This window comes from Vicia villosa, linkage group LG6, assembly GCF_029867415.1.
Source record: "Vicia villosa cultivar HV-30 ecotype Madison, WI linkage group LG6, Vvil1.0, whole genome shotgun sequence".
Taxonomy (NCBI): domain Eukaryota; kingdom Viridiplantae; phylum Streptophyta; class Magnoliopsida; order Fabales; family Fabaceae; genus Vicia; species Vicia villosa.
This window is the reverse complement of record NC_081185.1, coordinates 148429060-148501148: the sequence shown is the minus strand read 5'-3', so window position 1 is coordinate 148501148 and position 72089 is coordinate 148429060. Positions and strand designations below refer to the sequence as shown.

The 72089-nt window shown below is 31.9% G+C and overlaps 3 protein-coding genes and 1 long non-coding RNA gene across 7 annotated transcripts; 1 reads left to right on the top strand and 3 right to left on the bottom strand.

The window, feature by feature from the left end:
* Nucleotides 1-33950: 33950 nt before the first annotated feature.
* LOC131614962 (uncharacterized) lies at nt 33951-35160 on the bottom strand. The gene is made up of 4 exons (XM_058886492.1): nt 35128-35160; nt 34411-34542; nt 34238-34304; nt 33951-34142 (listed from the first exon to the last, which is right to left on the bottom strand). The coding sequence occupies exons 1-4, from the start codon at nt 35158-35160 to the stop codon at nt 34027-34029; spliced, it is 348 nt and encodes a 115-aa protein (XP_058742475.1). The 3' UTR covers nt 33951-34026.
* Nucleotides 35161-37605: 2445 nt separating this feature from the next.
* On the top strand, nt 37606-38842 carry LOC131612708 (uncharacterized). The gene is made up of 5 exons (XR_009287460.1): nt 37606-37665; nt 38185-38255; nt 38352-38382; nt 38489-38555; nt 38651-38842. It is a non-coding gene; the product is annotated as an uncharacterized LOC131612708 (long non-coding RNA).
* Nucleotides 38843-52765: 13923 nt separating this feature from the next.
* LOC131612707 (vacuolar protein sorting-associated protein 51 homolog) lies at nt 52766-61588 on the bottom strand. The gene is made up of 20 exons (XM_058884469.1): nt 61367-61588; nt 61158-61297; nt 60857-60911; nt 60504-60611; nt 60160-60258; nt 59961-60038; nt 59804-59881; nt 59611-59715; nt 59426-59526; nt 59281-59348; nt 59017-59090; nt 58836-58902; nt 58645-58754; nt 58295-58564; nt 58079-58192; nt 57845-57916; nt 57706-57756; nt 57178-57417; nt 56910-57086; nt 52766-52861 (listed from the first exon to the last, which is right to left on the bottom strand). Exons 1-20 carry the CDS (start codon nt 61538-61540, stop codon nt 52766-52768), a joined length of 2277 nt encoding a protein of 758 aa, XP_058740452.1. The 5' UTR covers nt 61541-61588.
* Nucleotides 61589-62940: 1352 nt separating this feature from the next.
* On the bottom strand, nt 62941-65419 carry LOC131612706 (cysteine-rich receptor-like protein kinase 11). 4 transcript variants are annotated; one of them, XR_009287458.1, is made up of 5 exons: nt 65259-65419; nt 64096-64777; nt 63873-63993; nt 63564-63774; nt 62941-63374 (listed from the first exon to the last, which is right to left on the bottom strand). XR_009287458.1 is itself a non-coding variant. In XM_058884468.1 (2 exons), exons 1-2 carry the CDS (start codon nt 63802-63804, stop codon nt 63163-63165), a joined length of 453 nt encoding a protein of 150 aa, XP_058740451.1. In that variant the 5' UTR covers nt 63805-63864; the 3' UTR covers nt 62941-63162. The 4 variants fall into 4 exon arrangements, 1 of the variants encoding a protein (XP_058740451.1); XR_009287457.1 differs by having other exon boundaries at nt 63873-64777; XR_009287459.1 differs by lacking the exon at nt 64096-64777.
* Nucleotides 65420-72089: the final 6670 nt, after the last annotated feature.

The window sequence follows — 72089 nt, the reverse complement described above, 5'->3', positions numbered from 1 at the left end:
ATGGTCATCACTTACAAAGATTGGCATGAAATGCTCCCATATGCTCTTCATGGTTACCGTACATCAGTACGTACTTCGACTGGAGCAACTCCTTTCTCCCTTGTATATGGCATGGAGGCAGTCCTACCTATAGAGGTTGAGATTCCATCAATGAGAGTTTTGATGGAGGCAAAATTAACAGAAGCCGAGTGGTGTCAAAGCAGATTCGATGAATTGAACTTAATCGAAGAAAAGCGCATGACAGCTTTATGCCACGGACAGCTATATCAACAAAGAATGAAGAAAGCTTTCGACAAAAAGGTTCGACCTCGCACAATCAAAGAAGGCGACCTTGTACTCAAAAAGATTCAATCTTTTCTCACAGATTCGAGAGGGAAATGGACTCCCAATTATGACGGCCCCTACGTGGTCAAGAGAGCTTTCTCAGGAGGAGCCTTAATACTCACGACTATGGATGGAGAAGAATTCACCCGTCCTGTGAACGTCGACGCAGTCAAGAAATACTTCGCCTAAATAATTAAAAGAACAGCTCGCTAAGTTGAAAACTCGCAAAGAGCGACTTAGGCAAAAAAGAGCGTCTCGGTGAATCGAAAACCCGAAAGGGCGATTCAGGCAAAAATTAGAGACATAAAAAATAATAATCAATCCCGGTAAACTTAAAACCCGAAAGGGGTAGTTTACGCAAAAGTTAGGGATGTATGGCAAGTAACTGTGTTCAGGACAAACTTGATCATTCAAAATCCATAGCGGAGTGTTCATCAGCAGTAGGTCATCTTCTACGAAGCACGAATACAGCGCAACTTGGAGTGGAAGGGAAAGATAACGGTCGTCACGTTTCATCGTAGCCCTTTTCCCGAAAATTACCAATTTCCAACTTTGTAAATACTCCATGGAATCAAGCATTTGGCTGATTACCATTCCATATATAATAATTTGAGCCTTGTGCTTTTCCTTTGCAATCTAGTCTTATTCAGTTTCTTGAAATGCATTTTAAGTTTAAACAGTCATTCTCTTGAAACAAATGTTTTCATAAAATAAAAATGAATTTACTTGCAAAAATAAAGGTGAAATTTCTTTCTAAGGTTTACAAACAATAGGAAGAATGCAAACAGTTGCTCCGAGAACGGTTGAGACTCCGGGAACCAATATTTCCCCGTAAGGTCGCTTTGCGAACATCTCCCTATGACGAGTCTTTACTTCAATTCATATTATTTACTTCGAACAGCGGACAACCGATAATCGGATATTCCCAAGAGAGTTCGAACTACAAGAAAAGGACATCTTCTGATCAACAAGAATTCAAGTCGTATCTTAGGATTTTACATCCGCGACAATTCTATTCACATTCACTTTACATTTTATAATTGTCATAATATTCATGCATACATTACAACTGCATAGTCAAATTAGGCTTTTAATCGTGAGAATGCCCGAGTCATGAGGGCATGAACTCAAGTTTCCCCTGCAAGTCCTGGAGAAACTTTTTCCTGCAAGACAACGATCCATGTAGAGAGATTTCCCCAAGCAAGTCAACAGATGGTAGTCTCCCTCAAAGAGATAGTTTGTTCACTTTTGGAATTCCTCAGCCGAGAATCTCCTGCAGAGCGACATTCGACAGTCTTCTTCAGACAAGATAGTCTGCTTCACATTTTAGAATTCTCTAGAGGTTTGGTATTTCCCCCAGCAGGGTCAAGAAGTGCCACTTCTTGTCAAAGGAAATTCAGAATCTCCCAGCAGATTGACAAATGATTCCCCAGCGGAGTCAGTGAATGGTAGTCTTCATCCAGAGGATAATTCATAATCCCCGGCGGAGTCAGTGAATGGGTCGACAAATGGCAGTCTCTCCCAGTAGAAGACAGTTTGTTTCCCCAGCAGTCAGCAAATGGCAGTCTCTTTCAGTAGAAGACAGTTTGCTCACTTTCTTTCATGACAGAGTCAACAAATGGCAGTCTCTCCCAGTAGAAGACAGTTTGTTTCCCCAGCAGTCAGCAAATGGCAGTCTCTTTCAGCAGAAGACAGTTTGCTCACTTTCTTTCATGACAGAGTCAACAAATGGCAGTCTCTCCCAGTAGAGGACAGTTTGTTCCCCTAGCGATTGGCAAATGGCAGTCTTTTCCCAAGAAAAGACAGTTTGTCTGTTAAATACTCAAGAGATCGACAAATGGCAGTTTCTTCAAACAGTTTGTCTGTTTCTGGGATGTTTAACTCCCCACAGAGTCGATGAATGGCAGTTTTCCTCTTAGGGAAACAGTTCGTTGATTCCCCAGGCATCAGTTGACGAATGGCAGTTTTCATCCCGAAAACAGTTCGTCCGCCTTCAAACGAAGTCATTAGCCCCTCAAAAGATCATGAGGCCATATGACATTCTTTCAAAGACGTCAAGTCAAAAGGGAAGATGGTGAAGTTTCTTTACTACCGTCAAATGGCGTCTCATCTCCAAGTGCTGATGAGAAGTTTGATGAGGAAACAAACCTTTGAAGTTTCTTTACTACCGTCAAATGGCGTCTCATCTCCAAGTGCTGATGAGAAGTTTGATGAGGAAACAAACCTTTGAAGTTTCTTTACTACCGTCAAATGGCATCTCATCTCCAAGTGCTGATGAGAAGTTTGATGAGGAAACAAACTTTTGGAAATTTTCTCTTTATCTGAGATATTGTCCAAACGCAACCGAGACCAGTTTCGAGATATGGACATCCGAAACGAGGAAAGGTTGTTTACCTTTTTCTAAGTATCAGCACTTAGTTAAAGAAGATGGATTGCGCATCCTACATTGCCATCCATTCACCAGAATCCACATCAAGTATTTCTGCAGGAGTTAGTCTCCTCATTCCCCGCCAAGTGCGACAACAGGATCAAATCATGCAAAGATTTTATCAATTACAACATCTCAGGAGCGCCCAAAATTCGGGCATTCTTTGATATTTAAGTCTCTTTTACGCAGGAGAGATCGAGATCTCAATCTCTCTCCCTCCAGATAAAAGAAACTTAAATAGGGGCATCTGTCATACCCTAATTTTTGACCCCCCTGAGATGACATATCTTCAGGATTTTTCATCAGGTCAAGACAAGTACCCAGAGCAGTCATTTCTCCATCTGGTACCTAATCGAGGATGCTCGAAGACAAGAAAGCTCAGGCAAAGGATCAATCAATACAAAGACTAGTCTTTAATACAATCATGGGGCTCAAAAACTTCACTTTTCTCATTTATGATTGATTAGACATCCAGTCATATGAGTACAGGTTTACTCAGGTCACCAGACTAGGGTTTTGAGCCTATCAGGGACTAAAATCAGGGATCACTTTTGGGAAACCCTAAAAAGCCCCAGGGAACCATTCAAAAACATCAATCATCTTCAAATAACTCATATGACAAGATCTACTAGACATCACACTTCAATTCAAAGTCTACAGTCATTATTTTCACATGGTCGACAAATTAGGGTTTTGACCTAATTCACCAAGATAGTTGACTTTTAATCAGGGCATGAATCCAAAACTCAAGACATGATTCAAGAATCTCTACTACCTCAATATAATCCATTTACATCATTCATTTGAGGAAAAGATCTTGTTTCTACACAAAAGCCCAAAAATTCACTTTGTCAGAAAAAAGTCAACTGTGAAGGATCATCATTGACTTTTAAGGTTTTTGGTCAAAAAATGACTTTCAAAGATTAATATCATCAATATATGGATGTCAAAGTCATTTGGCCAAAGAAATTCAAAGAAATTCATCAAGGAGCAAAAAGTCGGGAATTAGGGTTTTTGAGGGCATGGTGAGATCTCAAAATTTCACCTACACAACTCAAAAAACTTCCAACATGAAAGTTGTAGATCTTGCCAAATAAAACAACATCTTACAAGGGAACTTTTTTCAAAAGATCAACCATTTATGAAGTTTTGGAAATTTTGAAGTTTAGGTCATAAACACTTAGAAATTTTTCTAAGTGTTTTAACCTAGTTTTCATCCAACTTTAGGCTCATTTTTCACAAATTTCCCAAAGGATTCTGAAGAAACTCCAAACTAATGATTTGAAGTAGATGTTTAGGGCTTTCCAAATTGTGTTCAACCTTCTTCAAATTCAATTTGAGCTAGGAGTTATGCTTGTTCAAAGTTGGCCTCATGAAGTAAAATTATAGGTCATGTACAATTTGGAACTTTGCAATTTTGTGCATTTTGCTTCACTAGGTGATGCTACACGACCTCTAATGCATCTGAAACCATACCATACATCAATTTTCATCATTGCATAAGGATTAGAGAAGATTCCAAAAAACAAAGGCATGTGATTATGTAATGATTGCATTTTTGAATTTATGGCAAATTGATGATTCATCAAAGGAATCTTCTCCCAACCAATTGGAGCTCATTTCTGCAGCCATTTGGTCCCCTAAGATCAAGCAAAACCGATGGCTAGGGAGTGGTATCAAAGAGCTCATCATTGCACTTGGAATATTCTTTGAATTCCTTCATGGCTAAGAAAGCAAATCAACTTCACTAAGGAAGCTCACTCCTCTGCAGCTATACCAATCCATTTGCCTATAAATACAGATGCATTCCTCATTCAAAAACACACCAAAGCAACCATATTCCTTGCTTTCTCTTTCTCTCCTCTTGTTCATTGTTTTTCAAAGTTCTTTGGCAAGAAGAATCGATTTCTTCAAACCAAAGCTTATCTTTGGGAAGTGAGCATTCTAACATCTCAAGGGAGGTCATTTGAGGTGATCCAAGCACCTGGATCACTTCTGTAGGTGGAGGAACACCATTGTTGCTCTCACTTTGGAGCATCTGCAGTTGGAGGTCCATGGAGTGATTCAGAAGGTTTCAAGGCAAGCCAATCATCCAGACACACTCCTCAGGTCATAGTGAAGCTAACCAGATGGCTGCAGCTCATCTGTAACTCAGGATTCAACAACCTCCATGTCCACTTGAAGCTCAAATCGAGGGAGGTCCATAGAACAATTCAGAAGGATTCAGGCTACAATAAGCATCCAGTTAGCATCATTGAGTCTCAGGGAAGCTATTGAGATCATTCATTCAAGCCCAGGTGCTCTCAATCATCCTCACGACCTCCATTTTCAGAGGTAAGTTTCTGAACTTCACCTCTCTAATTTAAGTACTCTTTATGAAATAGCTCGATTCTATCTTGTTCAGCATCATCAGAGGATTGAAAACCCTCTATCATCATCCATTTATCTTTCAGTATAGTCATTTAATTTGATTTTGAAATTTTAGGGTTCTTCACGATTTCTGGTAAATTAGTTAGATGTAGTTAATATTAGTTCATGTTAGTTACATATTTAGGATCGTGAGTGAAATTAGAGCAAGTTTCGTGTTTACATCATGGCAAATGATTGAGAAATGAGTGAGTTCAGAAATTCAAATTCATGGAGCTTGAGGTTGAAGACGAAGATGGTGGTGGCGCGCAAAATTCAAATCTCAGGGCAGAGTTTATTTTATTTTGAGTGGTATGCGTTTTATTAATGACTAAACAACTTGCCCTAGTGGCCACACATGCGCCCTTAGTATCATCATGCCACAAGTCTGGGGTTCGAATCCCCCTCGCCCCAGACTTTTTGATTCTTTTATTTTTTAAGGATTTACAACTTTGTTTTGAAACATGACCAAATGGAGGCAAGTCACTAACACTGAGCGCGCGTTGGCTCAGTGGTGTTGTTTTGGATTGGTGACCTCAAGGGCGTGGGTTCAAACCCTCCAAGGGCCAAAACTTATTTTTTTTAACACTAATTTCTTTCATTTCTCTTCACAACTTCACATATTTATTTAACCTATCAAAATAAATCATTTTCACTTCATTTTTCACACACTTTTTATTTAACATATCTATTTTGTGAATAATCAAAAAAATCATAAAAATATTATTTATTTCATGTATTTTTATTAGGTTTAAAATAGTATGTTTTAGGTGTTTTCTTAAATACTTGAATACATATTTTCTACTTTGTTTTAAACTAAATCACTTGGTAAATAATTTTATGATGAAACCCTATTTGTTTAGGTCTTAATTAAGTAAAAATCTTTATTTTTACTTTAATTAAGCTGACTTTTGTCAATTTTCAAAGTTGTTATCAGTCTCCGATTAAAAACGGATAATTAAGGTTTTCAAACAACAAAACCTTGTATCATTCAAAATCATTTTCAAATTGCTCTCATAACCAGTACTGTAAAGTACTGGGCCTCTAATAGAGTGTAAGTCCCAAAAACCTTCTCTTCTTAGCTTGTTTTCAAAACTGTATTTTCAAAATCTTCTTTCTGTTTTCAAAACATTCTTCTGGTATTTGAAGGGCATTATTCCCGGTGAAACTCTTCAGATACCTATGTGACCTTTGTCCATCTTCACTTCTTCTGTTTTCAAAAACCATTAACTGTTTATCATAAATATTCAACTGTCATCAACAAAACAACAAAAATTACTGATGAGGCTTTGTACATACTTCTTCAATGGCCTCCACTCCATCCAGGTTAGGCTTTACAAGCTTTCAATTTACAGTCTTTATTTAAATTACTGTCAAATATAAATTGTGCATATATTAGTTTAGAACTACGTTTGAGTATAAACCTTAGGACAGTTAAACTATATATATATTATAGGAATATGGCCTAGGATTGAGAATGTCTTCCCGGTGAAGGCTCTTTCCTAACTAGAGATCTGTAGTTCAAACCCCCAAGATGAATTATTCCCGGTGAAACATCTTGGCAAAAACCTTAGAATCCAAAAATAATAGGACACATCCACCCAAAGAGGAATTATTCCCGGTGAAACCTCTTACCCATTTGCTTAGAGCCAAAATAAGTTCAAAACTACATAGCTTTCTCTTGTGCTATAACAAGGACCCTCGATTAGCCTCCTCTTGGGCTTTGTACAAGGACCCACAGGCTTCTTAAAAGCATTTCCAGCTTCCTCTTGAGCTTGTATACAAGGACCCATCAGGTTTCTTATAAACATAGGAACAGGTCTTTAGCCACCTTTTAGCCTACCCTGGTGAGTTTCTTCCAATTTAAACCAGACTTTAAAACAAGCTAAGTTTGTCTCAATTTTGCATTGAGTACATTTTTGGAATGAGAGACATGGACAGTCTCTGTCACCCTTATCTTCATCAATCCTCATTAGTAGAGTCTAGGATCTATGTTTTGGTCATCCTCAGCATTGAGTCAGCCTTCATCTTGGGCTTTAAACAAGAAGTCTCCACTAGATAATCTTTCTGCCAATCCTTTCTTCCTTTAATAATTAATGGAGTGCTACCCAAATCATTCATTTCAACAAAACCCCTGGAAAGGGTTAGCCTCCAACATCTGTCTAAATAAAATCCCTGGAAAGGGTTAGCTTCCACACATTCCTTCATTTCAACAAAACCCCTGGAAAGGGTTAGCCTCCAAAGTCAATTAATAAAAATGTCATTTCTCTTAGGAGATAATTTCCCCAAAAGAGTCAAAATCCCTGGAAAGGGTCAGCCTCCAAAAAAAACATGATAAAGTCAGTCTTTTAACAGACAAATTCACCAGCTGAGTCAAAATCCCTGGAAAGGGTTAGCTTCCAAAGAAAAAACAGTCTTTCAATAAATAAAACCTCCTCAGTAGAGTCAAAACCAACAAAAACAGTTAGCCTCAACCTTGGGCTTCGTACAAGGCACCCAAACAATAAAACTCCCCTGTCAAGAGTCAGCCTCAACCTTGGGCATTGTACAAGGCAGATAATAGAGTCTCCCCAGTGAGTTCTTCATCACTCAGTAGCCACAACCTTGGGCTTTGTACAAGGCAGATAAACCATATCTTTCATGTGTCAAAGATTCCTAACACTTAGGATCTTTCCCCATATAGTCATCCATACTTAATTCATTTAAGAGTCCGCCGCAACCTTGGGCTTTGTACAAGGCAAAAAAATAATGTTTTCCTAGCTAGAGTCAGCCACAACCTTGGGCTTTGTACAAGGCACATAAAATAGAGTCATTCATTCAATTATCCTCCACAGTTAGCCACAACCTTGGGCTTTGTACAAGGCACATAAATAGAGTCTCCCTAAATAGAGTCAGCCTCAATTCTGGGCTTTGTACAGAACACAAAAATACCGTATAATTAACCCCCAGTGGAGCCATCTCCCAGAGTCAATAATAATAATTAATCAATCAAAAAGCCTCAAGCTTGGGCCTCATACAAGCCAGCTAAAGTCAAATCTTTTATACAGTAGATAGACATAGCTTATCTCTATAGAGAGATATTTTTACTACTCTACCACATTCAAACAAACAAACATTACATTTCAATTTCAATTTCAATCAAAGTCTCCCATTTAGGACTCTGAAAGACATGCTCTGGCACATCCCCAGACTTGTACACTTTCCCTAATTTGGACGAGCAACTTTCTTTCATTTAAGAGGCATCTGACTGGCATACTTGCACACACAAGTAAGGTCCCCCTCTTGAATGAAATGAATCCAGTTATTCTGTCACTCCTTTAAATGTTTGTGGTAGAATAGTACAAATACCTCTCTGTAGAGATGATTTCATGTCTCTTTACCGTAAACAGAGATTTAATTCCAAGCTTCAACCTTGAGCTTCAAGCAAGGCACAAAAAAAACAATTATTTTCCCTAGTTAGTTCCCCGAACTACATTAAGCTCTGACTTCCACTAGGGATATGTAGGCATGAGGTTCACAAGGAATCTCAGCGAGCTAATAAAATACCAAAAATAGTCAGTTTGTCTGTCTGTCTGTCTTTTAAAATCAATTCAATTCTCTCTCCTAATACAAAGGAGAAACTTTCCTAGTAATTAGCAGTAAACACAAACACAATGACACAGAGAAGGTTCCTGTAGAGTACTACAGATATGTAGGGTGTTTAAACACTTCCCTATGTATAACCGACCCCCCGGACTCCAGAATTTCTAGTCTAGGTGTAAATCCCCACACTTAGCAAACTCCTAGGGTTTAGTTGAGATCTTTTTTCCCCTTTCCTACTCGTAGGACAAATAAGAAAGTTCGTGTGATATCGTAGGAAGAACTGAAATAAAATTCATCCCGCCACGGGCGCATTCTCCTTCCAAATTTCGCGTGAAGGGTCTAGCGTGCCGTCCTCCCAAGTGAAACGGGGAGGTAAAAGAAAACGACACCACACCTAATGATTGAATATTATATAAAAAAGAGTATGAAAACTTGTATCAATGTTCGAAATGTGGTGTGTCTCGTTACAAGCTGAAGGCCAACAATGGTGATGACAATGACTATGACAATGTTAGTAGGAAGCATCATCCTGCTAAAGCGTTATGGTACTTGCCAATAATTTCAAGATTTAAGATACTTTTTGATGGTTCGAAGGATGCAAAGAATCTTAGATGACATGCACATGAAAGGACTCGTGATGGAAACATTCGCCATGTAGCTGATTCGTTGCAATGGAAGAAAATTGATTCGTTGTTTCCAGATTTTGGAGTTAAGCCAAGAAACCTTAGGCTTGGGCTTGCCATTGATGGAATGAACTCCTTTGGTAATCTGAGTACTAATCATTCTTCGTGGCCTGTTCTTCTCACTATTTACAACCTATCTTCTGGTTGTGCATGAAGCGCAAGTATATATTGTTAAGTATGATGATTTCTGGACCACGAAAACCTGGTAACGACATAGATGTTTATCTAAGTCCATTAATTGATGATTTAAGACTCTTGTGGGATGAAGGCGTTGAGGTTGATGATGCATATTCTAGGGGAAAATTTAAAATGCATGCAATGTTATTTTGCACAATCAACGACTTTCCTACTTACGGTAACTTGGCTGGAAATAGTGTCAAAGAACATAAAGTGTGTCCTATTTGTGAAGATAATACTTGTTATCACCAACTTGAGTTTGAAAAAAAGACTGTTTACCTTGGGCATAGAAAATTTCTAAAACTCGATCATCTTTATCTTAGATTGCGGAAGGCTTTTAATGGAGAGCAAGAGTTTGATGAGGCTTCTGAACCTTTAACTGGGGATGAAGTTTATCACCGGCAGGAACACATTAATGTTGTCTTCGAGAAGAGAGAAAAACAAAAAGGACAATTGCGAAAAATCACTACGATGAAAAACCCAGTTAACAACGGTTGATTTAATTAATTAATGAATTAATTAATCTTCACTCTTTATTAATATATCTATAGCTTCAATTTAAGATTAAACTGTTAAAAATTTAATCTCTTCTTCCACCTGTCTCAACACTCTACTCAACTCTTCTCCTCTCTCTCTCCTTTCTCAATGGATGCGTATCTTCTGTTTCCAAAAACGAATTTCAATGGTAATGCTAGTAAAGAAAACTTTGGCAGCTCGATTAACAACAACGCTGGCACATTGAAGGCGAAATATTTTACTTTTGTTGTATCCAATAATGTTTGTGATATCCCGTTGAGCCAACTGCCCACTCCTTGTCTTAAAGGGGATAGGCTTGCAATCACGATACCGGAAGAAAAATATGCTCTTAGAGTTGAAGCCTGCAAGCATCATTTACACGGGCGTGTGTTTGGTCCAAGGGCTCTCAGCCGTTCACTGTGGTGAATCTTAGAAGCAAGCTCATAGAGATTTGGCCTTCGATCGGAAAATGGGGAGTGAAATCTCTAGGGAAATGTTTCTTTGAATTTGAGTTTTCATCACTGGAAGACGTACATAGGGTCATATCTGTTAATGTTTGGTCACTTCCAAATGGTATCTTAAAGCTATTTCCATGGACGAAAGATTTTGTACCTGCAACTCTAAAGCAAACCTCTGCGCATGTGAGGATTAGAATTCATGGCCTCTCTCAGGAATACTGGAGGCCCAGAATACTCTTTTCTATTGCTAGCAGTATCGGCACCCCGATCTGAATTGATTCGGCATCCAATAAATCTGCGCTTGAAAGATCGTTTGGTCATTTTGTTCGCATATTGAGGGATCTTGACCTTACAAAAGAGCTAAACTATAAAATACTTGTCGAACGAGTAGGGTTTGCATTCTTCATTGACATTGAATGTGAAAAAATTCCCAGAATTTTGCAGTTACTGCACAGTTCTATTGGTCACTCTATCACGAATTGCAAAAGAAAAGAAATTGTTAGAGGAAAGGGAACTGAAACTTTGCAGAAGCAGGACAAACAAGAGTTTATTCCTAGAGGTAGAAAGTTTGTAGTTGGAGAAACATCTAAAGCTAATGTTGAACCTCATCCAATAGAAGGGGATGGTGCGGGTAGAGTTGGGCAAACTCATGCCAACTTGGAGGAGACAACTGAGTAAACACAAAATATCACCAAAGAAGTGGTGAATGAGGATAATATCCTTGTCCCAATTCTGCAACCTCACACTGTGAATGTTGAGGATTCCAATTTTGTCCCAGTTCCCCAGCCTCATAATTTGGAAAACTCCCTAGAGGTGGATGGTTCATATGAAAGTGAGTTTGTTGATGCAACTCAATTGGTTGATTTTTGTCCCTGAAACTCAACTTGAGGAAAGGCACAAGGAATAGGTTACAGATTTTTTGAAGGAAACCTGGGACAACATAGTTGATCAAGAAGACACGGGGGTGGATCTGTTACAACAGAAGCATTTCCAACTTGTTGCTAGCAAGAGAAGAAGGAACAAAAGGACTACTACAACAAAGAATACCAGACTGATGTCTGGTCACAAAAACCTGTCTCTATGAAATGCCTTTATTGGAACATCAGGAGGATTGCAAATAGCTCTTCTAGACTGGCCCTTAGAAATCTGATTAAAAACACCTCTCCTGACTTTGTTTTTATTGCTGAACCGTGGATAGATTATGCTAATTTTCCTAAAACTTGGTGGCTCAGGTTTGACCTTAAACCCTAACATTCATTTTATTGATGATCAAAACGTGTCTTTCTCTGTTAAAGTTAAGGATATTGTATTTGGTTTTTCTGCTATCTATGCTTCCACATGCTATACTTTTAAAAGAAACTTGTGGAACACTCTTAACATGCTAATAGCTAATAACAAGATTCCTTGGTCTTTTATTGGAGACTTTAATTCAATCATTAGTGTTGAGGAATACAGAGGTATGCATACTCCTGCCAGCATTCCTATGAAAGAATTCTTTCATTGGTCGGATTCTAACCATCGCATACATTTTCCTACAGTGGGAAATTTCTTCACTTGGGGTAATGTGAGAAAAGGCAGGCACCTCACAGAAAAAATACTTGATAGGGTCATATGCAACTTAGACATGGTTGATACTTGTAGCACTGTTATGTGTCACACTCTTTCTAGAATTAAGTATGACCATTACCCTCTGTTATTCTCTTGTGATTTTGATAAGTTCAGTTTCAAGTCACAGTTTAAATTCCTCAAGATGTGGACTTTAAATGAGGATTGTGACAAAGTCATCAAGGAAGTTTGGAAAGCTAAGGTGTATGGCTGTCCTATGTTCATATTAGACTAAAAACTTAGAATCCTGAAAAACAAGTTAAAAGAGTGGATAGGAACTCTTTTGGGGATTTTAAAACCAAAGTCTTAGAATCTAAGAAAGTCCTTAAGGATATCTAGCATAGTATTAGTGTGTTTGGCTATTCTGACAATCTCCGGGTGGAGGAGGTTAAGGCTCAACATGAGCTTGAGAAAGCTCTCATCATTGAGGAGGAATTTTGGAAAGAAAAAGCTAATATTAAGTGGCATACTGATGGGGACAGAAACAATAGATTTTTTCACACTTATGAAAGGATTAAAATAAAGAAGAATATGATCACTTCTTTAAACATTAATGATGTGGTGACAACTGATCATAATATCATCGAAAATCATCTTGTTCGTCATTTCACCAAGCTGCTTAACCAGGATGTTTTGACTCAGGACACAAGCCTCATTCAAAGAGTCATTCCTAAATTAGTTAATGACAACACTAATGCTTTGTTGACTTTAATTCCTAGTGCTTAGGAAATTCACAATGTTGTCATGAATTTAAAATCAGATTCTGCTCCTGGCCCTGATGGCTTTGAAGCTGTCTTCTTTCATAAGTATTGGAACATCATTAAAGCGGAAGTTATCAATGCTGTCACACAATTCTTCTTGCAGGATTGGCTGCTCCCTAACTATAACTCTAACACCATTATCCTTATCCCTAAGAGTCATGAGCCTAATTATTTGAATCATTATAGGCCTATAGCACTTGCTAACTTCAAATTTAAAATAGTTTCTAAAATCTTGGCTGACAGACAGGCTTCTTTCCTCCCTTCTATGATTTCCATGGAAAAAAAGGCTTTATCATGGGAAGAAACATAAGAGATAGCATCTTCCTGACTTCTAAGGCTATCAACCTTCTTAACAATAGATGTTTCAGTGGTAATATGGCTTTAAAAATTGATATTTTTAAAGCCTTTGACACTCTTAGTTGGGATTTTCTTCTCAAAACTCTTAATAGCTTTGGTTTTTGTAGTAAATTCTGTAACTGGATCCATATCATTCTTCATTCTTCTAATCTCTCCATTGGGTTTAATGGTAAGAATGACGGCTTCTTCAAATGCACTAATGGAGTGAGACAAGGAGATCCCTTATGTAACAACCCGATTTTATTAGATATTTTATTTATTAGCTTATTTGTGTGTTTTATTAATTATTTGTTTATTTAATTATTATGTGGTATTACTAATTAATTGAAATATCTAATTATATGCATATTTGTGTTTTATGATATAATTAGGATATTAGTAGTATACTATGTACTGGGCCTAATTAATAATTGGATGGATGGGTAATAACATAACTAAGCCCATTAAGAGAAAGATAGTAAGAAGAGGAAAACTAGGGTTTTAGAGATAACACAATTTGGGGGAAAGGAAAAGAAAGAAGAGAATAGAGGAGAAAGAACATAGAAGATAAGAAGAAGGAAATTGTAGATTTCTTGAAGAGGGTGGATTTAAGAGTTAGAGGTAAGGGTTTGAATACAAGTTCTTATAGACTATATGATTGGGTAATGTGTGTTGTTGTGATTATCTCTTCATCTTTGCAATTTCATGGAAACATAGAAAAGTTAGGGTTTATGAACAAATGCATGAATTTATGATTTGAAATGTGTTTTAATTGATGTTTGATGATGTTATGATGTTAGAAGATCCATAAATGTGTGCTATAATTGTGGTTATAACATGTATGCTATTGTTGTTGGTGAGGGTTGATGTTTTCAGCTTGATTTGGTTGAGTTTAGGGGATTTGGGATGAAATTCGCATGCTGTTTTCTGAGATTTGGGATTTTCTGAAATCTCCAGTTCGCGCCGCGAACTATTGTTCGAGCCGCGAACTGCTTGGAAGAAACTTAGGGATTATTTGATTCACTCAGTTCGCGCCGCGAACTTTGTTCTAGCCGCGAACCCTGTTTTACAGAACTTTTTCCAAACTTTGAAAGGCCATAACTTTTGATCTGTAACTCCGTTTTATGCGTCGTTCGAAGCGTTGGGAAGCTAATGAGATTGTCTATATGATAGGATAGAATGGATTGACACTTTTTTATAAATTATGATGATAACTGAGAATAAAATTTACCTATATGTGTATGTTATGGATGAGTTGTGCATGATCAATGTTCATGGATGTATTATGTGATATGATAACCGCGATTTATGTGATTGATTTCTAAATGCTAGTTGATGTGGAATAGTTTAAATTGGATGTTAATATATGGATAACATGTGATTACTTATGTGTGTATTATGAAATAAGACTTGTGGTTAATATTCATATATGTGTTAAGTGATGTGATATCCATGATATGTTATAATGAATATAAATATACATTTATATGTACTATTTGAATGTGTCTTGTTGATAATGATCATTTAAAGGTGTATGTATTGAGATGTGGATTGTATACTTGTAAATGCTTTTATGTGCGTTACGTTTTGGTATGTAATGAATAACAACTATTGGTAAGATGTGTGGTAATATATGCATGATGATTGTGATTGGATATATGATGGTTGTTATGCCTTGTTGTAATTGTTAATTGTGTTGTGAATGTTGTGTACAATTGGCAGATAATTCATAGAGTTGGATTATTGTGGTATGCGGTAGGTTAAGATTGATGAGATAATCTTAATTGCATAAATTGTTGGTAATTGTACATACATTCATAGCATGGTCGGCTTTATGGTGGAAGCGGTGAAACTTGGGTTCACATAGTAAGAGACGTTGATCCTTGAATGGAAACAGGCGTAGCAGACGTGATCCTTAATTGGAAATAGGCGTGTTGGCTTTGATCTTGTCCGGATCGGGAGCGTGGCTTGGATTCTAAACATTGAATCGGAAAGCGGTGAAACATTGGATTCACATTGGATACCACATGCATAGAGTCACATGTCTTGCATTGAGTCACATTGGTGTTATGTGATGTTTGAATGTATGCAATTATGTGATTGTTATATGTGTATAAGATGTGATAAGTGAATTTGGTGACTCATTTTATATGAATTGTTGTTGTGTTATGAATGTGATATATGTGTGATTTGGAGCACATGTGATACATATGTGAACTTATATGTATTAATGATATATGTATATATATATATGTGAATATGTGAATCATGTTTGATCACTTAGAATTGAATGAGCTATGTTGTATGACATGAACATGTGAATCTTGATTAATTGCATATGATGCATGTTTAGTGATGAATTCTTGAAATGTATTCTTATTGTATTTTACATTTCCCATTATTATGTTTTCTATAAGAAGTTGAATTCTCACCCTTCTGTTTGAATGTTATCCTTTGTTGGTAACGTGCAGGTTTCATGGATAGTGATGCTTCGAAGGAGGATTAGCGTCGAGATTTAGATCTCTAGTAGGGTATCGTGACTAAGTAGTCACTTGTGCTCTGGTCATATGTAACACATGGGAGTTGGGTTTTATGTTTTTATGACTCGATGTTATGAGATATTTGTTTACTCATATTGTATTCGTATTTGAATATGTTATTCTGGTTAATGTGTGGCCTTGAGCCAAGATGTTGAGACATGGTGGATGATGTATGGGAATCATCCTATTTTGCCATTTATTTGATGAGATGATTATTCCGCTGTGGTTTGCATGTTGTTTTAAATTTCCGTGTTATTTGGAAATGACCATTGCATGTTTAAAGATAAAATATTTGTTCTATTTTGAAATATGTGTAACGCCCTCGTGAGATGCATGCTTTCTTCTCTGATTTATGCAAATATATGCCTTATTTGTTTAGTATAGAAATGGGGGTGTTACATAGTGGTATCAGAGCACGGTCGGTCAGTTGGCCAGGTCATTTATGTTTTCCTATCCTTTTGTATTGGATTTGTGTATCTGACACAATCGATACTGTTTGTTTGTTGGTCGTTGGATGTCTTAGGATAATGGCTGCAGGAAGGAATATTAGCATTAATGTTGAGATGGTGATGAGATGGACTGGTGCGATTGGACAAGTGCCGCAAGAGAATTCCGGTTATGGAGGGAAGGATGAGTTCTGTGCTTTTGGAGACTTCCTAAGGTGCAATCCGCCGACTTTTGAAGGAAAGTATGGACCGGACAAAGCACATGCATGGATGAGAGAAATGGAAAATATTTTTCAAATCATGATTTGTACGGATGTACAGAAGGTGCAGTTGGGTACTCACATGCTGACGAAATGAGCTGACGATTGGTGGAGTAATACTGTGCAGAGATTTGAAAGAGAAGGTATTGAAGTCACTTGGACTCTTTTTCGTGATGCATTTTTGGAAAACTATTTTCCAGAAGATGTGCGTGGGACGAAAGAAGTGGAGTTTCTAAAGTTGAAACGAGGAGGAGGACAATCCAGTGGGAGACCTTATGATGTCAAGAGGGAACAAGCTGGTTTTGGCAAGAAGCTAAGTGGGGGAGGGACTCCTACTCCACTTAAGTGTTTCAGATATGGTGTTGAAGGTCATCGTGCTGCTGAGTGTAAGAAAGAGGTTGCTACTTGTTTCAAGTGTGGCAGGCCAGACCACATAGCTGCTAATTGTGGAGAGCAAGGTCACATTAATACCAAGTGTGACAAACCGAAGAAGGAACAAGTGAGTGGGAGAGTACTTGCGTTGTCTGGTGCTAAGACCACTACTAAGGATAAGCTAATCCGAGGTACGTGCTTTATTATTGATGGTGGTGCAATGTATTCATTTATTTCTTTGGATTGTGCTAAGAGGTTGAATCTTGTGTTATCTGATATGCGTGGAAGTATGGTTACTGATACGCTTGCTATGAGTTTTGTTTCAACTTCTTATGTGTGTTTGAATTGTCTGTTGAGTATCTTTGGTACAGATTTTGGGAATTGATTTTATTTAGTTCATTTTGTTAGAGCAAGTTGATGAGAATTTTGGTATAAATTGTTTGGAGTTGAAGAAGGTAATTGTAATCTTAAGAGGATTTTGGATCTTGGTGTGTTAAGTAATTTCGAGTGTGAGTTCTGAAGGAACACTATTATGGTTTAGTAACGATGGTTTATTTTTCATTATGATTTTCGAGTGTCTATTGACAAATTGAGGACTTGATCACCCTTAATCTATTGTTGATAGAAAACGAGATCGTATTGGACGAGATAAACTTCTCTTGCTAATTTGGTATTTTGTAAAGTGACTAAGGAGAGGTTGAAGAGTCGAATTGAGGAGTTGTTGAGAAGAGGTTCATTTGTCTAAGTGTATGGTTATAGATTTACACTTATTTTATCAAGTAACAAGAAGGAATGTCCTAATGAGGTAATGTTTTAAGGATGTTTTGATCCTAAGAGTGAAGATGATCATGCTGAGCATTTGAGAATTGTGTTGTCGGTGTTGAAAGAGAAGAGGTTGTTTGCTAAGCTTTCGAAGTGTGAATTTTGGTTAAAGGAAGTGAGTTTTCTTGGCCATGTGATCTCTAGTGGAGGTATTTCTGTTGACCCGTCGAAGATTGAAGCTATATCTCAATGGGAAGCTCCTAAGTCTGTTTCTGAGATTAGAAGTTTTCTTGGTTTGGCTGGTTATTATAGGAAGTTCATTGAGGGATTTTCTAAGTTATCTTTGCCGTTGACGTTGTTGACTAGGAAAGGACAAGCTTTTATATGGACTTCGCAATGTGAATCGAATTTTCAAGAGCTTAAGAGAAGGTTGACTTCTGCTCCTATTTTGATTTTGAAGGATCCGTTGGAACCGTTTGTGGTGTATTATGATGCTTCATTGTTGGGTTTGGGAGGCGTTTTGATGCAAAAAGGGCAAGTGGTAGCTTATGCTTCAAGGCAACTTAAAGTTCATGAGAGGAATTATCCGACACATGATTTAGAGTTGGCCGCCATTGTGTTTGTTTTGAAACTTTGGAGGCATTATTTGTTTGGATCAAGATTTGATGTGTATAGTGATAACAAGAGTTTGAGGTATTTGTTTGATCAAAGAGAGTTGAATATGAGGCAAACGAAAATGGTTGGAATTCTTGAGAGATTATGATTCTAGTTTGAACTACCATCATGGAAAAGTGAATATTGTAGCCGATGCATTGAATAGGAAACCATTGCATATTTCTATGTGGAGGATCCAAGAGTTGAAAATCATTGGAACAATCTAGAGAGTTGAGTTTGGTTGTGAAGCGACGTCTTCTTGCGTTAAGCTTAGTATGTTGAAGCCTGCTTCTGGTGTTCTTAACAAGATTAGAGAGAGTCAGAAATTGGATTGCAATTGGTTAACGAGATGACATTGATTAATCAAGGTAAAGGTAATCACTTTCGGATTGACGAGATTAGAGTCATGAAAGGTCGTGATCGAGTTTGCATTTCTGATACTTCGAAGTTGGATAAGAGAATTTTGAAATGAAGGACATCGTAATGGTTTGAGCATACATCATAATGCTACTAAAATGTAACAAGATTTGAGGAAACTGTTTAGTGGTAAAGTATGAAGAAAGATATAACGGAATTTGTTTATTCATGTTTGACTTGTCAAAAGTCAAAGATTGAGCATCAAAAACCGTTTAGTTGGTACAACAGTTATCTATTCCCGAGTGGAAGTGGGATCGTATTTCTACGGATTTTGTTTCAGGTTGGCCGAGAACGTCGAGTAATTGTGAAGCGATTTGGATTATTATGGATAGACGGACAAATGTGTTCATTTTATTCCGATAAGGATGGATTATTGGATGGAAAGACTTGCTAAGTTGTACATCGAGAGAATTGTGTGTCTGCATGGTATTCCGTCAAGTATTGTTTTGGATAAAACTCCGAGGTTTTTCTTTTGGATTTTTAAGAGGTTTGCGGAGTGATTTGAGATTAGAAGAGAAGATACTTGAAGGTTGAATGAAGGATTTGTACTTGGGGCTAGTTGCTTGAAGAGAATTTTCGAGGACGAAAATATTTTAAGTGGGGGAGAGTTGTAACAACCCGATTTTATTAGATATTTTATTTATTAGCTTATTTGTGTGTTTTATTAATTATTTGTTTATTTAATTATTATGTGGTATTACTAATTAATTGAAATATCTAATTATATGCATATTTGTGTTTTATGATATAATTAGGATATTAGTAGTATACTATGTACTGGGCCTAATTAATAATTGGATGGATGGGTAATAACATAACTAAGCCCATTAAGAGAAAGATAGTAAGAAGAGGAAAACTAGGGTTTTAGAGATAACACAATTTGGGGGAAAGGAAGAGAAAGAAGAGAATAGAGGAGAAAGAACATAGAAGAGAAGAAGAAGGAAATTGTAGATTTCTTGAAGAGGGTGAATTTAAGAGTTAGAGGTAAGGGTTTGAATACAAGTTCTTATAGACTATATGATTGGGTAATGTGTGTTGTTGTGATTATCTCTTCATCTTTGCAATTTCATGGAAACATAGAAAAGTTAGGGTTTATGAACAAATGCATGAATTTATGATTTGAAATGTGTTTTAATTGATGTTTGATGATGTTATGATGTTAGAAGATCCATAAATGTGTGCTATAATTGTGGTTATAACATGTATGCTATTGTTGTTGGTGAGGGTTGATGTTTTCAGCTTGATTTGGTTGAGTTTAGGGGATTTGGGATGAAATTCGCATGCTGTTTTCTGAGATTTGGGATTTTCTGAAATTGTCAGTTCGCGCCGCGAACTGCTTGGCAGAAACTTAGGGATTATTTGATTCACTCAGTTCGCGCCGCGAACCCTGTTTTACAGAACTTTTTCCAAACTTTGAAAGGCCATAACTTTTGATCCGTAACTCCGTTTTATGCGCCGTTCGAAGCGTTGGGAAGCTAATGATATTGTCTCTAGTAGGGTGTCGTGACTAAGTAGTCACTTGTGCTCTGGTCATATGTAACATATGGGAGTTGGGTTTTATGTTTTTATGACTCGATGTTGTGAGATATTTGTTTACTCATATTGTATTCGTATTTGAATATGTTATTCTGGTTAATGTGTGGCCTTGAGCCAAGATGTTGAGACATGGTGGATGATGTATGGGAATCATCCTATTTTGCCATTTATTTGATGAGATGATTATTCCGCTGTGGTTTGTATGTTGTTTTAAATTCCCGTGTTTTTTGGAAATGACCATTGCATGTTTAAAGATAAAATATTTGTTCTATTTTGAAATATGTGTAACGCCCTCGTGAGATGCATGCTTTCTTCTCTGATTTATGCAAATATATGCCTTATTTGTTTAGTATAGAAATGGGGGTGTTACACCTCATCTCCTCTTCTTTTTTGCCTGGCTGAAGAGGTCTTAAGCAGAGGGATCTCCCATCTTGTGGAGACTAATCAAATTAATATTATTAAAGCATCTGGGAGCACTTTTACGCCCTCACATACTCTTTTTGCTGATGATATCTTGATTTTCTGCCGTGGTGATCAAAAGTCTATAAAGGCCATTGCCAATTTTCTTAATGAATATGCTATATCCTCTGGCCAGAATTGTAACAAAAGCTAAGTCACTTATATATGCAGGTGGCATGTCTTTAGAGAGATTCAAGTTTTTGGCACATTTGATTGGTTTTACTATGGCTAGCCATCCCTTTATTTACCCAGCGGCTCCAATTTTTGTTGGTAGACCTAAGCCTAACTACTTTCTTTTTGTTGCAGATAAAATAAAGCTAAGGCTTGCTAGCTGGAAAGCCAACCTTCTTTCTTTGGCTGGTAGATTGCAGTTGATAAAATCTGTTGTTCAGAGCATGATGATTCACTGTATTTTAGTTTATAGCTGGCATGGAGTGCTCATAAAGCAGATCAATTCTTGGATGAAGAATTTTTTGTGGAGTGGGAACATGGAGCAAAAGAAGGTGGTGACAGTGTCTTGGAAAAACTGCTGCAAGTGTTTGAAGGAGGGGGGCCTTGGGCTCAGGTTTTTAGCTTCTTTCAATTCAGCAACAAATATGCATCTTTGTTGGGGTTTTGCAAAAAGGTCAGAGTTGTTGGTCTAAGCTCTTAGCCTCAAGAGTGATAAGAAAGAATAGAATTATTTCATACCATATTAAGTCTTCCATTTGGACTGGCATAAAAGAGAGCTTTAAAATAGTTTTTGAAAATTTCAAATGGATTATAGGGAATGGTTCTAAGGTGATTTTTTGGATTGATCATTAGTTAGAAGAACCTTTAGTTAACATGTTCAAAATTCCTGAAGTGTTTTATAAAACTCTTAATGTGTTGGTTAAAGATTGGATAGAAGATGGGAGTTGGGCTATTCCTGCAAATGTTCAGTTGGCCTATCCCAACCTTATGGCTCTTGTCTCTGCTATTTCTCTGCCCGAGGTGGATTTGGAGGATCATCTTATTTTGTTGAATTCGATGAATGGTGACTTGAGCTTTAAGCAAGCTTACTGCAACATTCAAAAGCTGACTCCTTCGAGCAAATGGAACTCTTTTTCTGTTTTGTGGGACAAAAATATCCCTCCCTTTCATACTATGCTGGTTTGGCGCATTTTTCATAATCGTATGCCGTCGGATGAAAACTTAGATTCTAGAGGTTTCCTTGGTCCCTCGATGTGTTCCTTGTGTTGTGATAATATTGAAACAACCCATAATCTTTTGTTTGAATGCAAGTTTGTGAAAATCATTTGGAATTGGATTCTGAGTAAACTTCAGGTCAGTGGTAGTATTGGCAGCTTGGAGGATTGTCTGGCTTTGCTAAATTCCAAGTGGTCTCCGCAGGCTATTGTGGTAGCCAAGTCTTGCGTGACTAATGTGTTTTACCAAGTTTGGAAAGCTAGAAACAGTAAAAGGTTTGATTCTAAAGGCCTGCAATGGAAGTCTTGCATCACTGCCATTTTGTCCAGAGCTAGGTTGGTGGGTGATAACACGTCGTGTTGTTCGAATAACTCAATTACTAGCTTCTCAATTTTAAAAGGATTCAACATAGGTTTACATCCGCGTGTGTCGTTGGCAATTAGAGAGGTCATATGGAATCCTCCTCCTAAGGGATGGATTAAAGTTAACGTGGATGGACTTGCTAGAGGATCTCCTTCGATTATTGCATGTGGGGGAATTTTTAGAGACGATAAGGCTACTCACCTGGGAAGTTTTTGTGACTTCATGGGGGAAGGCAACTCAGTCATGGCAGAATTTCTAGATGCTATAGTGGCCATCGAGAAAGCTAATTGTATGGGGTGGAGAAAGCTTTGGCTGGAAACAGATTGTATCTTGGTGGTTAATGCTTTTTCTGACTCTAGCCTGGTTCCGTGGAATATCATATCTCGTTGGCTTTGTTCCTTGACTCTTACTCGTAATATTGAGTTCATGATCTCTCACGCCTATAGGAAAGCCAATTTTTGTGCTGATATTTTGGCGAATTTGGGTTTATCCACTCGTTGTTTTTCTTAGTTTAATTTTGTTCATTCTACTTTAGTTAAAGAGTACTTTTTAGACAAGGAGGGTACCCCTAGGCTTTTTTGATTTGGTGTCTTGGCTTGGTCTCCCCCTTGTGTTTCTTGTTCTCCTCTTATTTTTTATTTAATGGAATTTTCAGTTTTAAACAAAAAAAAGTTAAGAATAACTTGAAGTCTTAAAATAAGTTAATATTTAAAAATTAAAAATAAATTTGTAATTAAAATATCAAAATATGAAAATGCAAAATGAAATTTCAATAATAAAAACTCATATTAAGAAAAAATACAATATATTTTACCTTTGTTCTATCTTCTTCTTTTTTAAATAAAAAATTTACAAGATCATTTTTTTTTAATATATTCGATTACCAAAAGCATTAGAAATCAACTTTAAAAAGATACTTTATTAGCAAATATAATTTTTCTGTTTCTTTTTTATTTATGGAATTTTTGATATTATATTACTGAATTGTCGGTACCAAATAATTTTTATTATAATAATGGTAGATTTATTCAAAGTATTACAAAGTATACTAGCAAATATGTATTATATATTATCACTCTAAAATAATATGGAAAAAAAGGATATGCACTGACAGTGTAAAATAGTTTTACACTGTCAACCAATGACGATCATGAATCAGGACAAGTCAGACTGAAAATTTAAAAAAACTTATATGACATGACAGAACGTTATATTCTAATTGGATGACAGTGTAAAACTTTTTTACACTGTCAGTGCATAACCATTAAACTCAAATAATATTGGTGGTATTATGTAAAATACTTAATTAACATTATAAAATATTACAAAATTTTTACCATCAATTTTATATATATGTGTATATATATATATATATATATATATATATATATATATATATATATATATATATATATATATATATATATATATATATATATATATATATATATATATATATATTTACTCCAAGAGTAAGTTATTATAACTTACTCCAAATCTAAACCATTGATTCTTCTGAATCTAATTGTTAAAAATAATAAGTAATAGTTTTCTCTTTCCACATTTAATTACTTATTATTTTTAACCACTAGATTGAAAAGAATCAATGGTCTAGATTTGAAGTAAGTTATAATAACTTACTGCTGGAGTAAATATAACACTCCTCATATATATATATATATATATATATATATATATATATATATATATATATATATATATATATATATATATATATATATATATATATATATATATATATATATATATATATATATATATATATATATTCTCTGAAATATTTTGAAAATAAATCTATAATTATCTTAATAAAGATTATTTGGTATTTGGTAATATAATATCAAAAGAGTCCATATTGTTGATTATAACTATATTTGATAATAAATATTTTTTTAAGTTGATTTCTAATACTTTTTGGTAATATAATATATTAAGAAAAATAATCTTAATTTAAAAATTAAAAAAATATAGTAACATTGGTAAAATATATTGTATTTACTTTAAATATGAGTTTATATTGTTGAGTTTTCTTTTTCCATTTTGATATTTTAATTACAAATTTATTTTTACCTTTTAAATACTACCTTATTTTTCAAGTTATGATAAGAAGAATCACTGTTCGATTTCCTGCAACTGCGATCGAGAGGGGGCTGGAACCACTTGATGTCAAAATTGACACCCGAACTGGACTAAATCGATGATGATAAAAAAAAACGTTCTCATGAAAATTTGATATAATAATTTATTCTCTTTAACTTTTAAAATTAATTATAAATTTAAATTTTATGTTCACCTATTTTTTCCATATTAATACGTGCATTTAAATAATCTTTTATTGATATTTTGAAAAGGTAAACTCTTCGTTACACATAAGCTTGAATACAAATACTTTACTCAAATCATTTTTAATTTTTTTAAAATTAGTCTAATATTAAAATTGATCTTGAATTGAATAAAAACTTTTTTGGACTATCTTACCTACCCATTTAGATTTAATGTAATGTTTTAAAAATCAAAGCAAATTAATAAGAGTATTGAGTTACCAATTTATTTGTCGAACTGGACGAACCACATGATTAATTTAGAAAAAAATAATACAAAAAATCAAAATTTCAAGAATTTTTTTTTTTATAATGCCTATGAATAATTTTAATAATAGAATATACTATACGATTTTATCTTTTAATGTTTTTTATATTAGAATATATTATAAGATTCAGTGATTATGTGTATAATTTTTTTAAAATGAAGATATATTGATAAAAAGAAACTGTTATAAAATGGATAGGGGAAGTCAAGCCAAAACCCTATCAATACGACACAAACCTAAAGAACGGTATACCGAATCTGTTCTTTACAAAATCCGCCCTTAAGAAGGAAGGGATGAAAGAAAATAGAGTATAATATATTGACTATGTAAAAAAGTTATTAACTAGAATTGATAGTTATAATCATCTGTTATCTTTTCTCACAATAGCAAAACGTTCTCATCAAAAATTGATATAATAATTTATTTTCTTTAATTTTTAAAATTAATTACAAAATTGAATTTTATGTTCACCTATTTTTCCATATTAACACGTGCATTTAATTAATTTTTTTAATTGATATTTTCAAAAAGTAAACTATTTGTTACTCATAAAGTGAATACAAATACTTTTAGTCAAAATCATTTTTATTTTTTTTTAAAATTAGTCTAATATTAAAATTGGTCTTGAATTAAATAACTTTTTTTGGACTAACTTACCTACCCATTTAAATTCAATGTAATATTTTAAATGTCAAAGCAGACTAGTAAGGGTATTGAGTTACCGATTAGTTGAATTGGTCGAACTACATGACTAAATCGAATTAAATTAAATAATTTAGTTGAATAAATTAGTATTTATAATAAAATTAAATTGGTCGCACTAGAAGATTGGCTTAAAAAAATATCATCTGGTTCTATCCCCTAAAAACCCTTTCAATTCCCAGTTCAATCGATTCGACAATCCAATTTAATTTTTAAAATATTGATTTAATGGGTACAATAGTACAAGAATGATGGATTAATTTATAATTATTTTCAATTTATTTATTACATTTGTGGTGCAGACTTAGTGATAAGAATCAGGGTCGGCCCTGAATCAGGGCAAGCAGGCCCACAACCCAGGACCTCAAAAATAGAGGGGCCTCAAATTTTTGGATGTGGACTTAATGAATTGTAATAATAAAATAATTATATATTTATTAATTTGAAATGGTTGTGTATAATGTTGTTGTAGTGCAGCGGAAATCTAACATGCTTCCATACCAAACGACATGGGTTGTATTTAATGGTTGTATTTATATGATTAAATTCCTTTTACCCTCTGCCAAAGTAGCGAGTTTCGATTTTCCCCCTTATTAAAAAAAAATTTAGTCCGTATGACGTGGCTGCCTTTGAAAAGCTTGGAAAAATTGCAAATTAATAAGTTGCAAAATCCGTATGACGTGGCTGCCTTTGAAAAGCTTGGAAAAATTGCAAATTAATAAGTTGCAAAATCTGGGTTCGCCTTGGTCACCAAGGCTATATTGCTGCAAGCTTACCACCAAACCATGCATGTTTAGTTGCTTATAATTGCAATGGAGTTCTATATATTAATACTCTATTCTTTTTCAATAATATTTAAATTAAAAAAACTGTAATAATTTTTTAGTTGTATTCCAAAATTATTTTTAATAATTATATAAATTGCAAATTAATTAATGTTTTTTAATAATTATATTTAAAAAACTGTAATAATATTTTAGTTGTATTCCAAAATTATATAAATTACAAATTAATTAACGTTTTTTTTATAATTATATTTCAAAAAGCTGTACATATAAAATATTTAAATAATTATATAAATGTATTATTTAATAATTATATAATTATAAAATATTTAAATGTATTTTAATTAACGTTTTTTTAATAAAATATTTAAATGTATTTTAGTTAACGTTTTTTTTTATAAAATATTTAAATGTATTTTAATTAACGTTTTTTTTATAATTATATAAATGTATTTTTAAATATTTTATAATTATATAATTATATAAATGTATTTTAAATATTTTAACGTTTTTATTTATAAATATATAATTATATAAATGTATTTTTAAATATTTTATAATTATATAATTATTAAATAATACATTTATGTAATTATAAAAAAACGTTAATTAAAAAAATTATTAAAAAACATGTAAATAATTTTATTTAAATGTTTTATTTAATAAACATTTTTAAAATACATTTAAATATTCTATAAAAAAACGTTATAAAACTATATATTTATATAATTATATAATTATAAAATACATTTAAAAATGTTATAAAATAATACATTTTATAAAAAAAACGTTATAAAATATTATTGACAAAGCTTGCAGAAATGTATTTTATAATTGTTTTTATAATTATATGTATAATAATCAACAAGATAATTAAATGTATTAAAATATATTTTATAATTGTATTCAGCAATGTATTTAATTATTGTATTCAACCATGTATTTTATAATTATATTTTATAATATATAAAACTCCATTGCAATTAGAAGCAGCTAAACATGCATGGTTTTGTGGTAAGCTTGCTACAATTTAGCCTTGGTGACCTAGGTTCGAATTCCAGGTTACCGAAACTCGCTACTTTGGCAGGGGGTAAAAGGTATTTAACCCAATTATTTATTATTAAGTTATTAGATTGAGAAGTATTATATAATTATTAGTGGGTTGATCTTGTTCTGAAAAAGAAATATTATTAAATTTTATTTTAGAATAATAAATTTAATTTTTTTTTTAAAATAATTGTTTTTTTTTAAATTAATTTTTATATAGTACTAACGATAACTAAGAAACTTATCTTTGTAACTTCCATTTTCAATATTTTAAAAAACAAAAGCAGTAGACAAATTTAATTTAAATTATTTATATTTTTTTATGAAAAGATATATTACCATATTTATTTTATAATATATAATTATATTATTAAAAATTTAGTAATATTAATATTATTTATAATAAAATATTTTAATAATTCAATTTTTTGTTGGGGTCCATTTTATTTTTTGCCTTGGGCCTCTAAAAAGACAGGACCAACCCTGATAAGAACTAAGCTGATTCTTGATATCTCAAGATGCAGAATATATATATATATATATATATATATATATATATATATATATATATATATATATATATATATATATATATATATATATATATATATATATATATATATATATATATATTTATTGATTTAAAGACTTAAAGAGTTGATGCTGCTATTCTTACAATATCAGTAAGTAACATCATATTGTTATTCAAGGTATAAATGGAAGAAACATCAACTGTCTTTTCATCGGCTAAAACAGCTTCACATTCGACAAGTGCATCGCTAGCATATTTGGCATCCATGTCTATCATGTCAGGATCCTCATTCAATACAGCTTTTAACTCGATTACCAGCGTATCATACTTATGGATTGCACATTCTTTGATTGGTTGAGAAGAAGGATATTTGTTCATCATTTGTTTAACGTATTCTTGAGCTTTTGTTGTCTTCTCTATTGCTACCATCTTTACAAATGATCTGCAAAAGGTTAGACGATCATTGATCTGAGTAAGTGGAGGATAGGATTCTATGAGTTTCACACAACGTTGTTCGAAGCCTGTTTCACCAGGTTGTTTGCATACATCTTGATACAACTTAGAGTTTGATGTTGGTGATGAAGTGGCATGTGAAATAAAGATAATGGAAATGGTGAGCAATAAAGATAAATATGTTGAAGCTGCCATTCTCTCTTTTGTTTTTGATTATGGACAATAGAATCAATTCAGGATTCTTAATTTATAGACAAAGAAAAAAACTAAATATATTGACCAAAAAACAAAATAAAAAATTAAAAGTTGTGAAACATATAATTAAGCCTTTTAATACTTTTATTTCCTGAAAAAGTAATGTTTAATATTTAGTTTTCCGCAAATTATTTAATATTATTGGATAGTATTCTCTAGAGGAATTTATTAAATTCTCTTAAATTGTCTGTTTTATTTCTATAGAACTATACCATTTTTTACATATTTAAGAACTATTTTATTTTTTTAAATATTACTTAATTTTATTAATTGATAAAAGATCAAATTTAAAATTAAATTTAATTGCTATGCAGTGAATAACGCATCATATTCATTCAGATGTATTATTTTAAAATAAATTAAAATCATAATTAAACATTTTAAATAAATTAAGGATTTTGATTAAACATTTCAATTAAACTCTTTAAAATTATAATTATATTTATTTTATTATTTAATCAAATTAAAAAAATTAAAGAAAGTAATTACACTAAAACTAGACATTGCCTTTATATATAAATATAAATAAAAAATTATTTTAAAATTAAAAATAATAAAATAAAATAGTTTTCGAATATGAACCATCATTGTATTTTGTATTAGAGATTACACGCAGGGGTGAGTGAGTGCACATTTTTATTAGAGATGTTTTGTATAAATGTCAAAACATAAAAATATTTTAACATTTATGTACATTGGACTGTATCTCTTAGGGTCTGTTTGGTTCAAATGAGGGGGAGGGGAGGAATTTTAGGGTCTGTTTGGTTCAAATGAGGGGAGGGGAGGGGAGGGGAGTAGTTTTAAAGGAGAGAAGGGGAGGGGAGGGGGAGTGATGGATTTTTTTAATCAGATCAGTGTTTGGTTCAAAATAAGGGGTTTTATTAATAAATTACATTTTTACCCTTATGATCTTATATAAGTGATATAATATTCAAATATGAAAAATTCATAAATATTTTTTTGATAATAAATTTTTTAATATTGAGGGACTAAAACGTTATAATTTACCATAACGTTAGTAACCGAGTACACTTGATTCAGATTATAACTCTCCGACACAAATGAAATTATATGCTAATAACAATTTTTAAATAGTAATGAATCATCAAACAAAACAAATACATAAAATAAGTTATTATTAAAACTAATAATTTAAAATTTTTAATAAAATGAATAAACAAAAAATAAAATAAAGTGAATGATTTAAAATGAAAATATAATAGGATAAATAACAAAATTAGAAGAAAAAATAAACATAAATAAACATTAAAAAAATTATAAAAATAATGCAATGATTATGATTTGTATTAACTAAAAAAAATTGAAAATAATATGAAGGTGGATAATAGTTATAATAAGTTGATGGAAATAATCGAGAAAAACCACATAGAAGATAAACATTAACAGGAAAGAAAATAAATAATTTTGAAATATTAAAATTAAACTGACGATATTTTAGTAAATATAATAATTTTTTACGTATTAAAATTCAGATTCCCTCCCCTCCAAATCCCCCCAATTCGGAGGGACGTCAAAAGTGAGGTTTTGAGGGATTTTGCTCCCCTCCCCTCCCCTTCCTTCCCCTCCTTAAATTTGAACCAAACATATTCAAACGAGGGGAGGGGAGGGAAGAGATTTCATTTAAAAATATGTTTGGTTCACGAGGGGAGGGGGGATTTTAATAATAATTTATAATTATATCCTTGTAATTTTATATAAGTGATATGATATCCAATTGTACAAATTTCATAAATATTTTCTTGGAAATAATATTTGTATAACTGAGTGACTAAAAAGTCATAACTTATCACATAATATTAAAAAAATTGAGTACACTTGATTTGTATTATAACTCTTGACACAAAATAAACTATGTGTTGATAACAACTTTTGAATACATAAAATAAATTATAATAAAAAAAATTAAAGTAGTTATAATTTTTATTAAATAAAAAAATAAAATAAAAATTTGAAGGCGAAGAATAATTATAATAAGTTGATGAAATCAATAGAGAAAAAATCACAAAAAAAAAGTAGGAACATGAAAGAAAATAATATTTTTAAAATAATAAAATAAAATTTTGGATATCTTAGTAAATATATTAATTTAATTAATATTAAAACTCAGATACCGTTCTCTCCCCTCTGAATCCCTCCGATTCGGGAGAATGCAAAAGGTGTCATTTGGAGGGATTTTGCTCCCCTCCTCTCCTCCCCCTCTTAAAAATTGAACCAAACATATTTTATTTTAAATATTCTCTCCCCTCCCCTCCCTTCCTCTCACTCTACCTCGAACCATACACACTCTTAGTCTTAATGTGCATCTTGTATTAGAAAACTTAGAATCTATTTAGAAAAGATTTTATGTATCATTAAAATGTATCGGATGAATTTGATTCATCAATATATATATATATATATATATATATATATATATCTGGGTGAATTTAATCTAATTTAATAATTTATTTTTATGTGATGAATGAATTGGATAAATTATTTGTTGGATGAATTTTATTTTAATGGATTCAATTATCACTCATACTAGGAATACTTTTAATAATCTAATATATTAAATGATTTTATCTTTTAATATTTTTTATGATAAAATATATTATATATGATTATATGATTGTGTGTATAACCACTATGAAAGGAAAATTTTGATATGATTCATTAATTTTTATTAATTAGAAATCAGAAGACGAATACATTCATTCTCACATGAGTTGGGTATATTAATTCATTCTTTTTTTAATAAAAAAGATGGAATATATATAAAATCAGAAGACGAATACAAATAACACAAGAGGGGGACCAAACCAAAACCTCTCAAGAGACAAGTCTAAGTTTAGGGGTTCCCGCCTTGTCTAACAAGAAATCTGAATGAATGTCCCTATGCACAAAATTAATCCAAGATGAATTTTTGCTCTTTAAGCTGATATTAGCTAAGTGGTCTGCACAAAAATTGACTTCACGATATATATGCGTGATTGTGAATTTGATGGAAAGAGTAAAAGCCCTACAAGTAAACCAACGAGATTTGAGTTTTCACGGCACTAGGCTAGAGTTTGTAAAGGCCCTAACAACCATAACACAATCAGTCTCGATCCAAAGTTTTGTCCACTGCCTTTGTCTTGCCTTCTCAATTGCTATGACTGCATCTAAGAATTCAACAAGGATAGGACTTCCTTCACCATGGAAAACAGTAAAACTAAGAATGTGATTAGTTTGGAAGTCACAAAATATGCCTCTACTTGCTGTCAATAGAGGGGAGCCGGCAGTTGCTCCATCAATATTGCATTTGACCTAATCACCAATGGGAGAACACCACAACACCTCAATTCCAATCTCCAGCTTTCGAGGATGCAAGACAACATCAAAATACTTGAAGAAAGTGAAATTGTTGATTGAATTGTCAGCCTCCTTAGGAGAGAGATATTTTCAAAAGGTAAACTCTTTGTTACACATAAGCTTTGGTCAAATACATATACCTTTAGTCAAAATCAATATTTAATATTGAAATGATTTTGAACTAAATGAAATTTCATTTTTGGATTATGTCTACCACCTATTTAAGTTTAGGGCGTGTTTGGTGCGCAGGATAAAAGACATGATACGATATTTGTATCACATCCTATCTTAATGCAGTGTTTGCTGACACAACATGATAGGATAAGTTAATCCTGAAATTTATCCTATACTGCCTCAATAGTACAAATTATTATCCTGAATATGAGCTGGGTTAGAATCCGGCAGGATAGGATAAGAAAATAATTTACTAATTTACCCCTATAAAATATAGTTTAAAATAAAAAATTAAATTTAACAAAATATAAATAAAAACTAATTTAATATTAAATTAAAATTATTTGAAATTAATTTAATAAAATAAAAAAAATTAGAATATTTAAAAATAAAATAATTATTAAAAATTTAAAAATATGAATACTAATTTTATTTAATATTTTACAAAATAATTTTTTAAAAATATAATTGTTTTAAATTGTCTGTTATTTCTATTGAAGTATACCATTTCTTTTTACATATTTAAGAACATTTTTTTTTTAAATGTTACTTGATTACCAATCGTTAGTTTGTCTAGTGGTGATTGACGCTAGACTTGGTAGGGATAACTACAGTTCGATCTCCCACAACTGCGATTGGAAGGGGGCTGTAACCACTTGATGCCAGAACTGACCCCGAATTAGACTAAATCGGTGGTGATAAACCAAAAAAAAATGTTACTTAATTAAATTAATTAATGATAGATCAAATTTAAAATTGACTTTAATTGCTATGCATGTAAAAGTAAAATAAATTAAAATCAAAATTAAACATTTTAAATAAATTAAGGGTTTTGATTAACTCACGGTGTATATGTTTACATTGATGAATTTTTTTTTGGATGGATTGGATAAATTTTATCTTAATGAATTCAATTGTCATCAAACTATGAATACTTTTAATAATAGAATATATTAAATGATTTTATCTTTTAATTTTTTTAGTAATAAAATATATTATATGATTATGTGTATAACCACTATGAAAGGAAAATATTGATATGATCTATTAATTTTTATTAGTTATAATCTAATAGTTATAATTATTTGTTCACAATTACAAAATATTTTCACCGGGAGTCGGGTATAATAATTCATTCTCTTTATTTTTTAAAATTAATTACAAATTTAAAATTTTATGTTCATCTATTTTTCCATATCAACACGTATATTTAAATATTTTTTTGAGAGATATTTTTTCAAAAGGTAAACTCTTTGTTATGCGTAAACTTTGGTTGAATACATATACTAGGGGTGGACATCGGTTCGGGCCGGTTCGGGTTCGGTCCAAAAACCCCAATCCGGCCCAACCCTCGGGTGATACATGTAGGCCCAATTTCGACCCTATTAAAAATTGGGTTTTTTCGGATTCGGGTTTAAACGGATCGGGTAACTGGAGCGGTTTAGTTCGGATACTATTTGCTGTTGGGCTAATAAATCTAACCCAAATAATAAATCCAGTAGCTTTTTTTCTAGTTTTGTTTTTTAAAAAAATTCTTATTAACAATCAAGTTATTGCCCAGTCAAATTTCTTCAAACCCAATTTCAATGTGAATTTTATTTTAATTTACCCAATTTCAATGTGAATTTTATTTTAATTTTAAAATGGCAAAATTAACTAATTTTTTATATAAAAAATATTGATTATTTTATTAAAAAAGTATTATTTATTTGCATCAACATAAATGGCTATTTTTAGCCATTTTAGTTCATTCTTTTAAAATTTATTAAGGATTATTGAGCTAGCTTAATTCATCCTTCTAAGTTATTGTTGGAACATGATACCCACTAAATTAAATGAGATGTTTTCATATCCACTCATATCAATGAGATGTTTCTAATTCCTTAGATAAAATCCATATAAACAAATGTTCCATATTCACTGCATCCAGAAATGTTAAAAATTGTGTCCACCAAATCCAAATGAATTGGGAGATTGCTGCAAAAAAAGATAATAAATAAATGTCAATAACATAGTTTTTTTTCATGTTTATCAATATTCAAAATTTCACACCAAAACAATAACCTACTTACCAACACCAGCTTCATGTTTTTTCTTAAAATTCCGGACAGTAACAATTGTAGCATCCTCTTTCAAATTCTGCAGAAAAATGAAAAATAGCCATCAGATTCATTAAGATTGTGTGATAGTCAGTTTTTCATCTAATGATTAATTAATAAGATGAGTTTTTAGGCTAAGAGAGTACATCTTGGTTAAAGAATGTATGCAACCACCAGCTGCACCAAGACAATGGCCAATCATTGATTGAAAAAAGAAAGAAACTATAAATAAGCTTCAAGATCAATAACAGGAAGTTGTTTGGGTTCACATACTTCACCTAAACATTGTAAAATAACAAATTGTCCAATTCACAACATTAAATCCAGGAGCATAACAAATTGCCCTGCATTAAATCAAATTAGTGAGTTGAAAGACCACTTTCAACAAATATGTGAATTCACTTCTAAACCAAGATCCTACAAAAAAAACAAACTGAAATTAGAAAATTTAAGGAATTAAAAAAATATTGTTTGCTTCTAATTTCTAATTTCTAATTTCACATTAATAAACTAACAAATAGCTAGCTTAACTGAAAGTAATAATAAGTAGAAATCATATCAACAAGTTCTACATAACAATATTTTACTCTTCTTCTATTTTATCTCCTAATCCACTTAATTCAACCCACCAATTAGACTTGAAAATATTCATGAAATACTAAATCATACATGAAATACACAAGAGCACCCCTAAGTCATGCAAGAAATTTACAATAGATATAATTCCTACACACAAAACTAATTTTTCAACAATTCAAATCAACAGTTCCACAAAACTAATTAGTTTTTTTACTCTTGCTCTTAGCATTCCAAGTCTAAATAACAATATAAAAATTAGACTCCAACAAAGTTAAAAAACTTACCAACTCTAATGCTTGTTTTGCAAATAAATTCATCTCTATTGAAGTTTCTTTTTATCTTCCTGCAATATACAACAAAAAAGAACTCTCAACATTAATGGATACATAAAAGTTGCTGAACATATATGTATTAACAAGTGCTACTTTACAGCTACTTTACACTTGTTAATACAAAAAAGAACTCTCAACATTAAAGAGTACTATGTTATGAATCATAGATCTGAGAGAGTGAGAGATTTTAACTGAACAAGATAAATGCTGGAAAACAACAATTAAAGTTGCTGCCATGAATGCAGGGCCTAGAAATATGCCAAAACTCCTAAAATCTATTTACCTGAAAATAGCAAACAAAATACTCTTTGTGAATGAAGTATTATGCACACTAAATAATGCTTTAAATTGATCAGAAAGTAATTTAAATAAGAAAAAAAAATTACACCATGAGAGATCCCAAAGAAACATCCTCTTCTGCTTCTGACTATGAATATCCTCAGAAACTAGATCTCCTCCAAACACTAGATCTGGACACACAATGATCTAAATCAATACATAAAAATAAAATATCACAAAAACGCATACAAAATCAAAATTATTTCATAAATACAAAACTGTACAGTTCATCATAATAAATCCCAAATCAAATTTTAAAAACACAGCTTTATATATTTATTATCCCTAACCCTAAATCATTTGTGAAACTTTAAAAATTGAAACATTAAACCCCCTTTAAAAACACAAACTAAATAAACTAAAAAACCCAATACTTAATCGTTTGAAGATACAATACTTAATCATAAAATGAGAAGATAGCAAAATATTGAATCGATTGAATAATAATCTAGGGACGAAGATGGATGAAGAATGGTGGTGGTGATATTAGAGATGAAGGGACGAGAATACCACAGGAGCAAGGAAGATGGGGGTGGTGAGATCTGAGGTGAAGAGTAGATGAAATACGGCTAGGGTTATTACAGAGAAGATATGTATTAGGTTAAATAGGGTATATTTATTGGGCTTTAAAAATTATCCAACCCAGCCCAGCACAATAGGAACAAATACTAGCATATTGTAAGAAATAACATGCATACTGCGGTCGGGTTCGGCTTACGTTGGATTGAATTTGTCCACCCGAACCGAACCGTTGTTATCCAGCCTAAACCGTGTGGATCACCCGACGAACCCGAAACCCGAAATTGACCCGACCGAACTGCCTCGGTTAGTATGGGGTCGGGTGGATAGGTTCGGTTGGTATTATTCTGTCCACCCCTACATATGTAGGGGTGGACAGAATAATACCAACCGAACCTATCCACCCGACCCCATACTAACCGAGGCAGTTCGGTCGGGTCAATTTCGGGTTTCGGGTTCGTCGGGTGATCCACACGGTTTAGGCTGGATAACAACGGTTCGGTTCGGGTGGACAAATTCAATCCAACGTAAGCCGAACCCGACCGCAGTATGCATGTTATTTCTTACAATATGCTAGTATTTGTTCCTATTGTGCTGGGCTGGGTTGGATAATTTTTAAAGCCCAATAAATATACCCTATTTAACCTAATACATATCTTCTCTGTAATAACCCTAGCCGTATTTCATCTACTCTTCACCTCAGATCTCACCACCCCCATCTTCCTTGCTCCTGTGGTATTCTCGTCCCTTCATCTCTAATATCACCACCACCATTCTTCATCCATCTTCGTCCCTAGATTATTATTCAATCGATTCAATATTTTGCTATCTTCTCATTTTATGATTAAGTATTGTATCTTCAAACGATTAAGTATTGGGTTTTTTAGTTTATTTAGTTTGTGTTTTTAAAGGGGGTTTAATGTTTCAATTTTTAAAGTTTCACAAATGATTTAGGGTTAGGGATAATAAATATATAAAGCTGTGTTTTTAAAATTTGATTTGGGATTTATTATGATGAACTGTACAGTTTTGTATTTATGAAATAATTTTGATTTTGTATGCGTTTTTGTGATATTTTATTTTTATGTATTGATTTAGATCATTGTGTGTCCAGATCTAGTGTTTGGAGGAGATCTAGTTTCTGAGGATATTCATAGTCAGAAGCAGAAGAGGATGTTTCTTTGGGATCTCTCATGGTGTAATTTTTTTTTCTTATTTAAATTACTTTCTGATCAATTTAAAGCATTATTTAGTGTGCATAATACTTCATTCACAAAGAGTATTTTGTTTGCTATTTTCAGGTAAATAGATTTTAGGAGTTTTGGCATATTTCTAGGCCCTGCATTCATGGCAGCAACTTTAATTGTTGTTTTCCAGCATTTATCTTGTTCAGTTAAAATCTCTCACTCTCTCAGATCTATGATTCATAACATAGTACTCTTTAATGTTGAGAGTTCTTTTTTGTATTAACAAGTGTAAAGTAGCTGTAAAGTAGCACTTGTTAATACATATATGTTCAGCAACTTTTATGTATCCATTAATGTTGAGAGTTCTTTTTTGTTGTATATTGCAGGAAGATAAAAAGAAACTTCAATAGAGATGAATTTATTTGCAAAACAAGCATTAGAGTTGGTAAGTTTTTTAACTTTGTTGGAGTCTAATTTTTATATTGTTATTTAGACTTGGAATGCTAAGAGCAAGAGTAAAAAAACTAATTAGTTTTGTGGAACTGTTGATTTGAATTGTTGAAAAATTAGTTTTGTGTGTAGGAATTATATCTATTGTAAATTTCTTGCATGACTTAGGGGTGCTCTTGTGTATTTCATGTATGATTTAGTATTTCATGAATATTTTCAAGTCTAATTGGTGGGTTGAATTAAGTGGATTAGGAGATAAAATAGAAGAAGAGTAAAATATTGTTATGTAGAACTTGTTGATATGATTTCTACTTATTATTACTTTCAGTTAAGCTAGCTATTTGTTAGTTTATTAATGTGAAATTAGAAATTAGAAATTAGAAGCAAACAATATTTTTTTAATTCCTTAAATTTTCTAATTTCAGTTTGTTTTTTTTGTAGGATCTTGGTTTAGAAGTGAATTCACATATTTGTTGAAAGTGGTCTTTCAACTCACTAATTTGATTTAATGCAGGGCAATTTGTTATGCTCCTGGATTTAATGTTGTGAATTGGACAATTTGTTATTTTACAATGTTTAGGTGAAGTATGTGAACCCAAACAACTTCCTGTTATTGATCTTGAAGCTTATTTATAGTTTCTTTCTTTTTTCAATCAATAATTGGCCATTGTCTTGGTGCAGCTGGTGGTTGCATACATTCTTTAACCAAGATGTACTCTCTTAGCCTAAAAACTCATCTTATTAATTAATCATTAGATGAAAAACTGACTATCACACAATCTTAATGAATCTGATGGCTATTTTTCATTTTTCTGCAGAATTTGAAAGAGGATGCTACAATTGTTACTGTCCGGAATTTTAAGAAAAAACATGAAGCTGGTGTTGGTAAGTAGGTTATTGTTTTGGTGTGAAATTTTGAATATTGATAAACATGAAAAAAAACTATGTTATTGACATTTATTTATTATCTTTTTTTGCAGCAATCTCCCAATTCATTTGGATTTGGTGGACACAATTTTTAACATTTCTGGATGCAGTGAATATGGAACATTTGTTTATATGGATTTTATCTAAGGAATTAGAAACATCTCATTGATATGAGTGGATATGAAAACATCTCATTTAATTTAGTGGGTATCATGTTCCAACAATAACTTAGAAGGATGAATTAAGCTAGCTCAATAATCCTTAATAAATTTTAAAAGAATGAACTAAAATGGCTAAAAATAGCCATTTATGTTGATGCAAATAAATAATACTTTTTTAATAAAATAATCAATATTTTTTATATAAAAAATTAGTTAATTTTGCCATTTTAAAATTAAAATAAAATTCACATTGAAATTGGGTAAATTAAAATAAAATTCACATTGAAATTGGGTTTGAAGAAATTTGACTGGGCAATAACTTGATTGTTAATAAGAATTTTTTTAAAAAACAAAACTAGAAAAAAAGCTACTGGATTTATTATTTGGGTTAGATTTATTAGCCCAACAACAAATAGTATCCGAACTAAACCGCTCCAGTTACCCGATCCGTTTAAACCCGAATCCGAAAAAACCCAATTTTTAATAGGGTCGAAATTGGGCCTACATGTATCACCCGAGGGTTGGGCCGGATTGGGGTTTTTGGACCGAACCCGAACCGGCCCGAACCGATGTCCACCCCTACATATACCTCTAGTCAATATCAATATCTAATATTAAAATGATTTTAAACTAAATCAGATTTCTTTTTTGGATTATGCCTACCTTCCTATTTAAATTTAATGCTTTAAAAGTTAAACAGCAAGTAGGGATGTCAATGGGGCAGGGCGGGGACGGGGATACATTCCCATCACAATCCCCGCCCTCGAATTTATTTCCCATCCCCGCTTCGGGTCCCCGCTACGGGGGAATTTTCTCCCCATCCCGTCCCCGCGGATCCCCGCGGGGCCCCACGGATCCCCAAGGTTCATGCGGAGATCCATAAACATGATTTTTTATTTATTATTTTAAATCAAATTAATAGTAAAAGTTTTAAAAACTAACCACAAAAAATTTAAAAATTATTCCTTTATGATAAATATATTACTTTAACAATATTTAATCTATGATATTGAGTGTCATGACCACAAAAATTTCAAACTAAAAAAATATTGAAATAATAATTTAAATCCTACTCTTTTACTAACAAAACATATATATTTTAAATTTGGGTATAAGATTAATTATATGAAATGAAAAATAAACTTACATAATAATTTAAATTTATACATAAATTAAGGACATTATGTTATTTTAGGCGGGGCGGGGACTCCACAGGGCGGGGGATATTTACGTCACCCCCGTCCCCGAAGTGCCTTCGGGGAGACTTTATTCCCCATCCCCGTCCCCGTGGGGAGAAAATTCTGCGTCTTTGGAGTCCCAAACGGGGAATTCTCACCGGGATCCCCACTAACGGAGGCAAGTTGACATCCCAGCAAGCAATGACCAATGAGGTATTGGGTTATTGATTTATTGTTTGAACTATTAAATTATCTAGATTACCGGTCAAACGCTAAGTGCTCTGGGCAAATTTGTAACTTAACAAAGTCTATTATATATGTAGGGGGCATGCCTTTAGATAGACATTGCAAACTGGCAGATATAATTGGCTTTACCAAAGCTTCCCCTCCTTTTATTTACCTAGGAGTGCCCATTTTCATTGGTAAACCAAAGGCTAATCATTTTAATTTTCTTGCAGATAACATCAAGCTTAAATTGGCTACTTGGAAAGCAAATTTGTTGTCTATGACTGGGAGAGTTATGTTAGTCAAGACTGTGATTCACTGTGATTCACAGTATGATGGTGCACTGCATCAGCATTTACAATTGGTATGCAAGTATCATCAAAAGCATTGACAAATGGATGAGGAACTTCATTTGGAGTGGAAATGTGAAAAAGAAGAAGCTAGTTACAGTTGCTTGGAGAGAATGTTGCTTGAAGAAAACTGAAGGAGGGATTGGCATCATCTCTTTAAAGCATTACAACTCAGCTACAAACATCGACTTATGCTGGCATTTCCTCAATCAAAATCAGTCCTAGGCTACTCTTCTAGCAGCCAGGGTAAGAAGAGGCAATAAGCTGATAAAGTACAACATCAATTTTTCTCTTTGGAAAGGTTTCAAGGATGTCTATGACAAGGTAATACACAATTGCACATGGGTGATTGGAAATGGAAGGAAAATTAATTTTTGGTTGGACAACTGGGTTGGTGAAGTTCTGGCCTTCAAATATAAAATCCCAGAACAATTCCACTCAAACCTCAAAAACTGTGTTGGTGATTTTTAGTTTAATAACTCCTGGTCTCTGCATGCCAACATTCAACTTGCTTTCCCTAGCCTCCTATCTTTCATATCTTCTTTCGCTGTGGCTGATTTGAATTTTGAAGACAATTTAGTTTGGAAGAGTGTGGAAGGTGGAAGGCTTTCTATTAAACATGTCTATGACACGATCACTAAAGCATCTGGATCAGTTAAATGGCCACACATCCCGTGGGACATCGACTCAGCCCCTCCTCACTCAATGATTGTGTGGAAACTCTTGTATAACAGATTATCCACTGATGAGAATTTAGCTATTTGTGGTTTCTCATTGCCTTCTATCTGCTCTTTATGCCAAGAAGCTGCTGAAACTACTACGCATTTGTTCTTCTCATGCGACTTTGCAAAGAAAATTTGGCATTGACTGTGCGGGAAACTTCGATTGTCCTATTCTATCAACAGCATAGCAGATTGTTACAAGATTATTGAGGAATCCTGGAACCCTCAAGCCCTTGCAGTCATTAGAGCAACCATGTCTATTTATTCTACCAAATATGGTAGACTAGGAACAAGTCCAGGTTTGACAATTGTGTTACTCATTGGAAGCATTGCATCACTAATATTGCTGCCAGGGCGAAATTGGTGGGAAACCTAACTTCAAAAAAAGCCAATAATTCTTTAAGTAGCTTTGTCATGCTTAAAGCTTTTGACATAGACATCCACCTTCGGAAGACTTTAACTAGGGGTGACAAACGAGCATGCCCGCCCCGTTTAGGCCCGCCCTGCAAAAGCCTGCGAAAAAACGGGGCGGGCGGACATATTTGATTATGCGGGCCTAAGATCTTGCTCCGCCCCGCAAAAAAGTGAGGGCGGGGCGGGGAAAGCCCGCGGACATTGAAATTTTTAGGCCTAAAAATAGTAAAATTGTATGAAAAAGCTAATGCCCGCAAAAACCCGCAAAAAAATGGTGCGGGGCGGACAAATTATAGGGAGTGAGCCTAAAACCTTGCCTCGCCCCACGTAAAAGTGCGGGTAAAACGGGCTTTCTCCGCGGGCCGAGCCCGTTTTGACACCCCTAACTTTAACCACTGTAGAAGTTATTTGGTGTCCTCCTGTTCGGGATTGGATCAAGTGCAACATTGATGGGGTTGCTTCGGGTAATCCGCTCTTAGCTGCTTGTGGTGGACTGTTCAGGGATGATAAAGCTAATCACTTGCTTAGTTTTAGTGTGTTCTTGGCCCCTGGTAATTCTATTGATTCTGAGTTCATGGTGGCTATCTTAGCTATAGAGAAGGCTAAGCAGATGAATTGGACTAAATTATGGCTTGAAACAGATTGTATGTTAGTGGTGAATGTTTTTGCGAATGTTCACTTGGTGCCTTGGATTCTTAAATCTCGTTGGCTTACGCGTTGGGTGTATACTCTTAGAATCAATTTTATTATTTCTCATATCTTTAGAGATGCCAATTTTTGTGCAGATATCCTGGCTAATATCGGGTTTAAAAGCAAAAACTCCACTTGGTTTGATTTTGAGCATGGAGACATTAGACCGGATTACTTGTTAGACAAGGCGGATACCCCTAGACTTACGCTTTGAACTTAAGAGGTTTTGCCTTGGTCCCTCTCTTGTGTGTCTTGTATTTTTTTTAATTAATATAATCCTCTTTTTTGCTTAAAAAAAATTACCGATCAAACCAAATCACATGAAAATTATATATTTATTAAATTGGTCGAATCGAATGACTTGATCTTTTAAAAATATCTTAATTAGTTTTAGCTGATTTCCACTTATTCATTAGCATACCTAATCCAACCATCTAATAAGTAGACAAGAATGTTGGATTAATTTATAGTTATTTTTAATTTATTTATTACATTTGGTGCAGAATTAGTGATAAGAACTGAAGCTGATTCTTTTTTTTCTTGACACAACTGAAGCTGATTCTTGAAAAATAACGAAAGTATATCTTAGACAACAATGGCATGAATGTTATTAATTTATTAAAAAAAGTAGCGTATGAAATATATTAGTAAGATGGTGAATTCTTATCTACCAAACACAAAAAGTTGGGTAGAGTTATCCTTAGTGTAAAATAATTTGGAAATAACAAAAAAATATACAATTTAATAATTAATTAAATAGAATAAAATTAAATGATGTAATGTGATTGGTGGAATGTACACTATCCAACTTTTTGTGAAGGATAGAAAAATTGTTCCCTAATAAGATACATCAAATAATAGATATTAAAAAGCAGTTAGAATAAAAAACTTAAATTGAGGAGTTAAATAAAACTTATGATGGATTAATTATGAATAAATGAGTTGAGTTAAGTTATGAAAAAACTAATAGAGAATGAGAATGAAAACTTGTCTTATTAAATGGAATTGAAATAGTTTTAGAATGTGACACATCAGATTATATATGACATGGCAAGAATAACATGATTTGGAAGAAGTTTTTCGTTTCTGTTTATATATATAACAAGATTATTTTTAATTTATTTATTACATTTGGTGAAGACTTAGGGTGTGTTTGGTTGTGAAGAGAGAATGAAAAGAGAGAAATAAGTAAGAAAGATTATGAAAAGAGAGAAATAGATGAGAAATAGAGATGATTTGATGTGTTGATTGTTATGAGAGAAAGAGAAAAGAAATTGAGAAGAAAGAAGTATTGATTTTTGAAAAAATACCAAAATACCCCTAAATAAAAATTCACTAAAAATTATTTTATTAAATAATTTTATTTTATTTTTAGTAACTTGATAAAAATAAATCAATTTAAAATCAACGGAGATTAAATTATTTTATTTTATTTTTTACATTAACGAAAAAGTTAGAACGAACCTTTACAAGAAAAAACTGAACAAATATATATTAAAAAACCTAAAATTTATATTATTCACTTCTTTGCTTAATAATATATTTTGAAACAACATTCTATATATGCATTGGTGATTAGTGAGAAAGACTTGAAGGTTTATTTATAATTTATTTCTTTAACGTGACTTATATGCATTAAGTAGAAAATATTGCATTTTAAGAAAGGGCGAAAATGGAAAAACAAAAGTTTAAGCTTACTCTCTCTTCTTTCTTCTCTATTATGGAGAGAAGATAAAAAGTGGTGGGTCCCACCTTTTTTAAATCTCTCTTCCCTAATTCATTGTATTCCAAGCAAGAGAAAATGGTTATCTCACTTCTCTTTCTCTCTTCTCTATTTCTCTCTTTCCTACTTCTCTTCAAACAAACAGAGGCTTAGTGATAAGAACTGAAGCTGATTCTTGAAATCTCAAGATGCAGAAAATATAAAATCTTTTATTTCTTAATGATTTGAATAATATTTATAGATTTTCTGAGGCTATTCTTACAAAGATTATATATATTCAGAGGCTTTTACTACAATCTCAGTAAGTAACATCATATTGTTATTCAAGGTATGAATGGAAGAAACATCAACTATCTTTTCATTGGCTAAAACGGCTTCACATTCGTCCAGTGCATCGCTAGCATATTTGGCATCCAAGCTTATAGCTTCAGGATCCTCATTCAACACAGCTTTTAACTCCATTACCAGCGTATTGTACTTATCGGTTGCGCATTCTTTGATTGGTTGAGAAGAAGGATATTTGTTCATCATTTGTTTAACGTATTCTTGAGCTTTTGTTGTCTTATCTATTGCTACAATCTTTACAAATGACCTGCAAAAAGTTATACGATCATTGATCTGAGTAAGTGAAGGGTAGGATTCTATAAGTTTCAGACAACGTTGTTCGAAATCATTTTTACTAGGTTGTTTACATATCTTTTGATACAACTTAAGGTTTGATGTTGGTGAAGTGGCATGAGAAATAAAGATAATGGAAATGGTGAGCAATAGAGATAAATAGGTTGAAGCTGCCATTCTCTCTTTTCTTTTTGATGATGGACAATAGAACAACTTAAGAATTCTTAATTTATAGATAAAGAAAAAAACTGAATATATTGACCAAAAATAAAATAAAAGACTTAAAGTTGTGAAACATAAACCTGACATAAATTAAAAACAATGCAAAATAAATTATAATAAATTTAAAAATTAATCAAATAAATGTATAATTAAGTCTTTTAATACTTTTATTTTCTCCGTCTCACAATAGGTGTCCTATTTTCTATTTTTATTTGTCTTTAATTATGTCCTTTTAGATTACCAATTTGATATTTATTATTTATTTACACTAAGACCATCTCCAATGGTGCAACCTATTCTTGAGTTTTTTATGGGTCCCACCAGCCATATCATCTCAAAACATTTTATTTAATTTTTATTTTATTGGTGTAATTATAATGGGTCCCACAACTTTATCTCATAAAGTAATTTGATTGGGTATCACAATTTTTTACTAGTTGCATTGCAATGCAACTGTACTATGACATGACCAATTGTTTGAATATTTAATTATTATATTTATGTACACTTGGAGAACTCAATGGAAAGTACTACCATTGGAGATGCTCGTATATTAATTCATATATACTCAACTGTCTATTATTAATTAATAAGATTATTTTTGTAAATAACACTCGATTTATTATTGAAATCAACACAATTAATCATTATTTTAAAAAGTGAAAATTTTAAAAAAGACACCTAATGTGAAACAGATGAATATTATTGGATAGTATTCTTTAGAGGAATATGATTAAATTCTCTTAAATTGTCTATTTTATTTCTATAGAACTATTTCATTTTTTTACATATCTAAGTACAATTTTATTTTTTTAAGTTAATTAATTAAGTTAATCAATAATAGATGAAATATAAAATTGAATTTAATTGCTATGTAGTGCCAAAGTAAAATATTTTATACCATCAACACATCATAATTATTTAACTATATTATTTTAAAATAAATTAAAATCAAAATTAAAATCAAATGTTTTAAATAAATTAAGGGTTTTGATTAACTGAAATACTGTCAGTGTATTTCAATTAAATTCTTTAAAGTTATAATTATATTTTTTAATTATTTAATCAAATTAAAAATAAAATTTAAATGATAATATCAACTAATAAAAATTATCATAAAATACTAGCCACAAATTAAAGTTGCATGACATAAAATTGTATTAGCATTAAAATAATAAAAAAATGAAACATTTAAAATTAATTAATGTCATAGTTCACTAAAATAGTAAATGTTTAGAGACTAAAATTACAATTTTTAACTTAATACTCATCAAAATTATTAAAATTGTAATAGTAAATATTTGATTAGTGGATCAATGAGTCTTTTGAGTTTGGGTTGGTGTAATACGGTGAACTGACTTTATTGAAATGTCGCGGTAAGCAAGAGTTGCCACTGACTTTTATTTTATCCAAATTAATGAAAGACTAAAGGAACAGAAAAAAAACCTTTTTTAAAAGAAACTGAGTACAGGGGGTAATTTATACAAAGGGAAAGTGTAAGACACCCTTTGTATCCATGGTTATCCATGGGCTCTTAATTGCTTTGCTCTTTTTGAAACCAAAAGTTTAGAAATGTAGAAGAAGAAAATAAGGACTTTAGCTCGTAAATGAGCGTAGCCTTATTGGAGTTTTTGAGAAAAGTGTAGAAAAAAAGAATTTAAACCAGAGCATACAATTAAGGGCAAATTACCTTGATATTTGTAAAAAGATTCTTTTAGCCTTTCAGGGCTATCCATACCATAGGAGGGTAGGAAGTCCTTTTATTTGGAGGTTGAAGGGTCGTCGCAATTATCGTTCGCCATAAGACTGTCCCTGCCATAGAGGGGAAGGTAGTCTAAGGGAAGGATCAGAATAGACATCATTATTAGGCAACTAGAGGACACCTCAGCATTTCGTAGGCAACTTCAAGGGACGAGATCATATAAGCGAATCGAAGGCAGCATTATTGGGACTTATGATCTGAATGAACTGAGGGAAACATTGCTGAGGCGTCCTCGTATTCGAGGGACTTGACTATTCTGCATTGAAAACAAAAGGCAACAGGCAACAAGAGAGGTTACCAAAAAAGGTGTGTGGGTGCACAATCACGTGATTAATTCAAATAATTATCTTATAATTAGTTATTCTAGGTTCAGTTCGAGTTTTCACGCCCTAGATTACTAACCACGCAATAATAATATATATGACCGTGTTAAGTACCTTCAAGGCCACACAATACAACCAGGAGCAGTTACATAATAAGCCATGGGGAAGGGGAAGAAAGGCAATAAATCCCAACAGAGCAATAAGTCTGACATAAATAATAATTGAAAGAAGAAATTAAAAACAGAATGAGTTTTAGGGTTACCGAACATTTGAGCTTTGACCGGTTGGTTAACCCTGAAAAACTGCACAAGAAAAAAAAGGAAAATTTTTCAGTGTAGGAAAGATCTTCGTAAACCCTGATTAGGGCACAAGTTAACTGTGATTAATAGAATAAATAAAAGCCAAATTAATTAATTATTAGTTTTCAACCTAATTAATTAAATCGGCGAAAATAAAATATCGATTAAATCACTAATCCTAATATGTATTTTAATCAATTAATGAAAATATGGATAATTAATGAAATAATTAAACAACTAAATTTATTTAATAAAATAAAAAATTATTAGTGACTAAATCAAATTAATTAAATTAATATTATCAAAATAATGATTTTGTAAAAAAAAAGAAATTTAAAAGAAGTTTATTTTAAAGAACAAAAGAAATTTTATTAAATAGACTAAATAAACAACAATTAAAAATAAAGAATTTAGAAAACTCAGCTTATATTCCAGTGTGGTGAGACTTGAAGGTCCATGGTGGACAAGCGCGTTTGAGGCCTTTGGATCTGAAGATCTTTTTCATCAAGTGGTGAGGTGCTGAGGGTACACCTTGGTCATGTGTGAGCGTGCATCACCGAATAAGCAACGTGAGGAAGGAGATGTTGATTTGTTGCGTTTCAAGCCTCGAAATTGACTGTGAAGGCTTCCTTGATGTCTCAGGAATGTGATTCGACCCTCAAATCCCCTTGACAATGGCTGCAACCTCCAATTTGAATATGAATTTTCTTTGACTTTTTAAACTTTCGTGAGGGTCCTGGCAGCAGAATTTCTCCCTTTAATCCTTGTGAATGCTTTCTGTTCTTATAGTACAAGATGCTAGGTCAACTAAACTTGGAAGAATCCAATTAAATCTTGCTCCTTGATGATGAAAAATTTGATAGAAACTTGATTGAGATTGGTTATGAAAACTTTCCTAAAATTGATCAATTTCAATCTTTTTACTCCAAATCTTCTATGCACGAATTTTGAAGCATATTTTTGGCATTTGGATTGGATTAAGTTGATTGAAAATCAAATCTTTGATTAAAAATAATTTTTCATATTTTACAATAATTTATTCAATATTTAAATGAATTAAAATTCAATTAAATAAGATAAATATTATAAATATAAAATAATTATTTTAAAAGATTATTTTAAGGCCCATGGACAAATTTGGAGTCAAATATTTGGACCCGTTTGTAAAGAGATCCATTTTGAAGCCTTTTACTTCACATTTTTTCTCCCAAAATTGTCCAACTTTGACAAGGCATATCTTCCTCGATTTTTAAGATATGGAGGAGTTCTAGGACTTTTTGGAAACCTCAAGATGTCCTCTACAATCCACTTTGGAAGCTTTTTTCCACTTGAGGATTTTATCTTGATGATATTGGCTTTGACAAAAAACTGCTTTTGGCTGACTTTCAAAAAGGACCTATAATCTTTTGACCCATATCTCTCAAATGAAGCATTTTTGGACTTGGCTTATGAGAGACAAAATTGTAGAGAATTCAATTTCCTTCAAAATGAGCTTTGGATGGAAAATTTCTGATGCTCCATGTGGAAGTTATGGCTGGTCAAAGTTTAGTTGACTTTCTCCTATGAAAACCCTAATTTAGAAACTTTTGGATTTGTTGATTTCTGATCTTCCCTTGATGAACCATGATCAATCCTTGATCAAATGGTGAATGATACTTCCAAATAAGGTTGTTGACAAGAAATCAGGAGTTTTGACTGTACTTTGACCACAGTTGACTTTTAGGTCAAACTAGTCGACTGTTGACTATTTGAACTGTTGTTTAAGCAATCTTGTGAATCAGAGCTTGAAATTTAGCATGAGGATCCTTTGAGGTATATGAGAGGTTATGAGTTCCACCTGAATTGCCAGAACTTGATTTTTCTTGAAGAGAAGCAAAAACCTAGTTGTGGGTTGTTTGTTTAGGAGAGTGTGCATCCACTTAGATCTTGAGCTGTTGATACTTGGATGAGCTTGAGTATAAAAATGTGATGGGCAAATTTTGGGGTATGACAGTTGGGTTTTACCTGAAACCCAATTTTTAATGGATTTTTTAGTTTTAAAACTCATATCCACATAATTACCCGACCCAACTCACTTTTGTAGTTTTTTTGGGTGGATTTGACCGGATTCTGTGGATTGATCCAACCTATATACACCCATAATTTTAACTTTAGAGTTAGTTATGAATAAAAATTGAAATAAATTTTGGCTAGAAATAGACTATATGATGGCGGTGAAAGTTTTTTCTAATTCATATCTAGTTTTTTGGTGCATCAAAATCAAAATTAAAATTAGGTGGTTAAATTGGTTGAATATATTTAGGTCAATGGACTTCATGGTATCCACATTTATAGAAAAGATAACACATGTTCCGATAAACTTACTACTCCTTCCGTTTTTTTATTATAAGTCGTTTTAGAAAAAAAATTGTATTTAAATATAAGTCGCTTTACAATTTCAATAAATAATTAATGCTATTTTTCCTATTATATCTTTAAATATTTATTATTCTCTCTTCTTTCAATTATATAAATTTATCTTTCACATGTCATTAATAAAGGATAATTTTGTAAAAACCTTCATAATTTCTCATTTTCATATAACAATCGTTATTTTTCTTAATCTGTGTGAAAAGTCTAAAACGACTTATAATAAAAAACAAAAAGAGTAGCTAGTTATGGTTTTGTTGATGAGAGGTATATTTGGTTTAATCATATTCATATAACACTAATAGTATTAGTAGGTAACAAACTAGACATGCCTAGTCTTAGAATGAACTCTTTATGAGAGAAGTTTTGCAATTGTGTGATGTCGGGGTTGATTTTGACAATTTCAATGGAAAATAAATAGATTTTTCTTTTCAGGTTGACCTTTGTAGTGTTGTGTGAAAACTTACGAACAGAGTACGAGTTCTTCTCAATGTTTGGACAGGCCAACTCTCAAGATACTGGTGGGATCCATTAAAGATTGTCGTAAAATAGAGACATAGGAGTAGGTTGTTGGAGATGGAAGATTAGAAGCGATTTTCCTTGAAGATTCCGTAAAAAGTTCACTTTGTAGACGGTGTACAAGTCAAAGATGACTTTACATATATGAGAGAAAAGAGGATTTAATCTTAATTATTGGATGTGATAAACGATCTCAATGAATATTTATTGTCATTACATGAATGTAACTTCATCATGATCATTTATCACATTCAATGGTCAAGATTTAATTCTCTTATCTCTTATTTAAAAAGTCTCTCTCTCTCTCTCTCTCTCTCTCTCTCTCTCTCTCTCTCTCTCTCTCTCTCTCTCTCTCTCTCTCTCTCTCTCTCTCTCTCTCTCTCTCTCTCTCTCTCTCTCTCTCTCTCTCTCTCTCTATATATATATATATATATATATATATATATATATTTTACACTGTCAAGATTTAATCCTCTTATCTCTTATTTAAAAAGTCTATATATATATATATATATATATATATATATATATATATATATATATATATAAATGGACGATGCAGTGACAGTGTAAAATAGTTTTACACTGTCAATCAATCACAACCATGTATCTAATTAAAACACTTTTTTATTTCTGAAAAATTTAGTGACATTACAAATTGGTGGTTGTTTATTGGATAACAGTGTAAAACTTTTACACTGTTAGTGCATATCCATTAAACCCGTATATATATATATATATATATATATATATATATATATATATATATATATTATTAATAAATGATTAATTAAAAATACCAAAATAACATATTATCCAAATATAATTGTTCCTTAAAAGAATCTTGAATGAAACAAAATCTTTTTAAAAATAATGCACAACGAAGCCAAGATGTCTAAATAATTTACGTTTCATCTTAATATTTTTCCAGTAAAAATAAATAGAAATATTATACTTACACCTCAAAATGACACCTACACCGTATATCCATACGGTATGATTTTATTTTACATTTTATTCTATTATTTTTGAATGTCTTAAAAGCTGTGCCTCTATCAAAATGAGCTATGGTGTCAACTATACGGTGTAAAAAACTAATGTAAGTATAGCACAACTCATATATAATAACAAACAACAATGCTATTTGTATACCAAAGTGTACACCTACACCGTATGTACGGACGGTACTATTCATCGTCCGTACATGAACAGTGCAATATTATATTAATATATTTTTTTTATGTTTTTAAATATTATTTTTAAATTTTTTTGTTATGTTTTTAAAAAAAATATTTGACAATACCTGCAGATTTACTTCTGGATTTACCTGCGGATTTACCTAAATTTGTAGGTAAATTCCCAAATAAATCTGCAGGTATTGTCAAATCCGTAGGTAAATCCGCAAGTAAAATCCGCAGGTATTGTCAAATATTTTTTTAAAAACATAAAAAAATATTTATTTGAAAAAATAATATTTAAAAAAAAATAAAAAACGTAAAAATAAAATAAAATATTAATATAATATTGTACTGTTCATGTACGGACGGTGAATGGTACCGTCCGTTCATGAACAGTGTCGTCCGTACATACGGTGTAGGTGTACACTTTAGTGTACAAATAGCACTTTTCAATAACAAATTCTCTTTTAAATATCGGGAGGTAAAACAATAATTTTAGTACTTCTAGCACAATAATAATCAAGGGAAAAGATATATGTACACTGGTCATACAGGAATGCTATGCTTACACCATCTTTTATATCCAATACTTACACTATATACATTGTTCACCGTACTTATACAGTGAACTGTGTATTTTTAATAAAATAAAATTAAATGGTGAACAGTGTTCATGAACAGTGGCGATGAACAGTACTCATGAACAGTGTTTATGAATAGTACATGAACATTATTTTTTAATGGTAAAATAAAGTTGGTTAATAAAGTGTAAAAAGTTGGTTAATGTAGTGATGAAGTTGGTTAACAAATATCCTGATATTAAAAATAATTTTTTATAGTAAAACAAAATTGATTAATGGAATGTAAAAAGTTGGTTAATGAAGTTGGTTAATAAAATTATGAAATTGGTTAATTATATAATTTTGTTTTTATATTCTCTCAATTTTAAAAGTAAAAAAAAAATATTTTAAAAAAATAAAATTATTATTTTTTACTGTTCACCGTATAGGTGAATAGTGAAATAGGTGTAGGTGTAAGGAAATAGTGTAAGAATATCACTTTTGTTTGTTATATGGTGTAGCTACGGACTACGGTGTTTGGAAAAGGTAGTGTAAGAATAACATAGCACAATAATCAAATACAACCAGATAAAATGATTAAAAAAAAAAAAAGCAATCAGTCTCAAACCACTCTCATATTCACGAATACTTAAGATATAACAAACAAGTATTCATGCATTACCAGTCTCAAACCACTCTCATATCTTTCTGAAAATATGTAAATATGTAATGAAAAACATCTCAAACAAAAAATGCTAATTTAATCATAAACTATACCGCTATAACACATTTATAAAGAGAATATGTTATATTTCTCAATTTTTTATTAGTTTTGCTCGTATAAGTTTGTCTAATATTGGGGGCTCCAATGGAGCTGGATCTAGGCACCGTTCTGCAGCTGCAACAATCACCTATATTTATATATAAAAAAAAAGATTCAAAACATGGAGATATGAAAGTGTTACAACAACAATCAATTTTAAGAGGGATAATAAATCATAAACACAATCAAAAACATGAGAGTGTTAAAACAAAGATCAATTTCAAAAGAGAAAACAAACGATAAAGACAATCAATGATATGAGAGTCTTAGAACAACAATTAGTTTCAAAGAGTAAAGAAACTCTAACAATACAATTATATATTAAAAGGGTGAAGTTTTCTCACATATTTATGCATTTAAGAGCCCATAAATCTAAGCAATATGAAATTTAAAAAAAAATCTAACAATACAAATATATAGTTAACACCCACCCTCGTGGGTTTGGATAAAATGTCTACATTAAAGTCCTTAATCCAACAGTAATGCCATATTAAACACATGATCTCACACCAAAAGCTATAACTAAGGGCGAGACTGTCCTCACATATCTACATATTCAAAAACCCATAAACTTAAGCAGTATGGAACTTTAAACTAACTCTAACAACACAAAAACATATTCAACGCCCACCCTCACGCCTAGCGGGGACCCGGGCCAAGTGCCAATACTACATTCCTTAACCTGACTTAGATACCTTGTTAAATATGCTTGGATGTCACCTAAAAGATCCTATAACTGGGATGTCTAGAAGTAGAAGAGAATACGAGAAGGAAGTCTAGAGGGATGACTAATGAAAGCGGACATGGCAATAGAAGGAAGTCTAGATCAAAATCTAGAGCTAATGTAGAATTAGCGTGTTTTAAATATGTTGAGCTTGGACACTTTAAATAAAATTGTCCAAATAAGAGGTTATTATTTAAGAAGCAGGCCGACAATGACAATAACTCTAAAGGAAAACAACAAGACATGTCAAATGCGAGTTATATCTCAAATGATGAGGATGGTTGTTTCTCTGTCTTAGAGAAAGACCATGATATTTCCAGTAACAATATGCTTGATTCAGGAGCTTCACACAATATGTGTCCAAATAGGAAGTGGTTTACTACCTACCAAAGTAGAGATGGTGGAACAAAAGTATAGGATTGTTAGACTATGTGCATACTGATGTTTACAATCTGGCTAAAGTTACTTCTAAGGGTGTTTCTAGGTAATTTATTATATTTGTTGACGATCATTTCTAGGTATGCTTAGATTTAATTATTTTAAGCATAAGAACGAGGTATTTCATATTTTTTAAGTGTTGGAAAGCAATGATTGGAAACAGAACAGGTATAAAGTTGAAAACTAAAAGGTCTTATAATGGTACATAATATACGTAGGGGGCTTTCAGGAAGTTCTGTAATCAAGAAGGCATTGTAAGACACTGGACAGTCAAAGACACGCCACAATATAATGGAGTCATGGAAAGAATGAGTCATACACTTCTTGAGAAAGTAAGTTGTATGCGTTCTAATTTTGGGTTAGGTTGGGAATGGTGGGCAGAATCATTTGCTACATCTTGTTATATGGTAAATCTATCCCCACATTCTAGTTTAGATGGAGAAATGCCTTATAGGGTGTGGTCAGATGAACATGTTGATTATGATACACTAAAAAATTTCGGATGCATAACCTATTATTACGTTAAGGATAAGAAACTTAATAATATAGAAAAGAAAGTTATCTTTCTAGGATATGCAAAAGGGATCAAAGGTTACCCGCCTTTGGAGTTTAAAAGATTCTAATTCTGTGATTAGTAGGGATGTTACCTTGGATAAAAAATCTACGATGCCTAATGATGGTGGTTTTTAAATATCAAATCAAGTAGTTGAGATAGGATCTAAGACCAACTAGATTCTAGTCATGTTCATGTGAAACATCTTGGTTTTACTCGTAACGAGGAGAGGATGAACTTGATAATAAGGAGGTTCAACATGAAAATACACATGCATTACAACAACATGAATCTTTGGATACCACTAGGCCAGAGAGAAATTGTAAACCAGTTCAATTGTTTGGGCTAGATGAACCTTGGGAATTATTGGCAGGTAAAATTAGTCAAATATGCACTCTTGTTGAAGATGATGAGTCGATCACCTTCAAGAAAGCTATCAAAGACAAAGATAGAGAGAGTTGGTTGGTTTCTATAAAGGAAGAAATGCAATCTCTTTATAAGAACAAGACATTGGAGGTGGTCCAATTTCCCATGGGAAAGACTATTGTTGGTTATAAGTAGGTGTACAAAAGAAAAGAGGATTCTTACAAGTCTGATAGTATAAGGTATAAGGCTAGACTAGTGGCTAAGGTATTCGTAGAACAAAAAGGGGTTGTTTACAATGAGATATTTTCTCCAGTAGTAAATCATTCTTCTATTAGAGTGTTATTAAATTTTGTTGCTCATGATGATCTTGAGCTAGAGCAACTCGATATGAAGGCAACCTTCTTACACGATGATTTGGATAAGGAAATCTATATGTATCAACCTGAGAGATACAAGATTGAGGATAAAGAGAGTCATGTATGTCCCTTGAGGAAATAACTTTATGGATTAAATAAATCTCCTCATCGGTTATACAAGTGATTTTACCCATTTATGTTAAAACAAATTTTCTCTAGAAGTGATTATTGTATAAATTTGTAAGCTTCACATAGGTGATTATATGTATCTTTTCTTGTGTGTGGATGACATGCTTGTTGATTATAAAATCAAGGTGGGGATAGATAGGTTAAACTCTCAACTTTGAGACTAAAGACTTGGGAGTTTCTAACAAATTACTATGTATGGAGATTATAAGATATATATTAAACCAAGAATTATTATTGAGTCAAAAAGGCTATATTGAACGGGTAACTGAAAGGTGTTAAGTCTGTGGTGACTCTACTGGCTCCACATTTTAAGCTTTCTAGTAAACAATTTCCCTCTACAGCGGAAAATAAGGCATACAAGAAATATGTTCCTTACCTAGTGCAGTTGGTAGCTTAATGTATGCCATGGTGTGTATGCGTCTAGGTATTTCACAAGCGGCTAATGTTGTTAGTAGATTCATAGCAAATCCTGGAAAGGAACATTGGGAAGCAGTTAAATGTGTTTTAAGGTACTTAAAGGGTATTGTTGACACGTGTTTGTGCTTTGGTGGAGATACATGTCAATTAAAAGACTTTATTGGTTATGATTATGTTGGTGATCTAGATAGACGACGATCTACTACTGGGTATGCATTTAAAATATATGGTGCTTCATTTAGTTGGAGAATAATGATATAAGCTACAATGGGACGACCGTAACAGAAGGAGTGAATAAAGCATTGTGGTTATGGAGTCTTCTAAAATATTTAAGGATTAAGCATGAATATGTGGATTTAACGTTTGATAGCAAGGTGTTATTCATTTAGCTAACCGTCAGGTCCTTCATGCTCACACCAAGCATATCAATGTAAGATATCAGTTTGCAAGCGATGTCGTAGAGGAAGAACATATATCTCTTACGAAGGTACACACTGTTGAGAATTATGGAGACATGTTAACCAAGGTTGTATTAGGTAGTAAGTTTCAATGCTGCTTGAACTTGCTAAGTATTATTTTGTATTCGTCAAAATTTTGAATATTTCAAATTCTAAACGAGTGAAGAATAGTTGAAATATCAAGAAATAATATTGTGATTGTCCTAGTTTAGAGCAGTTATTTCTAGAATTACAATGAAGTAAGGTGAAGATAAATTGTAGGTGGTTAAAATAGAATAGCAATTTAACCATCATTCAGATGGGAGGTATATGACATATTTGCTTTCCTACATTCATATTATATTTTATCATGTAACTTCTTATAAATTGTTTAGGATGTAACAAAAGTAACATCAACAACAAAGCAATATAAAGTGTAACATAGATAATTTGTTATCATAAGTTTAATCTTTCTTATTTAAACATTTATACTTCTTCCTACAATCTATTGTTCAAGCTATATTATTTTCTTGTTCAACTTTAGTGAGGGTTGTGTTTCATATTATTATTAGAAGTCAAATTTCCGTTGTGACACCAACAATTGACATCATACTAATTTGAAGAAGTAAGAATCAAGGGTAAGATTATTTTCCAACCTCATCAAGCAAGAAGTCCATTGTAGCTTCATCTTCAACTATTTCTTTTAAAGGAGTCCTTAAAAATTGAATATCCAATTGAATTTGTTGGTATCCACTCCTGTTAAATGTCTGTAGTCTAACAAATTCTTGTAAACTCTTAAGACATAGTTTAACCATAGTCATAATGACTGATTCCTGCAATTCACAAAAGAATTTTCAATGGATATTATTTGCAAACACTTAATCATTTTTTGCAATACTAAAATGATATTCATTCAACAAACACCTGTGTATATTCTACTTTAGTGAAGATTTCAACTTTTTGCTTAAACAATTTCGCCAAATGTGTTTCGAAAAGTTGTTGGCTCCTTCCCTTTTGAGTATTGGATCTACTCAAAATCTCTTCTGGAATAGAATTGCTTCTTGATAATGATAAATTACTACTTCCATTACTATCAACCCTGTGGTGCTGCTTCTGCATGCCATGAGGTAAAATCTCCTTCACTTCATTGCCCATATCTTTTAGCTGAGATATCAAATCAAGATGTATAAATATTTAGCCTCATATATTTCATATTCAAAACTTCTTAAATTTTTAGAGGCCCTGTATAAATTAGTCACGGTTCCGCAATGACAGAATAACTAGAGCTCATATTTAATTATGTTTTAATAATAATGATAAAGATTTTATGAGGTCTTATTTAGAAACACTTTAACTGTGACAAATTTTAGGCCCTGTGCAGTAGTCTGCGTTGCACGCTCTCAAAAACAGTTCTACTCATAGCAATTGATTTATAAATAAAGATACACCAACCTCTTGAAGAAACAAATCGACAAACATATGAACTTCTCTTGGCTCTTTATGCTGTGCAAATGAAAGCAACATATTAAATTCTTTAAAATATTAACACTAGTGTTTTTACATTTGAAACAAAAGTGTATAAGATACTCACCTTTACCCAATTGGGAGTGGTGAATCTTTTCTTTAGGAGAAGTGATATTCTTTGTGTTCTCATTTTAATGTACTAGAAATAATCAAATGAAGAATATGTTAATGCAACTTAGCTTACATGTTAAGAAATAGCACTCAACAAAATGAATACATGTAAGTCCCGTTAAGCCAGCTCAGTTGGCAGTTGTGCGAAGTTGTGCGAGGACAATTGATTGCAGGGATCAAGTGTACATACCATATGCAAGAAACTTTCACTAGCAGACCTAAACTTTCGAGAGGTTTCCCTAGAAACAAAATGAAGTCCATGTTCATAACCACCGACATCGCCAGAAAAGGAAGTTGCTAATTCCTAAACATCATAAGGCAATTTTTAAGACATTTTAGACACTAAAATAAAACCGAACAATCTTTTTATCTGTTATAACTATAAGTCAATTTTGTCGATTCTTGCCTCGTTGATTTGTGGAATGGCGGTCTGATCAACGAAAGCGTATAGTTGTGCCAACACAAGGACAAGACCAGGAAATGCTTTGTCACCTTGAGATCCCTCAACCAAGCTATGATTCTGAAAGTGTGCCAAATCGTTTCTTCCTGAAAGAAACTGGAACTTGAGCTGAAGTTGCTTGAAAAAGTTTTGAAACCCTTCCTGAACCCAATCACTAATCAACTCTCTTAGTTTATTTAGGATCTCTAAGTCGTCGTCAAGAATTTTCCGAACATCCTGAAAAATCATAAATAATGTTTGCTAAGTTATACGCAAATATCGTATATCTATTAGTCTATTTACGCAAATTCACTCACCTGCAAGAAGTTTCTGCCACCTTGAAGCAATATTTTTGTGCTAGCATCTAAAGCAGCTTCAAGTGAGTGATCTTCTACTCCGTCCCGTTTCAACACATTTAATAGCGAATCTTCGACATAACTTTTTGTCAAAATTTTGTATCTAGCTCAAATCAAGAGTTTCATACAAAGTAATAGAAGAACTAATTAACCTGAGATATCTTGCATTAGATAAGAAAATGCAGTATTGACATACAACTTGACAGAAACTTTCGCAGCCTGAAAATATTTAGTTATATTAAATCAAAATCTATTAATTGAATGTGAATTTTCATTAAGTTGCACTTTGAAGAACTATTTTAGATTTCGTTGAAAATAAATTTTATGGATGACCTCAAGAGAATGGTCAGAGAGAGATGATTCTTGTAACACTTCATCCATTTTCAGCACATCATTCCAAACAACTCCTGTGTCAAGATCAAGTGAAAATAGTAAAGGTCTCGTTAAGTCAACTTAGCTAGTAGTAGGACAGAGATATCAGACTGCAGAGAGTCTGCGACATCCCACTTATTCACCTTTAAGGTGTGAAATTCTGGTCACCAGACTACTAAACCAAAAGAAAAGTATAAATAGTGAAGTGTTAGAGATACTACTTACGAAGAACGGCGAGTAGATCTTCTACACAAATTCTAGTCTTCACATACTCCTCAACAATTAGAAAGTTTCTGAAAAGAAATTCAAAAGTTAACTTTTGCCTATAAAGAAATTTTAATGTTTTGTAATAACTTTCAAGAGTACTAACTTGTTCAACAAGTCTTGAGCAAGTTTAACTAACTGTGTTTCCGAATCAGGAAATATAACTTGAAATGCATGAATTGCCTCTACAAACTCCTGAAAGGCTACCTAGATATGAAAGAAAATCCCAAATAAGCACTTTTGGGAGATAGAGGAATTAAATGAAAGGAAAATTCTCTTAAAAAAACTAACCTCATGAGAACAGGATGAAGCGGTCTTTACCACTTCAGGAATCAACTTAATGTCTACAAGGAGATTTTCCAATTTCTCTAGTAACTTTTCCTTCAAATTATCCACCTGCATAAAATGATTAATAGTAAAGGTTTGGCATGTCTCAAATCTCGAAAATCAGTACAAAATGCAATTTTAAGAGAAAATTATGAACCGGATAATTCAACTGCTTAAGGAGAATTGCAGCCTCAGCTCTCCCTTGAGTTGTTTCAGAATCTGATAGAAGTTTCTCCTGCTTAGACAAAATACCTCAAATTATCAATTATTTGTTCAACATAAGTTAGTTCGACTTTAAATTCAATGCGTTATACCTGCAATTTTTCTTCTATGATAGATATCGCTTCATCAGATGCTTGCTTACAATCGTGGAATGACGAGTCACCATATGCCTGACAAAGAGTGAAAAACCATCCAATTTCTAAATTTATTATATTAACATGAAAATATGTATGTTCAAGTGTAAACGTAATGAAAAGGATTGATTCAGAAACGATATCGGCCATACACAACCTTAAAAATCGGCATTGCACCAGTATAGAATCTGACTGCATCTGCATATGCCTCAGCTTTGATACACTTGGATAGTCTATCAGGTAGATCATATATGAACTGTTTTTCCATTACGATAAAACAACAAATAGATTATTTAAATAATAAGACGGAACTACAGTTGTTATGTAGTCGCGGACGTAGACACATTTGACAGATCTATGTCAACAAATATCATATTCATTATTTGCAATTTTTCTCTTTCATTACTTGTTGACTTTTTAGCACCCTAAAAACACAATCATTGGATATGACAATGATGTGCAAAAACCAAACATGTCTTACTGGTTTATGAAGTTGAATACCTGAATTTTACGAAGAAGATTGCATGTCTTGTTCAATTTCTCTATATGTTCCCTACTTTCTGTTAAAGAAGTGTTCACATTGTCACTCCTTGCTTGTACAAACATTATCTGCATAGAAGAAATGTGAATCATTCACTAACTCTGTAGTACCAAAACCTCTGAAAAAATGTGTGTATTTGTCCGTGTCACACGACACTGACATTTATGAATACGTTCAATTTATTTATTTTTTCAAATTATTACTGGTGTCGACGTGTCAGTGTCAATGTCGTGTCATATGTCTGTGTGTATACGTGATTCATAGTTCATGAATAATCTTAATACGGATTGGAAAAAAAAACTTAAATGCTCACCTTATCAAGAAGTTGTTCCATGTTCCCCTCCATCCCTAGAATATTGCTTTTCATCCTATTCAAAACCAATTTTTTTCTCATTGATCTTCTTAAAACAATCAAAATAATATGTAAAAACTTATGAAGCATCGACAACGGAAACATGATATCGACACTGATACATTGATACCGATAATAATTTGACAATGAATAAACAAAATGTAACAAGTGTCGGTATTGATTTTAGACGACACATCTTTTTTCAACGGTGTCGGTGCTACGGTAAAAACTATATAATACATTAATGTATGCATGTATGTACCTTTTTATAGAATCTGTGGCACAAATGAATTTATTGTAATTCTCATACACAAGCATTTGCAAATCAGTATCAAGATTCTTTATTTGAGTAACCATTTCAACATGCTTGTGGAGTAACCCTTCCAGATTCATCTCATGTGCCTTTCACAAATGAAATAACATACATCATTTTCAACAATAACAAAAAACAAAAGAATAAAAAAAATGTACCATGAGATTCATGTAGTGATCAGGTTGGAAGGAGGAAGAGTTAATATCATCAGAAGAGGTGTATTTGGAGATGGTGTTAGGGGAGTTAGGTGACATTGCAGGGTGTGGAGAGTAGAAGCTAGACAGAAGATCTCTCATTTTTTTTGCTTTGTCGTCCAATGGCGGTGTTTCCATAATTTACTTCGTTACTCAATCTGAAACTGTGTTCATCCAATCTGAGAAATTAATAAGGTGCTTAATACAAGACCAAGTTTTTCTTATTCCTATATTCTACTTTGTGGTTGTTTCTTCTTGTCATTGCAACATGTATATACTATATAGTATATATACACATGACATGTATTATATATTATTATTTAAATGTTAATGAAATAATGAATCAATAATGATTTAATTTATTTAAGAAATATAATAGGGATTTGTTTTTTTAATGAAATTTTTAAATTTTTTCAAGTAACTGAATGAAATAATTATACTTATCAAAATTTGTTTTATTTATCTGCATTAAATTGTCAAAGTTAGTTATACGAACATAATTGATTTTGTGATTCCAACAATTATTTTAAATTAAATTTATGAATAATTGATTTTGTGATTCCAACAATTATTTTAAATTTATGAATTAATGACAAATATGTGTTGCTTTTATTTTTATATTTATTAAAGATAAATTGGGTCTATATTATCAAAGTATTAATATCAAATAATTGGATTGTATGCCAACAATTATGTTTTTTATTAATCAATAATAATAAAATTTACCATATATTTTTATGTATCATGTATAAATATGTATCTTGTTATGACAAGTATTTTTCCCATATTTTAAAATGTATTCCCCGTATTTTTATTTATTAATTAGTGTTATATATATATATATATATATATATATATATATATATATATATATATATATATATATATATATATATATATATATACTCTTTTTAGTTTTAAAAATATACTTATGTTCTGTTTCCGGTGGATTTACTAACTTTTACATGGGAAAATCAAGTAACTTTCAGCTAATTACAACCGTCCGATCAATCTATTGTCCCATATCTTGGCACATGCTCTATTTTTTAAAATTAATTTTGAAAGCAAAACTTAAGCAAACAAAACAATATTTATTTTAAGAGTAATGATATTCTTACACCCACGTTATATACCAATACTTATAAAAAAATATTTTTTTTTTAAACTATTTTTTATAGCACAAATATAAAATAATGTAGTTTTCATAAACTCTAAACTTTTAATTTTCAAATATAAACTAGTCCACATTTCAACATTTGATTTTTCAATAACTAATTAACCAAAAGACAACCAACACAGAAAATAAACATTATTCTATGGTTCTTTATTATAATAGTATTAGTATTAATGTTATTAGTGACAATAATTGGTCTTATGAGAAATTAAGACATCTCATTTTGTAAGGATAAAATATTACAAAGACCAAAATTAAAATGTTTTATTTGTAGGGATTTACCATATATTTAAATGTTGAATTCATTTTTAAATTATATGCAGAAATCATTTTATAAAATTATAGTTAAAAATTGGTCAAAAAATTGATGGAAAGTTACCAACATTCCTTGCATTGGAACTTCATTTGTTTATTGGTGATCAGATAGTGACTTCTCACTGAAGTCTCTACTATAGTTATATATAATCAGTTCATAGTATTTACAATTTATACAAACTAGCTAAATGTATCTGCTACACCAAAGTTTGACAAGATTTTAACATACACTGGACCGATCAAAGAAAACATAAAAACAACATCTTTTAATTCAGGAAGCGTTGCCTTGAGTTTGATCGACTCCAAATAATTTTGCCATGCCAAAATCAGAGATGTTCGGATTCCAACAATACGTGCTAGCTTTGAGATCACGATGAATAATTTTAACCCTTGAATCTTCATAAAGATGTTGAATGCCTCGAGCAATCCCTCCAATAATCTTGTAGTGCCTTGTCCAATCCAACAGCCTTTGTTTATTAGGATCTGCACAAATATTCCATTCATGAGATTATGATCTCTAATAAGAGTAAATCAGTTTAATTAAACAAAAATTCATCCAAGAATTCTCAAACTTTATATTCTTATATATTTATTTAGATAAACTCTAGCAAACCAAAATCATCGCATGCATATAAACCATGAATAAAAAGAATTCAGATCAGATGAGCCTACCAAAAAGAATATAGTCAGGACTTTTGTTGGCTACAAATTCATAAACAAGTATCTTTTCTTCTCTTTCCATGCAAAACCCAAGAAGCCTAGCTAAATTTCTATGTTGAACTTGTGCAACCAGTTCACCTTCATTCTTAAATTGTTCTCCGCCTTGTCCCGAGTGTTTGGAGAGTCTCTTGACAGCTATTAGTTGTCCACTCGAAAGCACGCCCTGAATTTTCTCAAAAATTAAATGGTACATAATACAACAATTGATATAAGTTCCATGTTGTGAACTAGTGAAGAAACAAAAGCATCTTAACTTCATACCTTGTAAACCTCCCCAAACCCACCTTCACCTAGCTTATTAGCTTATGAGAATTTGTTTGTGGCTTCTTCAACTGTACTCAAATCAAATCTCAAGGATTCCACCGTGGTAATATAGTTTCAGCTAATAAGCAAAAGTGGTAGGTCTATCATATAAAATTATAACAGCAGATTATGCAAATAAGAAACAAACTAGGAGTAAGGTCTTTTCAATTCACACTCTTACTTTTTGGACCTTGCGCTGCAAAGTCATTCTTCTTCTTGCTCGCTCTTTTAATTAAGGACTTTTCAATTCACACTCTTACTTTTAGGAGTATGATCAATTGCAGCGGGCCAATGCAATTGGAACCACAATTGCAAAGTTGTCCCTCTTGAGATCCCACTACTTTCTCCTATGGATTGTGACTTCTCTTCCATATGGCTCAGGGTTTGCCATAGATTCCGTGAAAGAGGACTTTACCTTGTTAATGAGTTGTTCTCATATTTTTAATACTAAAAGACAAGTTAACATTATTAGAGTTCGGAGGCGGGATGATGATGACTTTGTTTTGGAAGCAGAAATAATAGCCCTTAAGCCATCTTGTGATATTTTTATATTGATCGTGGAAGGTGCCAAGAATGTCTAGTGGAGATAGGTTTCACCTATTGAAATTGTACCCTCTTCGGCAAACTTATCACATATGACATTCTTGCCACTTTCACGATGAATATTGAAATATCACTAGAGGGCTTAATAGCTACTATTTGTGATTCTAAAGCAAAGTACTCATCATCATACCTCCGAACTCTAATAATAATAGAAAAATATGCGAACAAACAAGTCATTAACACGGTGTCTTTAACGGAATCTATATGACAAACTCAATGCCATATGACACTTAAGTAACACTAAAATGGATATCTTCATCCTACAATTCAATAAAATGTTTATAAAAAAAATTGTCAGTGCAACAAAGTAGAATAATAAAAAAAACAACACAAAAGAATGTAAAAAATGATTAGAGTTTGCAGCTTGCAAATGTCTAAGCAACAATACTTTTTTATTTTAAATGATACACTTGGAATAAGATTAAAAATACACCCACAAAACCTAAATGCATTACAATTTTGAATAAAGCTATCCATGAAAGGTTAACAGGATTTCAAAAACATAAACTCAATCTCAAGAAAGCTTGAACGCCATGCAAAGCACAATTTCAAAATTAAATAAACCCTAAAAGAAACACGCAAACACACAAAATACCTAAAATCAAAACGGCTATTTACATAAACATTGTCATCCAGACACGCAAATAAAACCCAGCAATTAGAAAACAAAAATGAAATTGGAAAGTCTAACATCGGTTGCGTAAAGTAAGCTTCAAAGTAACGTAAAATGAGTGAAGTTACCTAAAACGGAGAGGCCTCTCCGGAGGTGTAATCGTCGGTGGTGATTGATGAGAAGAGGGTGAGGGGCGGTGGTGATCGATGAGGGTGAGGGACGGTGAGGTTCAGCTAGGGTTTCCTTTCCTATCTTCATGTTAGAGAGAAGCATTGGATGAGAGGGAAAGAGAAACGTGAAATAAAATGAATGTTGGCTGATTAAGTTTTGAGAAAAAAGGATATGCACTGAGTGTAAAATATTTTTACACTGTCAACCAATGACAACCATGCATCCAATTAAAACACAATTTTAATTTAAAAAAATTAATATGACATGGCAAGTGTAATAATTTTGATTGGATGTATGTGTAAAATTTGTTTACACGGTCGGTGCACTACCTTTAAACTCTTAAGTTTTTTAATTGAAATTTAATTGGTATAGACTGAGTGACAGGATAAAGCAGTTTTACATTGTCACAGTGAATCGTTATTAAAGTTTAGAGTTAAAAGGTAGTGCACTGACAGTGTAAAAAATCTTTACACTGTCATTCAATAAAAATATTTTATTCTGCCATATCATATCAGTAACTTAAAATTTACAGTATGACTTGACGCTTAACAAGGTCGTGATTGGTTGACAGTGTAAAACTTTTTTACACTGTTAGTGCATCACCCATTTTCTCTAAAGTTTAACTTTTATTTTTAATTATTTATAAAATAATATTTATCAATGGTTGTGATACACTGACTGTGTAAAAGAATTTACACTGACAGTGCATAGTAATTAATCTCTTTTTAATTTTCAGAATACAACTTTTAATAATATGATTTGCAAATTTTTAAAATAAAAATTATGATTTGGTTAATTAAAATAGGGAAAGGCTAACGAGGTACCGCAACACTAGTTAATAGATTAAAAGATAAGTTGAGTATTGTTCCTTAGATTAAAAAGATACACTCTTTATTCTGTGCAATGGTATCCCATTAGTTAAATAATCAGAGAAACATATTTTTGTATTTTTATAATTTTTAATGTTCAAGATATTTTTTTAAAAATAATTGATGTCTTTTTGAGGTATACAAAATGATAATATTTCAAATATATTTTTATTCTTTTTTATCAACTCATTATAAAATTTCAATCCAAAGATATTATCTATTTTCAAGCTAACGTTAAGATCTTAAAAAAAAAACACTTAGAAATAAATTGTTGGTTAACTTTAATTTTTTGATATTGATTGTCGTATTTAAAAAAAAATACTTATTTAATTTTCTTCCAATCATTATCATTTTCATACGATTTTGTTATATTTTTTACAATTCAATTGTATTTTGAGGTGATATACTACTGTTTTTTTTTACAACACTACCACAAATTTTACCAATTTCAAAACTCTTTATAACATGTTTTTTAATTCTTATCCTCACAAATTGTGTCAACACTATAAGTATTAACATGTGCCACTTCCAGATTTTTCTTTCATGCAAATCAATTCATAGGTTGTAGGATATTTTTTAGATGAATCTATGGAGATTGGATTTGCTATGGGATATGTATACATGGAATAGATAAATTACATAAATCACGCACAAAGACCATACCGTATACACAATTTTTCTGTAACACTTTTTACCAGATATTATAATAGTATATATTTTCTTTTGATCCCATGCTTATAAAGTTGATGTCTACATCAACTTGAAACTTATTTTGGTTTGATTCGCGGTAGATTTGGAGATGAAAAATCACGGGAATAGCTGATGAAGCAACAACAATTTTAAGTTCTGGAAATTTTTTCCAACAACCACTGTGTCGGACCGCCGCGCGCTGCCTGTAACATTCATCTGCTCCATCGCCGAGCTTCATAACATCCCCTCTCTATGAATCTTTTTCCTACTGTGTTGTTTTTTTTGTTTTCTTTAATGTTGATTTTTGTGGGATTAGAAAATGTGAGTTTTACTTTTTGAAAATAAAAGAAAAGTGGGATTAGAAGTTTGAAAGAAAATGTGAGTTTCAAGATGTGATAAATCACTTACACAGTATCATAATCAAGTATAGTAGACTATAGTCTATAGGTAACATAATCACTATATTATAGTAGATTGTAGGTATCATAATCACTACTATAAAAAAATAAATAAGTTAAACAATATGAATATAAAAAAACAATTAATAATAGAAAAGTCAAAGATATAAACAAAATTTTGATAATGACAAAAACTAAAATAACAATTTTTTATAATTTAATTTTATATTATAGAAACAACAAAATCTATTATGGTCTAATAATAAGTGAGGATAACTATTTAGAAACAATGCTATTGTATACGAACATTCATTAACAAAACATATAATTATGTATGTGGCTTCACTTCTACTATTTAAGTTAAATATTAAATAAAAAGTATTTAAAAATATGAAAGAGTGTTTTGGATAACACGGTCCTGTAACTTTGACGAAAAGCATGTCATAACATTTAGAATTATTATTTTATTTAATTATTATTATATTATTATATTTTGAAGTTTCTAAAAGAATATGTTATTAATTACAATAATATGCATAGTTTCTTCTCATTCTTGTGTTACTATGTCTTTGTGTAGTCTCCAAATTCTTGAGAAAAGAAAGAGATACAAAGAATATTGTCTGGTTTGAAAGAAATATAGTCTCTGTGTAGTAATTAACTTTGGAGATATGAAAGAGACAATGAATAAATGAATCACGCGAAACTCTAAACATTTATAGTCTCAAGGAAAATACATACTCCATATATTACACTTTGGCAGATAGGATTAGACATATTGACTAGACTGGACGTAAATATAATAATGTTTAAAATATATATTGCCGGAAAAATTAAATCTTAATAATATTTTATTAAAAATTAGATACGGGAAAATATTTATTGTTGATTTAGATATTTTTATAAACAATGCTTATAAAAAATAATATTTGTATACGGGAAAAATATATATTATTGGTCCAAAAATGAGAAAAATATGTGTCATATATTTAAAAAAAATTATGTCTCAGACTAGAATTTATGGTTGATATAATTATTTATCTATTTAATATTTTAATTTTGAAATTATTTTTAATTTAAGAAATAATATTTTTTAAGATAATATATAAAAAATTGAATTATATATTATTGATGTAAAACAATTTTAATTTTATTTTAAAAATATGTCTTTCCTTTAAAAATATCAAACTATTTTGGTAAAGCTATTTTGTTTTTCTTAATTATATTTTGAAAAGGGTTAAATACTATTCACCCCCCTGCCAAAGTAGCGAGATTCGGTTTTCCCCCTTATTAAAAAAAAATTTAGTCTTCGCCCCTTAGAAAACAAGATTCTGTTTTCAGACACCCCCTATTCCATGTTTGGCTGACTGGGCGTGGAGAATCTTGCTGACTGGGCATTTGATTTCCTTGTTTGGCTGACTAGACATATTTTTTTTATCTTTTTTATATTTTCTAAATTATTTCTATTAATATTCTTTAAAATTATTATTTTTTTACTTCTTTTATATATTATATTTTTTTACTTTTTGTATAAATCTATTTTACGTTTTTTTTAATTATTTATATTCATATTTTTTATGAATTATGTTTTTTATATTTTTATGTTTTTTAAATTATAAAAATATCAGTTTGGGCCTATACCCGTTTATGATGGAATAGTAGCCCATTCAATGAGCTTGTTTACAATTTATTAACATTAACATGCTTTGGCTCTATAAACACTCATATTGTGTTTGTGAAAAACAATGTGGGACTTTTAGCTATTGCAACATGCTGTCACCATCTTTGCAACTTGGAAGCAAACCCACCATAACACCTTGAAGCAAACCCACCATTGTTTCATCACAAACCAACCATAACAACTTGAAGCAAAACTTTGGTTTACCATCACCACTAAAGCAACACTGTGTTTCCTCCAATTGTGTTTCTTCAACCTTACCGATTCTTGCATCATTTGTTTTTGTGGCACTTTGTTGAGAGTTTCCCCCACCTAGATGACAGTTATCAAAAACACCAAAAGTTATAACGGTGCAAGGATCATGAACTTCCCAAGTGTATTGTTCATTCCATTTTGGATTAAAACTCTCGGTGATTGTTCTTGTTCTAACCCATTTCATACCGTATTTCGCTACACAGTAAGCATCTGTTGAACTTTTACCATTGCTTGTTTTCATTGGTTGAAGCCCTTGAGCACTCAATATTCCAACTTCAAGAATCCCAATTGGTTGCTTCCATAGTTGTCTAGCAGTTGTTCTTGTATCACTAATATACATTGTTGATTCATCAAGAACATGATATGCACCTTCAAGACAAACCGTCAACACGAGCTGTTCTTCAAACGGCTCGGCAGCTACAAACACAAGATCTTCGTTCCATGTCGGATTCGGCGTTTTAGTCGGACAAAGCTTGGTTTTAAGCACTTGTTGTCCAACTTGAGCTTTAACAAAAACTTGTGGTGGTTGTGATTTATCATGTGGCTCAACATCTTGAGCTTCAATTACGTTAACCCTCAAATACCAAACATACTCCACTGTGTTTCCGCCATAACACATAGCCATCAAGTGATGAGAACGGAAGCTGCGGTGCTCTTGGTCAGCTTGCATTCGAATACTTTGAGCGTGATATACCTTATAATCGTGAACCATTATCAGATAAGGCAAGACCATTATCCTTTGGTTCAATTCCATTTTGAGATTATGCTGCTTTCTAATCTTGACAAACCTTCACCTCGCTGAACGATTTCCTCAGTTGAAGACATACCGGAGCTGTGATCTTTCACCTTCAAGATGGGTTTCATTTGCTTGGTATGTTTGTCATATACTTTTAATTAGGATGTTGTTATAATGAACAAAGCAGTGAGAGAAGAAGAAGAGAAGAAATGGAGTTTGATGATAAGCTAACTCACTAATATGTATCTCTAATAGTCCCACATCGTTTTTTTAAGAAAGCATATTAGTGTATATAAAGCTAAAAAAACATATGATGTAATGACTTGAAAACAGGTTTACAGCAAATGGGTCATAAGTCCATTATGTTACAAATTAAAATTTTGTTAAAATAATTTCTAAATTTAAAAACAAAACGAAAAATATTAATTAATATATATTTAACAAAATGACATATAATTACAAAAAGAATTAATAAATATTTATAAAGTAAAAAAATAATTATATTATTACATGGCATTGAATTTGATCCAGTCAGCAAGTCAAACAATGCCAACTAGAAAGATTCTACTGCCCAGTCAGCCAAACATGAAATAGGGGGTTCCTGGAAACAGAATCTTGTTTTCTAAGGGGCGAAGACTAAATTTTTTTTTAATAAGGGGGAAAACCGAATCTCGCTACTTTGGCAGGGGGGTGAATAGTATTTAACCCTTTTGAAAACAAATATATGTACACCACACTAGTACCCGTGCGAACGCACGAGTATTTCGTTAGATGGTATTTATGATTCAAATATTTTTTATTAAAAAATGGTATACGGAGAGAAATAATTATTATTGATCTAAATATTTTTTATATACAAAAATTTACTATTGATCCAAATATTTTTGTAAATAATATCTAAACAAAAATAATATTTGTATACGGGAAAAAATATCTATTATTTATCTATATATATTTATCGAAAATGATATTTATGATTCAAATATGTTTTATTCAAAAATGCTATACGTGAAAAAAAAATTATTTTTGATATAAATATTTTTATAAACGTAAATTTACTATTAATCCAAATATTGTAAATGTTATCTAAGCAAAAATAATATTTGTATACGAAAAAAATTATTATTGATTTAAATAGATTTTACGGGTGCTAGACATTTTTTTATACATTCAATTATTATTTTTTCACGGGAACTAGATATTTTTCTATACATTCAATTTTATTTTATTTTACGGGTACCAGACATTTTTCTATACATTCAATTATTATTTTTTCACGGGTACTAGATATTTTTCTATACATTCAAGTATTATTTTTTTATGGGTACCAGACATTTTTCTATACATTCAATTATTATTTTTTCACGGGTATCAGATATTTTTCTATACATTTCAATTATTATTTTTTCACGGGTACCAGATATTTTTCTATTAAAAAATATTCATCTGAAATAAATGCGCGTCCCGTACCAGAACCCGTGCGAACGCACGGGTTTGTTACTAGTTTTTAAATAAAAATTATGATTTGGTTAATTAAAATAGGAAAAGGCTAACGAGGTACCGCAACACTAGTTAATAGATTAAAAGATAAGTTGAGTATTTTTACTTAGATTAAAAAGATACACTCTTTATTATAGTGCAATGGTATCCCATTAGTTAAATAATTAGAGAAACATATTTTTGTATTTTTATAATTTTTATTGTTCAAGATATTTTTCTAAAACATAATAACAATTAAAATAAATAAGATATTTTTCTTGTGACCGAAGTTAGGGTTTAAGTTTTTCTATGAATAAAGTTTAAGTCCATTTCCCCGACTCCCAATCTCAAGCCATTATTGTCGATCTTCCTTGCAGTAGCTTAATGATTAAGGTTTCCTTGCTAGCATCTTTCGCGCCGCCATGCTTGAGGTATAGCTCCTTTCTTAATAACATTGGTGACAATAAGTTTGTTTAATACAAGTTATTATCTTGTAAGTTTGTGACAATAAGTTTGTTCCGGGTTTTGAGCTATGACATTTTTGTAATATTACGTCACTAATTACTTGATAATTTTTGCATTGTTTATTTGGATTTGAAATATGTAAAATTTTAGTTATTGTTATTCTTGTAGTAAAAAATGCATCGGTATTACCTAAAGAGGAAATGTGTTTGGTTGCGAAGGGT

Excerpts from the sequence above, each read along its gene's own strand:
- LOC131612706 (XM_058884468.1), bottom strand. The coding sequence starts at position 63,804 with ATGTACCATTTAATTTTTGAGAAAATTCAGGGCGTGCTTTCGAGTGGA. Across the intron at positions 63,375-63,563 it reads TCCTGACTATATTCTTTTTG|ATCCTAATAAACAAAGGCTG; the intron begins GTAGGCTCATCT and ends ATATTTGTGCAG.
- LOC131612707 (XM_058884469.1), bottom strand. The coding sequence starts at position 61,540 with ATGGAAACACCGCCATTGGACGACAAAGCAAAAAAAATGAGAGATCTT. Across the intron at positions 61,298-61,366 it reads ATCACTACATGAATCTCATG|GCACATGAGATGAATCTGGA; the intron begins GTACATTTTTTT and ends CATTTGTGAAAG. Across the intron at positions 58,193-58,294 it reads CCATTCCACAAATCAACGAG|GAATTAGCAACTTCCTTTTC; the intron begins GCAAGAATCGAC and ends TATGATGTTTAG.
- LOC131614962 (XM_058886492.1), bottom strand. The coding sequence starts at position 35,160 with ATGAATTTATTTGCAAAACAAGCATTAGAGTTG. Across the intron at positions 34,543-35,127 it reads CAAAACAAGCATTAGAGTTG|GTGAAGTATGTGAACCCAAA; the intron begins GTAAGTTTTTTA and ends TACAATGTTTAG. Across the intron at positions 34,305-34,410 it reads ATACATTCTTTAACCAAGAT|AATTTGAAAGAGGATGCTAC; the intron begins GTACTCTCTTAG and ends ATTTTTCTGCAG.